Here is a 72,089-nt window from a genome sequence, read left to right as displayed (position 1 = left end):
AGTGTCCTCAAATGTTAGTTTGGATCATGGATTGATTTGTGATGAAAATTTTAATATTATCGATATTTTTGAGGGGCATGACAAAGGTGGTATCAGAGCATGGTTTGAGGATCACTGAAATATTTGATATGTTGACGTGCAAAATATATTGAGGTCTAATGAACTATCGTGATTGTTGGAATTTTTTTTGATGCATTTTAGGAATCTAGGATGATGCGGAGTCCTCCTATTTCATTTGTTTCTGATTAATTAAGGTGGATGAAAGGGTTGATCGAGGATACTAAATCAGAGTAGCGTAATGAAAGCATGGTGAACCTAATTTCATTGGTGGTAGAAAAACGAATGATGCAAACAGAGAGGATATTTGATATACAAAATTATTCTGATGATCAAAAGATTTCTTTTGCTACCTTATATTGGAAGTAGAAACTGATTATTAATGGCAACAATGAAAAGAATTTTTGAAGATTTGTGGCAAGAATGATAAGGATAAGTTTACCGATAAAAATAGATTGGAAATGAATTAGAAATTAATAACAAAAGGGTCAAGACATTTGGATTTGAAATGGGAAGTCACCACAAAAGACTCAATCATGTGTGAATTACAAGTTAAATTATGAAACAAATTTGTGTTTTCGGGTGACTGGAGTTTATTTTGCTTGTAGAAAGTTGGATCATAAAATAAAAGACTGCCCTTTGAACAAGAAGAAAGAGTCATTGCCTCTTAAATCATCAACCCATGTCAGAGTGTATGCTATCACTGAATATGATTCTAAAACTTCTGAATTAGTAGTCGAAGGTATTATACATGTTTATGAAAGAATGTAAATATTTGTTTGACCATGGGTCCTATCTACGATTTGATTCGTAATATTTTGCTTATCACTTGGGCACTCAACCTAGACCACTGCATTATGTGATATATGTAAATACAATCATTGGATATTCTTTGATAACGGACTTGAATCTGGTCCTCTTGTTTGATTTTATTGGAGAACGTAAACTTTTGCTGATTTAGTTCTCCTAGAGATTTGGAGTTTTGATATTATACTGGGTATGAATTGGCTATCTTCCTATCATACCAGTATGGATTAGTATATAACAAATGATCACTTTTTGCATATTTGATCAGCCGATCTTAGTATTGGACATGATTTATCTCTTTGCCTAATGTATCCCAGAATGACTTGCTTGGATTACCTCCAAACGTGACTTTGCTTTTGATTTGGTCCTTGGGACAATCCCAATATCTAAGCCTCTATAGAATGACATCATTTGAGTAAGTGGAATTGGAAAAGCAACTACAAGAACTATTAAATGAGGATTTTATTTGGCTTATTATTTCATCATGGGGTGCTCCGGTGTTAGTTAAAAAGATGGATGGAACATTGAGATTTTGTATTAATTTTAGACAATTGAATCAGGTGACCATAAAAAATGAGTATTTTCTGAAATAACGACTTGTTTGATTAAATGTAGGGTGTACATTTCAAAGATTGATTGAAGGTTGGGTTACCATCTATTGAGGATCAAGGAGGAGAATATTTCGGTCACTCTTGGAAAATTGTGTAATTGTATTATATTAATAAAATTATTTGAGAACAGGAGGAGGAAATAAAGAAATCATAATCCCCATCTTTTCGTCGATTGAGCTATGATCAATTTAGAGGACTAAATTTTCTTTTAAGGGGGGGAGAGTGTAATATCCCTCACTTTTAAAAATTATTAATAAAGATTTATATGTAAATTGGAGGACCTATATGTAAATATAGAAATTTTAAGGACTAAACTATTAAGTTGTAAAAAGAAAAAAAAATAAAGAAAACTGAAAATTTTGGTTTTATCCCACCGCCTCCCACGCTCTCTATTTCTGGAGAAACAGAGAGAGGAGCGGTGGGGCGTGGGGAGAAGAAAGAAGAAGAAGAAGAGAGGAGGATAGCTGCGGCAAGGCTGCAATGAGGAGGTGTGTGGCGTTGGGGAGGAAAAGGGAAGAGGAGAAGAAGAGAAGGAGAAGAAGAGGGAAAAGAGAGGGAAGAGGGAGAGGAGCGAGAGGTGGCAGCAGCTAGGGCTGCAGCACCTCTGTTTCCTGAAGGTGGAAACAGAGGAGAGGTGTGGGGCGTTCAAAGAGGAGAAGAAGAAGAAGAGGAAGAGAAGAAGAAGAGGAAGCAGGAGAAGAGGTTGTGATACCTCTGTTTCCTGCAGAGGAAACAGAGGAGAGGGTGTGTGTGACGCTGGGGAGGAGGAGGGAAGAAGTGTTGAATCTCGGATTTTGATGATGAAATCAATTAATGGGTTAATTGATCTAATCCATATTATTGAGCTAAGTGTGCAGGATTAACTACGATAACCAGAAAACATAAAGCAAGAATACCGGAGTCAAGATCGATGGACGTTTAAGAGTCCGAAGAATCGTCGGAGATGCTGCCGGAACCAACCGAGAAGAAATCGGGAACCTATCGGAATTTTCGGAAGTTCGCCGAAGAGATCGTCGGAGGTTCACGGAGATCACCGAGAAGGCTCGGCTACTCGTTAAAGTCATCACAAGATCGGGAGCTTGATGGGAGTCCGTCGGAAGAAGCTCGTCGGAAAGCTCGCCGAAACAAGACTCGACGTTCGCGGTTGAAAGCTTGCTTAGGATGTGTTTTTGTTATATAGTTCACTTGTAATTAGGATTAGGATTAAGAGATGATCCTATATCCTGGTTAGGGGCCAACTTGGCCCAAAGTCAGATATGGTTTGGGCTTAAATTAAGCCAAACCAGTGAAATCGGAGTGCTAGGCGGTGGCACCGCCTGGCTGGGCGGTGGCACCGCCCAGCACCCGAGAGCTGGGCGGTGACACCTCCTTGGCTGGGCGGTTGCACCGTCCAGCACCCGAGCGCTGGGCGGTGGCACCACCTGGCTGGGCGGTGGCACCTCCAGCACCGGGAACCCTAAGAGAATTCAAATTTTGGAGCCCAAAATTTGAATCCTCTTGAGGCCTATAAATACCCCTCAAATCTCAGCTGAGGTTACAACTTTTGAGAAGCATTTTGATTGAGAGAAAAGTCTTAGAAAGTCTTAGCAAGTCTTATTTTCAATTTGCTAGAGAGTTCTCCTCCTTCTTTCTTATTGAAAATTTGTAAGAGGTTGAACTGCTTGTAAAAGGTTGTAAGAGGGGTGTTTACCCTTCCATTTCAAGAGATTTGCTAGTGGAAGGTGGGAGCCTCATCGAAGAGGGGCATCGCAAGTGGAGTAGGTCATTTGACCGAACCACTCTAAAAATCGGCGTAATCTCTAGTTTGCATTTTATTATTGTCATTTACTTTACTGCAAATCTTCTTACTGCTTTAGTTCCTTATTACCCTTGCTGCGCAACTTTAAGAATACGCTTTCAAGTTAAACTTTTCAAGTTCCGTTCTTATCATACGAAAGATTTTGTTAAAATCGAAGTTTTAATCCGCTGCACTAATTCACCCCCCCCTCTTAGTGCCCGCTCCGATCCTAACAAGTGGTATCAGAGCGAGGTTATCTCTCATATTTGGTTTAATACCCAAGAGAGATGGCTTACTCCGGTATGCAAGAGGGCCACTCTATTGCACGACCACCTTTGTTTAATGGGTCGGATTACACATATTGGAAGACTCGCATGAGGATCTTCCTCATTTCTATTGACTTTGAGCTTTGGTCTATTGTTGAGAATGGATTTCAAAAATCTTCTCTTCCGATGAGCGAATGGAATGAATCGGAGAAGAAGGTTTTTGCTTTAAATGCAAAGGCTATGAATGTCTTGTTTTGTGCATTAGACAAAAACGAATTTAATCGTGTTTCAATGTGTGATTCGGCTTTTGATATTTGGAGAACTCTTAAGGTCACTCATGAAGGCACTAGCCGAGTGAAAGAGTCCAAAATCAACATCCTTGTGCACTCTTACGAACTTTTCCGAATGAAACCAAGTGAGTCCATCGGAGACATGTACACCCGGTTTACGGATGTCATCAATGGACTCAAAGCTCTTGGTAAAGATTTTACTAACTTTGAACTAGTAACTAAAATCTTAAGATCCCTCCCTAAAAGTTGGGATCCAAAAGTTACGGTCATTCAAGAGGCCAAATACCTTAAAGCATTCTCTCTTGAAGAACTCATTGGGTCTCTAATGACCTACGAAATGACATGTCAAGCTCATGACGAGCTCGAGAACCCCCTTCCAAAGAACAGGAAGGATATGGCACTCAAATCACAAGAAGACCACTTGAAAGGAACATCAAGTGATGAGGACAGTGACAATGACATTGCACTTTTGACTCAAAAATTTAAAAAATATTTAAGAAAGAACAAACTTAAAAATAATATAAAAAATAAATTTGAACAAAAGAAGGACCAAGTGATTTGCTATGAATGCAAAAAACCGGGACACTACAAGAACGATTGTCCTCAAGCCAAAAAGAGGACATCAAAGAAGAAGGCGCTCAAGGCAACATGGGATGATTCAAGCGCGTCCGAAGAAGAGGAGTTCAACACCGAGCAAGTTGCTCATTACGCACTAATGGCTTTAGAAGAAGAGGTATGTGATTTATTTAATGAAGATTTATCTTTTGAAGAACTCTCTATCGCTTTTCATGAATTATTTGATGAATGTAGAACTGTTAGAAAGAAGTTAAGTATCTTAAAGAAAGAGCATGCTTTGCTACAAGATAAGTTTGATAGTCTTCAAACTCCTCCATGCTCTAAGTGTGAGCATTTAGAAGCAATAAAAAATGAAAATTTGCTTCTTAAGGAAACCTTAAACAAGTTTAAGGTTGGTAGCAAAGGATTAGATATGATCCTTGCACATAAGGGTCACATCGCAAATAGAAATGGAATTGGATTTGTAAAAGGATTACATCAAAATCCTACCACTTTCAAAAAGGGACCTACATTACATGTTTCCTCTTATATGAAATGCAACTTCTGTTGCAAATCCGGACATATTGCCTACAAATGTCCATTTAGGAAAATTAGTTCACAAAAATTAATATGGGTTCCTAAAGGAACTATAAAGGATTCAAAAATAAATAACAAGGTTAGTGGGTCAATTTTTGAGGCACCCAAAATCAAATGGGTACCTAAAAATCATCCTCTTTTGTAGACAAACCCACAAGCTAGGAGCAAGAGATGGTATCTCGATAGTGGATGCTCAAGACATATGACTGGAGATCCATCTCATTTCTCTATGCTCACTAGCAAAGAAGAAGGGTACGTCACCTTCGGAGACAACAACAAAGGCAAAATCATTGGCAAGGGAACCATTGGTAACAAATTTAGTTTTTCCATTGATGATGTTTTACTAGTTGATGGATTGAAACACAATCTCTTAAGTATTAGTCAACTATGCGATAAAGGTTATATCGTTAGATTTGAATCAAATATGTGCATTATTGAAAAACCAAATCATAACATGACTATGATTGCTTTAAAACAAAATAATGTCTATACCATCAATCTTGATGAACTAGGTAATGAAATGTGTTTCTCCGCCGTAAATGATGATGCTTGGCTTTGGCATAGGAGATTAGGTCATGCAAGCATGAAAACAATATCTAAAATCTCATCTCAAGAATTAGTACGAGGGATTCCGAATATAAAGTTTATTAAGGATAAGGTATGCTATGCATGTCAACTAGGCAAACAAATAAAAACAAGCTTCAAACCAAAAAATCAAATTAGCACCACTAGACCATTACAATTGATCCATTTGGACTTATTTGGACCAATTGATACAACAAGTGTAGGTGGAAGCAAATATGCTTTTGTGATTGTGGATGACTACTCTAGATACACTTGGACCTATTTCTTAGCTCACAAAAGTGATTGCTTCAAGTGTTTCTCTAAGTTTTGTAAACTCACTCGAAACGAAAAAGGCTTCATGATTTCATCAATTCGGAGTGATCACGGTGGTGAATTCCAAAATCGTGACTTTCAAAATTTTTGCGAAGTTAATGGGTACAATCATAACTTCTCAACTCCAAGAAATCCTCAACAAAATGGAGTAGTTGAAAGGAAAAATAGAAACCTACAAGAAATGGCAAGAACTATGTTAAATGAACATAGTTTACCCAAATATTTTTGGGCCGAAGCCGTAAATACGGCTTGTTACATCATGAATAGGGTCCTAATAAGACCATCTCTATCAAAAACTCCCTATGAATTATGGAATAACAAAAAACCAAATATTTCTTATTTTAAAGTTTTTGGTTGTAAATGCTTCATTTTAAATGAAAAGGATGCCCTAGGTAAATTTGATGCTAAATCCGATGAAGGCATTTTTCTTGGTTACTCCTCCGTTTCTAAGGCCTTTCGTGTCTTTAACAAAAGGACCTTAGTAATAGAAGAGTCTATTCATGTAGTTTTTAATGAAATTTCTGATTTAAAGAAAAATGATTTTGATGATGATCTTGGTTTTGATAATTTGAATTTAAACGAACCCCCTCCTCAAAATAGCCATTTGAATGCATCTTCTTCCGAAATTTCTTTACCCAAAGAATGGAAGTATGTAGATGCTCATCCAAAGGAGCTAATTATAGGAGATACAACAAAAGGGGTTCAAACTCGTTCTTCTTTCAAGAATTTTTGTGCTAACGCCGCTTTCCTTTCTCAAATTGAACCTAAATGCATTGACGAAGCCTTAAAAGATGATTTTTGGGTCATTGCAATGCAAGAAGAATTGAACCAATTTGAGAGGAATGAGGTATGGAAGCTTGTTCCTAGACCAAGTGACCACTTAGTCATAGGTACTAAGTGGGTCTTTAGAAACAAGCAAGACGAAAATGGTATCGTGGTTAGAAACAAGGCTAGATTAGTGGCCAAAGGTTTCAACCAAGAAGAAGGTATCGATTACGAAGAAACCTTCGCTCCCGTGGCTCGATTAGAAGCCATAAGGATGCTCCTTGCCTATGCTAGTAGTAATAATTTTAAACTATTTCAAATGGATGTCAAAAGTGCTTTCTTGAATGGTTTTATTTCCGAAGAAGTATATGTCGAACAACCTCCCGGATTTGAAAATTCTCTTCTTCTTAATCATGTATTCAAATTGACTAAAGCTCTCTATGGCTTGAAACAAGCTCCTAGAGCTTGGTATGAAAGGCTTAGTTCCTTTCTTATTTTAAATAATTTTACCAAAGGCAAGGTTGATACTATATTGTTTATTAAATATTTTGAAAATAATTTTCTTATTGTGCAAATTTATGTTGACGATATTATTTTTGGCTCTTCGGATGAATCACTATGTGAATCATTTGCCAAATGTATGAGTCATGAATTTGAAATGAGTTTAATGGGTGAATTAACTTTCTTTTTAGGATTACAAATGAAACAACTTAGTGATGGTATATTTCTTAACCAATCCAAATATACATTAGAATTGTTAAAACAATTTAACATGGATAATTCAAAAGCAATAAACACTCCTATGAGTACTGCGACTAAGTTAGATATGGATGAAAATAGTGAAAATTTTGATCAAAAAACATATAGGGGAATGATAGGTAGTCTACTCCACCTCATCGCGACTCGACCAGATATTATGTTTAGTGTAGGACTTTGTGCTAGGTTTCAATCTAATCCTAAATTATCTCATCTAAAGAGTGTTAAAAGAATATTTAGGTATCTTAAAGGAACTCTAAATTTAGGATTGTGGTATCTAAAATCTGAAAAATTCGATCTAATAGCTTATGCAGATGCCGATTTTGGCGGATGCAGGATAGATAGAAAAAGTACATCCGGAACATGCCAATTTTTAGGACATGCACTTGTTTCTTGGACTTCCAAGAAATAAAATTCAGTTGCACTATCTACGGCGGAAGCCGAATACATTGCTGCAAGTGCATGTTGTGCACAAGTCATTTGGATGAAAAATACATTAGAAGACTATGGAATTCACTTTAAAAACATTCCTATAAAATGTGATAATACTAGTGCCATATGTCTTACTAAAAATCCAATTCAGCACTCTAGAACTAAGCACATCGACGTTAGGCATCATTTCATACGCGATAATGTCCTTAACAATGATGTTGTTCTAGAATTCATTGACACAAAGCATCAATTAGCAGATATATTTACAAAAGCTTTGAATGAAGACCAATTTGAATTCATTAGAAGGGAATTAGGTATGTTAAATTGTCCCTAAGAATAAACTTGTTTGAATGGATTTTCCATAAAGTTTTTCATTCTTTCTCCGTTCCTCGGTGACTTGTTAAATTATCTTATCCTATCTTGAGTCAAACACCGCTTCCATCTGATCAAGATTAATGATTTTATGATATTTTGAATCTCGAAATTGATTTTGATGGCTTGATTATGAGTTTCAAGTTGACGAATTGAATTTGAATGAATTTGTATTCGAATTATGATCTTGACTTATTGGAGTTACTACTTAAAATTTTTTTCTTATCCTAATCTCTTCTTTGTACATCTACAATTTTTGTTATTTATAAAAAGAAGAGATTTGATAATATGGATGAATGTTGAATTTTCCTTTAAGATGAACTCTGCGTAAATATTTTAGCATACTTAATTTTGAATGATAAAATCTTTGTATGATCAATGATAATATAGATGAGTGATGTATGATCAATGATAAAATCTTTGTATGATCAATGATAATATAGATGAGTGATGTATGATCAATGATAAAATCTTTGTATGATAAATTATGTGCTTCAAGTCTCATTCCCTTTTTGTTGATGACAAAGGGGGAGAAAAGTGATGACTTGTATCATTTTAATAGCATGACTTATATGAATTACAAAAGCTTGTGTGATATGAATGTCTTATATGCCTTGCAAAATCCTTGAGAATATCACAAGATTGATTGATCATATTGAAAGCATGCCTTACATCGATATCATGAAATTCATGTTGAAAATCTTTATCTCCTATCGTAGTAAAAATTGTCCCATATCATTTGACTTATGATTTTCATCGAAGTTTCGCATTTACTATTGCTTAATGAGAATAACGATAAGCTCTACGGTTAGAACTTATCGGTTTATGCTTGAATTCAATGGATGAAATTCAAGTGTTTTCATCTTCTCATGGCATATAGATAGGGGGAGTTATGTTTAACTCCGTCATCAATTGATTGTCATCATCAAAAAGGGGAGATTGTTGAATCTCGGATTTTGATGATGAAATCAATTGATGGGTTAATTGATCTAATCCATATTATTGAGTTAAGTGTGTAGGATTAACTACGATAACCAGAAAACACAAAGCAAGAATACCGGAGTCAAGATCGATGGACGTTTAAGAGTCCGAAGAATCGTCGGAGATGCTGCCAGAACCAACCGAGAAGAAATCGGGAACCTATCGGAATTTTCGGAAGTTCGCCGAAGAGATCGTCGGAGGTTCACGGAGATCACCGAGAAGGCTCGGCTACTCGTTAAAGTCATCACAAGATCGGGAGCTTGATGGGAGTCCGTCGGAAGAAGCTCGTCGGAAAGCTCGCCGAAACAAGACTCGACGTTCGCGGTTGAAAGCTTGCTTAGGATGTGTTTTTGTTATGTAGTTCACTTGTAATTAGGATTAGGATTAAGAGATAATCCTATATCCTGGTTAGGGGCCAACTGGGCCCAAAGTCAGATATGGTTTGGGCTTAAATTAAGCCAAACCAGTGAAATCAGAGTGTCAGGCAGTGGCACCGCCCAGCACCCGAGAGCTGGGTGGTGACACCTCCTTGGCTGGGCAGTTGCACCGTCCAGCACCCGAGCGCTGGGCGGTGGCATCTCCAGCACCGGGAACCCTAAGAGAATTCAAATTTTGGAGCCCAAAATTTGAATCCTCTTGAGGCCTATAAATACCCCTCAAATCTCAGCTGAGGTTACAACTTTTGAGAAGTATTTTGATTGAGAGAAAAGTCTTAAAAAGTCTTAGCAAGTCTTGTTTTCAATTTGCTAGAGAGTTCTCCTCCTTCTTTCTTATTGAAAATTTGTAAGAGGTTGAACTGCTTGTAAAAGGTTGTAAGAGGGGTGTTTACCCTTCCATTTCAAGAGATTTGCTAGTGGAAGGTGGGAGCCTCATCGAAGAGGGGCATCGCAAGTGGAGTAGGTCATTTGACCGAACCACTCTAAAAATCGGCGTAATCTCTAGTTTGCATTTTATTATTGTCATTTACATTACTGCAAATCTTCTTACTGCTTTAGTTCCTTATTACCCTTGCTGCGCAACTTTAAGAATACGCTTTCAAGTTAAACTTTTCAAGTTCCGTTCTTATCGTACGAAAGATTTTGTTAAAATCGAAGTTTTAATCCGCTGCACTAATTCACCCCCCCCTCTTAGTGCCGCTTCGATCCTAACAAGAAGAAGAGGAGAAGAAGAAAAGGGAAAGGAGGAGCTGCGGCTGCGGCGGTGGCAGGTGCAGTTGGAAGAGAAGGTGAGGAAGAAGAGAAGAAGAAGAAAGGAAGGAGAAGGAAGAGGAGAAGGGAAAGAAGCAACTGTGGCTGCGGCTGTGGCAGCTGCAGCTGTGGCAGGGAAAGAGGAACAGGAAGAGGAAGGAAGAAGGGAAGGAAAGGAATAAGAGATGGGGAAGAAGGGGCTGCGGCTGCGGCGATGGCAGCTGCAATTGGAAGAGAAGAAGGAGAGGAAGATGACTAGGGGAGGAAGAAGAGGCTGCGGCCATGGCTGAGGCTGCGACTGCAGCCGTGCAGCTGGGAAAGAAGAGAAGGAAAGGAAGAAGAAGAGAAAGGAAAAGGGAAGAAGAGAGGAAGAGAAGGGGTGGCAGCTGCGGTAGTGGCAGCTGTAGCTGGAAGAGCAGGGGAGGAAGAAGAGGCTGCGGCTGTGGTGGCTGCGGCCGTGGCTGTGGCCGTGGCTGCGACTGCGGTTGCGGCTGCGGCTGCGACGTTGGCTGCGGTAGCTACGACAGCGGTGGTGGCTGCAGGAGTTGCTTTTGGGAAAGAGAAAGAAAGGAAAGGAAAAAAAAAAAGGGGCTGTGGCCGTGATTGCGGCTGCAGTGGTGGCGGCTGTATCTGCGGCAGTTGTGTTTGGGAAAGAAAAAGTAGGAACGAGAGAAGGGAGTAAGGAAGTAGTGCAGTGGAAGGGGCTGCGGTTGTGACAACCGCTGCGGTCGTGGCTACGACTGTGGTAGTGGCAGCAGCGATGGCTGCGATAGCTGCGTTTGAAAAAGAAAACGAAGGAATGAGAGTAAGAGAGAGCAGGTGTCTATGCCTCTATGTTCTACATGAGCTGCAGTTATGGAGGAAAAAGAGAAGACATGTAGAAAACGAAACAGGGAGAGGACACGGAGGAAAAGTAGAAGGATTTGGGCTGACACCATCTTTGGATCTTCAGATCAAAATCTTTAAAAGGCAAGTGTTTCGATCCTTTCTATTGCAAATATTTTGATCCTTTCCTATTGCAAGTGTTCTGATCCTTTCTATTGCAAGCTTTCTAATCTTTTCTCTTGCAAGTGTTCCGATCCTTCCTATTGTAAGCTTTCTAATCTTTCCTATTGCAAGTGTCCTGATCTTTCCCTCTACATTTTCTTTGAATATGAGGAACTTTAAATTGTTCTAGCCTTGCATTTGATATATCTCCTATTTAGACGTAACGATTCGAATCTGTGCAACTTCTGAGATTCTGACCTTTTGATACCGAGCTACCTATAAGTCTTTGTTGGAAACTCTGATTTGTTCAAAACTGATTTCATTGGAAACTAGACTCGTAGATCTTTCTTTTGATATATGGATTGAAATATTTGGAATCCAAACACCTGCCTAGTTATCTGTTGAATCTGATATTATGAATTCTGCCAAACAAAGATTTTGTTCTCCGACCCTTGTTTACTAAATTATTTGTAACTCTCTCTGTTGGACAGTTCAATTCATATGAAGCTTGTTTTATCTGGAAGTAGATTGAAATATCTTTCCAATGATATATTTCTGAGTAAATTGGAGCACGATTGATAGTTTGAATCATTTGTTCAATGTGCCTCTTGAATTCTGCCAGAAATCGAGCTTTGTTCAATTTCACATATTCTGGTTTCATTCCGTTGGAAATTGATTTCATCTAACCTTCTTATTTGAATTGAGCTATATGTGGTTGCTTGTAATCCTTATATACTCTTACTTTCATTTCCTATCAAATCTGAATACATTTGTAAAGGATTATGTTAGCATCGTATTGACTCATAAAGGCACATGTACATTTCATTGTTCCGCATGTGCTTCCGATGTGTCCCAATTTATTGTTCACAATACCCTTTTGTACTCTGGTATTTGTGGGATTATTTGGACCTTTGCCAGAAATGGTAAAGGGTATGTGCTTAGAGCCCGCGATGCTCTAGATTATGTTTGGTGGTCATTCAGAAATGGATGGACCATATTATGTTTGGAATCCCACTTCACCATCTATCTGTTTGATATGAAATTCAGAGCCGACCTAGCACTTGGGCAGGGTGAGAGGGTTCGAGTAGGAAAGGGCTACCCGTGGATGGAGTCGAGAACTCATCACGGCGTGGAGCCACCACTGAGTTAAACCTCACATGCACTATGCTAGGGTACGACGTCTGAGCTTCTGTTTCGTATGTTGTATTGATATGCTCCAAAATGTTTCCTATGCCATTGATATACTTCAAAATGCCTCACATACCATTGATATGTTCCGAAATGTTTCATTTGTCATTGATATGATCCGGAATATTTTATACGCTATTGGTATGCTCAAATTATTCTGTGCTCCATTTGCTATGAACTGATATGTTCTGAAATGTCCTATTTGCCATTGATATGCTCCGGCACATCTCGTACGCTATTGATATGCTCCAATTACTCTATGCTCCATTTGCTATGAACTGAGATGTTCTGAAATGTCCTATTTGCAATTGATATACTCTGGAACATCTAGTACGCTGTTGATATACTCCAATTACTCTATGCTCCATTTGTTATGAACCAAATATGTTATGAATGAAATGACATTTGTGATTCTGTATCTAATGAGATGATATCCTTGAATCTCTTGGATTCTGTCTTGCATTGTGATATCTTGTTTGTTTGAAACTGTCCTTTCTCATGCTAGATATGCTTTGTCACTTGCTGAGTTATTTTTAGCTTACTCTGTTGTTATATAAATCTTTCAGGTCAGCTTGTCACTCTTTGCGATGTTTGAATTGGGCTGAGACAGTGGATAACTATTCAGAATTATGGGCAAGTCTTGTTGGTTATTAAGTTATTGTTGTATAAGCATATTTTGTATGTAATGAAATGTTATCGATGAATCGAAATGGATATACTGTGTAAAAGTGTTAGACGATCTCTCTTATTTGGAATTTCGAAATGTCAAGTCTAGTTTACGATGATATGAACTTGTGGTAAATGGTTGGAGTTCTGATTGTATAAATTACTTAGCTTGTGGATTTATTAATGTTGTTCATATTTGTTAAGTTGGCTTGGGTTGTCATAAATGTGAATTATCGAGTGATATGATATATGATTATAAAATACATAGGTTTCATAGATGTGAATTTGATAGAATGTTTTTTCAGTGTCCTCAAATGTTAGTTTGGATCCTGGATTGATTTGTGATAAAAATTTTAATATTATCGATATTTTTGAGGGGCGTGACAGAGGTGGTATCAGAGCATGGTTTGAGGATCACTGAAATATTGGATATGTTGACGTGCAAAATATATTGAGGTCTAATGAACTATAATTATTTGTGGAAATTTTTTTGATGCATTTTAGGAATCTAGAATGATGAGGACATTTGGGTCCTCCTGTTTCATTTGTTTCTGATTAATTAAGGTGGATGAAAGGGTTGATTAATTAAGGTGGATGATTGAGGTCTAACTTGCCGCTCGCTCGCGCAGCCAAATATGGCTAGTTTTGGCTCGTTTTTGGGCTATTTTTGCCTGTTTTCGGGCTGTTCTTAAATGCTGCGGCGACCGTCGTGAGCAGAGCAAAACGTCTGCCATCTCAATACCCTAGAACCCCCTGGGTGGCACACGGCTGGATGGGGTTTTCGTATAGCAAGGAAGGTGATGTCCCTCTATCACGAACAAACTTCTAAATAGGATGTTTAATGTAATGCTTATATATGTCTATGTCTTTTGGTATGTTCATGTTTTGCACAGTATGTAAAAGGATAGTCGAATGCTTAATAATCCCATTTTAGTTGGGTTCGTGGCCGCTTTAGGCTTGTAAATAAAGGTTGTGTCATGTGGACACTTGTGAGAGATTTTCGGTCTGTAATGGACCATTTTGACCCTTTGTTGTGTAACTATTCAGAGCTTGTAAAATCTGTATTTAATTTGCATTATCTATGAAGTGTTTTTGGAAATGTTTACTTGTGGATCCCGGATGAGGTGTTTTCTCTAACTCGTTTTCTCTTTTGTGGGTCCAAAGGGACCATGGGAGGCTTCGGGGAGGCTGACCTTTTCGGACGGACACGCAAGGGTGCCGCACGACTTAGGCAAAACCAGCTAAGTCCGTGACAGATGGTATCAGAGCGAGACAAGCACTCATAGAAACACTTAGCATGCAAACGTGGTGGACCTAACGGGACTGCGTTGAGGGCAGTCAGCACACGCGCGATCGTTTGGGAGAAAACGGGCATGGAGATATAGGGAAAAAGGAGTCGCTCAGAGGAGCGGGCATATGAGATTGGCATTCAGAGGAATGGCCAACCCTTCGCGCAAGAGGCCCCATAAGAACAGGCAAGCTTGGAAGAATGCAGAGCGCACAAAGGTTGGGATGGTTGAGTTTGAGCTATGACTCAATGTTGACAACTATACTTGATGGTGCTTAATGCAAGCGAGGCGCTTGGTAAAAGATGAGACCATGCAAGGTGGAATGAGTTGCTCAGTGACCGAAAGAGTTTTGCAAAGCTAACAAAGGTGAGGGGAATTGCTAACTCGAAGAATTCAGTACTCATGTATGGGCTTATATGCGGACGATGGAATGTTCACGGCCATCCCAAGGCAACCGAAACTCGGCGCCATGGAGCATTGAAACTTTCTCTTCGGCATGTGAAGAATACGTCCGTAGGAGGCTGAAGTGTGCAACGAGTTCAACATGTTATTAGGCCTTGAGTGATGCAGCGAGGGTTGTATTGACGTGGAGTCACAATCTAGCAAATGCATTTGTAGGAGGCAGAACAATGCACAGTTTGTTCAGCAAATCAGAGTAGTCCAAGGGGATGGTGGTCTCCGAAACGAAGAGAGATATTGCTCCAACGGGACAGTTATCCAGGAAGGATAAGTCCCAGCTCTCCAGAGGGAGAATCATGTGGGATGGACCGCACATGTTGAGGAGTGCCTCAACAAACAACAACTCCACGAAGCTCAATGGACCGAGCAAGCGGCGAGGAGTCGTCGCATGATTTTGCTTGAGAGAATGCATTGGTGGATGCATTGTGAGATCAAGTGGGGGAGCGACCCAAAGCAACACAAATGAAGGCACACTTGTAGTCGATATGGAGATCGGACTCAAGAGAGGGCTGACCTATGGAATGGTGGGCGTGAGGGCCACCATTAACTCAATGCAAAAACGAGGAGTGGAGCAACTTGGGTATAACTTGGCGAAATACCCAAGCCGTATAAAGGGAGCCAACATAGAAGATGGAACATGGAGCATAGGCATAGTGCTTTCCTTGGACAGAGGTTAAGGACATGAACTCTTGCAGAGGCAAGAGCAGGATCATGTTGTTCCATGGGTCCTTCATTCTAACGAAGCGGACTCATTTTGCATGGTGCCAAAGACGAAGGGAGCTTCTGGGCACATGCACCTTATCTCGGAGAAGCATTTGATGGAGGAACTAAGGCGACTCAACTTACGGAGGTGAAGTTGGGTTCAGAAGGCCTTGGCACGGGGCAAGAGGATGGGGAGGCCGGTACTCTTGAAGAATATGCCATAGTGTTGCCAGTCAAGTTGCTAGGCATGAAGCGGTGCATAGTGGAGATTGTGCTAGTAGGGGCAGAGGCCTAGGATCCAAACAATGGTGCACCATTTTCAGCAAAGTCAGTGGACTTCGGGAGATACTAGGCGATGGACTATCCTAGAGCGGTGCTTCATCTAGGCGTGACCCAAGAGTGGGAGGATGAAGGTCGATTGCCAAATGAGCGAACAAAATTGATGGTGGAAGAGACCCTGCGATGTATTGGCAGAGGCCACACATGGAGGGATCACAATTCGAGTTCATCCCACAAGGATTAGAATGCAATAGAGATGTCACCAGGAGGCGACATGGTGCAGCGGATCGTGGTAGAACAGTTCGTGGCAATGCGATACACACGATATAGTCCCGTGAGGGACTAGATCATATGGAGGTATGATCGAGAGTTACTGGAAGCTCCACTTTGGTGAACAACATGACGGCAAGAAGGGCTATGGATTCAAGGAGTGAAGGCCATGGTACCGTAGAGGTGAGTCTTCCATGCGTGCATTGAATTTTGTATCAGATGAAAGCCTTGGTCATCAGCATATGGGGGCTGTGTTCCACCAAGAAAAAAGTTTGAATGCAAGTACTAGTGAGTCCCTTGGGAGGGACTTGATCATGCAGAGGTATGATCAAAGCAGCTGGAGAGTTGGATTGCTCCAGAGCCCATATTCACTTATGGGAGCCTGACAAGTCAGAGGACAAGGTCAAGTAAGCGAACGTTGCTACCAAGGAAGCTAAGGAGAACAGAATCAGTGCAAATCCTACAACGTGATGGCAGAGGCCATGTATGGGAGTTGCAGTCTGTCTTTCCATCGACCAAAGGGAGCTGCTTGGAGAACACAGATGTGTTAAAGCAAGGGGTCGAAAGGGGCGAGGAATCGACAACGAGTCTGGAGGGACTTAGCTACCCAAAATCAAGCATCAGTTAGAATGGAGGTGGACTCGGAGGAGTGCCACAGAGACATATCTACTAATCGTGAAGAAAAGGGATGCAGATACGAGGCAACAGATAGTAGGGCCATGGGCATGGTAGCTCCATGGTACCGCAGAGGCGGGACTTCCGTGAAAGTCATTGATCCCTTGCTCTCATGGAGGGAGAGCGCTTGGTCGTGAAAGGGGCCAAGGAGGTGGAGCATGTAGAGGCAAACTCCAAGTACCAAGACAAGGTTGAAGGGCAGAGGCCAAGGAACTTCGTAAGACCGGTGTCAGCGAGCTTCTTATCAAGATAGCCGAAAGTGAAGGACTTCGGGTCATGCAAGAGTGCACGAGCAAGGAACGAAGCAGGCAGTACACGGCGTTGTACCTTTGCTACTCAGTGGAGTAGGCGGCAGGGTTGATAGAGAAGACGGTACAATCCCAGAGGTGACCAAATCTATTAGAGAATTACTCCGAGTTGGGGTGAAAACTTCCTACATTCCAGAAGTTCGATGATATTGAGAAGGTGAATCACAGTAACTAACTCAACGCAAGGAGTGCAAACACTTCAAGTGCTTCAGAAGTGTGAGCAAAGAGCAGGAGAAGGCCAGTAACCAGCTCGATGCATGGAGTACAACCTCGAGGAGGCGGGCGAAGTCAAGTAACCTTTGCCTTCTTGACTCTTAAGAGAATGGGCGAAACCGAGTACCCCAATTCTCTTATCTATCTAACAGAGGAGCTCTGCACAAGTTCAAAGACCCTTTGAAGATAATAAAAGATAATAGTTGTCAAATCCTCACCAACGTCAGTGCTACTAAGAGTAGATTGTCCGCTTCATTTCCCAACGAAATGCCAATCGAAAGCGGAAGTGATGCGAATCTACTTGGAAGTGACAACTAAGTGAAAGAAGAGTCAATGGGCAAATTTTGTGGAGGAAGGACCCAAAACTTCATAAGTTTGCAAGGCGATGCTCGTTAAAGCTCCAACAAGCATCCATCCAGTTCAAGCAGCATGAGGCATTTGAGAGACTAGCACATAGTAAGGATGGTCTTTTCCTTCATCTGGAGGATCTGCAGGAACCAACAGGGATCAACACAACTCAGCCAAACCCACACTAGAGTAAGAGTCATTCGCGAGTTGAAGCAGCATGGCGGATCAAATGTTCGACTACTCAAAAACAGTAGCGGAGAGCAGTTGGGAGCTAGGAGGCGCATTGCAGCTGGAGCAGAAGATAGAAGACTCAGCAAAGGCAAGGAGTTGTAGTGTTGGCAAAGGCTTCGACGAGGACATCGAAGGGATAAGGGGGGGAGAATGTCATGGACAAACTTCTAAATAGGATGTTTGATGTAATGCTTATATATGTCCGTGTCTTTTGGTATGTTCATGCTTTGCATAGCATATAAAGGGTTGATCGAAGGCTTAATAGTCTCATTTTAGTTGGGTTGATGGCTGCTTTAGGCTTGTAAATAAAGGTTGTGTCATGTGGACACTTGTGAGATATTTTCGATTTGTAATGGATCATTTTGACCCTTTGTTGTGCAATTGTTCAGAGCTTGTAAAGTCTATTTGTAATTTGCATTATCTATGAAGTGTTTTCGAAAATATTTGCTTGTGGATCCCGAGTGAGGTGTTTTTTATAACCCATTTTCTCTTTTGTGGGTCCAAAAGGACCATGGGAGGCTTCGGGGAGGCTGACCTTTGCGGACGGACACGCAAGGGTGCCACACGACTTAGGCAAAACCAACTAAGTCTGTGACACCTCGCTTCGCTCGCTGTCCACCGCTCGCTCGTGCAGTAAAAAATGGTCAGTTTTGGCCCGTTTGTGGGCCATTTTGGCTAGTTTTTGGGTTGTTCTTATGTGCCACGGCGACCATCGTGAGTGGAGCAAAACGTCAGCCATCTCAGCACCTTTGAACCTCCTGGGTGGCACAGGGCTGGATGGGACTTTCGTATAGCAGGGAAGGTGCTGCCCCTCGCTTCGCTCGCTGTCCGTCGCTCACCGCTTGTTCGCGCAGCCAAAAATGGCCAGTTTTGGCTTTTTTTGGCCTGTTTTTGGGCTGTTCTTGCATGCCGTGACGACCGTCGTGAGCAGAGCAAAACGTCAGCCATCTCAGCACTCTGGAATCCCCCGGGTGGCATAGGACTGGATAGGGTTTTCATATAGTAGGGAAGGTGCTGCCCCTCGTTTCACTCGATGTCCGCTGCTCACCGCTCGCTTGCGCAGTTAAGCAATCTGAGTTCTCAGCAGAAAGTTATAAGTAGTTAAGCAATAAGAGGTCAGAAATTACAATCCATGTTTTGTAGAATCTGTAGGGTTAATTGAAACAGAAGTCATAGTAGGCTTTTAAACTCCAAATCCTTCAATCAAGGTATCAAAATAAAGATATTTTAGTCTACTTTCATATGGATTAGATTTGCCTAAATCAGAGTTTGGTGCTAAAAGTTAGGTCCAAAACAATACATAGAGGTTAGATTACCAAAAAATTACAGATTCATGGCTTTGTATCAAAATGAAAGAAATATCTGGTTCTCAGCTAAAATCTTTCAAATTTTGTAGAATTAAAATAAAAATAGAAATTAAGATTTCTGTGGGATAGGGTTAGAATGCTTGCCTGAAACAAATTTGATTCCTAAATGTGGGGTGTTCTCAAGCAAAGCTTCTTCTTCTTCTTCTTCAATTCCTCTTCCCCACGTTGGTTGCAGCAAATTAAGTTTTCCTCGTTTAGTTAAGCTTTCCTTTAGTTTCTTCTCTAATTGTATTAGGTTTAGCTAATACAAGGCTTGCAAGGTGGCAAACATGCATGAAAGAAGTCCATGTGTCATCCTTAGAACAAACATAGGTGGCACCAACCTTAGGTTAGCTAGTGACACGTTCACCATTTTTTTTTTTAAACTTAAATCTGAATCTTTCATAAATTATATCAAATTTCTAATATTCACATTTAGGTCCCTAGCCATAAACTTCTAATATAAAATTATTTAATATAAAAGAATTCTTAGCTAATTCCTTATTTTTATAAACAAGCATCTATAAAATTTTTTCAGAAATGGGGGATGTTACAAGTATTGTCCAGACTAGGCAGTGGTACCGCCGGCAATGAATGCTACCAACGGTGGTACCACCCCTGTCAAGTAGTGGTACCGCCCAGTGTCAGACCAACGGCGATAGTACCGTCCAGTAACAATGGTGGTACCGCCAGTACCCCAAAATCCGGGGATGTGATAATTTTTTATTCCAATTTTATTGCCATTGGGGCCTATAAAAATCTCACCCTTTTCTGCATGAAAGGGCATGAAAGTGTTTAACATATTCTTGAATCTTTGAGGTGTTAAGTGTTGTAAAAGTTAGAAAGAGTCCTCCCCTCCCTCTCTTAGTTTTGTAAACATCCAAGAAAGAGGAGTGAGGCTTGTAAGGGTTATCTCCTAAACCCAAGAAAATGAGAAAGCGCTATAAAGAGGTGTTTGATCTTCACCTATTGAAAGAAGGCCTTTAGTGGATGCTGGTGACCTCGACAGAGGAGGAATCCAAAAGTGGATGTAGGTCACATCGACCGAACCACTCTAAATTCTGGTTTGCTTTTTATTTGTGCAATTTATATTACTGTAAACATCCTTAATCTTCTCTTTGCACTTTTACGAAAGCGTTTAAATTTAATTTCTCTCCGAAACGGATTAAATCGAAATGATTTTCGCAAAATCGGTTTTAATCGAAACAAAGACTTTTGAAATATGGAAAGTTTTCCACTGCACTAATTCACCACCCTCCCCCGCCCCCCCTCTTATTGCCGCTCTTTATCCTAACAGTTGGTATCAGAGCAAGGTTCACTCTCATTTGATTTTAAACCTAAGAGAGATGACATTTGCTGACAACCTAAAGGGTCATTCAATTACACGTCCGCCCATGTTCAATGGGATGGATTACATATATTGGAAGACTAGAACGAGGATCTTCCTAATTTCAATGGATTTCAAATTATAGAATATTGTAGAAAATGGGTTTTAAAAGTCTTTTCTTCCAATGAACGATTAGAATGAATTGGAGAAGAAGACTTTCGCTTTAAACACCAAGGCTATGAATGTCTTGTTTTGTGCTTTAGATAAAAATGAGTTCAATCATATATTTATTTGTAAAACTGCTTTTGATATTTAGCACACACTCGAAGTGACTCATGAAGGCACTAGTAGAGTGAAGGAGTTGAAATTAATCTTTTAGTGCACACTTATGAGTTTTTTTGGATGAAACCGAGTAAGACCATTGGAGACATGTACACCTGATTTATGGATGTCGTCAATGGTCTAAAAGGACTTGGTAAAAATTTTTCAGATTTTGAACTTGTTAATAAAATTTTAAGATCCCTTCCAAAGAGTTGGGACTCTAAAGTCACGGTCATTCAAGAGGCCAAAGATTTAAATAACTTTCCTCTCGAAGAACTAATCGGGTCACTAATAACCTATGAGATGACTTGTAATTCTCATGAAGAGCTCAAGAACAACCTTCCAGAGAACAAGAAGGATATGGTTCTAAGAACTAAAGAAGACCACTTGAAAGAAAATTCAAGTGATGAGGATTTTGATGAAAACTTGGCACTCTTAAACTGAACCTAAATTTAAAAATGATACTAAAAATAAAATTGAACCTAAGAAAGATTAAGTAATATGCTACGAATGCAAGAAGCCGGGACATTACAAGAGCAAATGTCCCCAAGCAAAGAAGAGACAACCAAAGAAGAAGAAGACTCTTTAAGCAACATGGGATGACTCAAGTTTATCCAAAGAAGAGGAGCCAACAAACACCGAGCAAGTTGCTCACTATGCACTAATGGCTATTGGAGATGAGGTAACAAGTTCATTAGACACAAATTTATCTTTCGATGAGCTTTTAAGTGCATTTCATGAATTATTTAATGAATATAGAATCTTGAGTAAATAGTATAACTCTTTAAAAAAAGAACATGCTTCTCTTATTAGCGATTTTGATAGACTAAAACTTAAGCATGATGATAATTTAGCTCCCTGCACAAAATGTCATGAAGTAGAAACACTTAAAAAGGAAAACTTGCTACTCAAAGAAATCTTTAAAAAGTTTGAGGTTGGTAGCAAGTCCTTGAACATGATCCTTGCCAACAAGGGTCACGTTCAAAGAAAAGGCGGAATTAGATTTGTGAGTAACTCTCACCAAAATTTAAACACCTTTGTTAAAGGCCCTACTTTACATGTTTCACCCCGAAATAAATGTAACTTTTGTTGTAAATTTGAGCATGTAGCTTATCATTGTCCATTTAAGAAATGTAGTCCACACAAATTGATTTGAGTTCCTAAAGGAACCGTAAAGAACTCCATGCAAAATGAAAAGTTAAGCCGATCGATTTTTGAGGCACCCAAGGTCAAATGGGTACCTAAAAATTATCCTTTTTTGTAGAAACGTTTACCATCACAAGCTAGGAGCAAGAGATGGTACATTGATAGTGGATGCTCAAGACCGGAGATCTAAAATAACTCATAAAACTCTCTAGCCAAAATCAAAAACAAAAAAACACAAAGAAAAGATCATTAGAATTAATATAAGATCGTGTTTGATGACTTGATGATGCAATCATTATTTAAAATTTTAAGTGATAAACACTTGATCATGATCTCTCAATATTTGAAATTTGAGAATTTTTATGCATGAATTCCTTTCTCACAGTTTTCGGATTTCTAGATTTCTTGACATTTGAGAAATAAGTCTTCATTTGCTATTATCTCTCATTATAAAAAGGGAAATATGATTCACAGAACATTGATATGATTGGTCTTTTATGAATTAATAATTTCAATAAGAGTTCTTCCTCCTATTTACGAAAATTGACTTGGTACGAGATTTACAGGAATAAGAATTCGCACCACAAAATAACTATGATCGCTTGAAAGAGCTGGCAAGAATTCTTGCCTATTGAGAACCCATAATGCTTTAAAAAGAAAAGCGATAAGTTAAGGAAAATAGTGCCCTGGCAATGGCACTATTTCTATTGAGAAGCCATAGTGTTTAAAATAGTGCATCGGCGGTGGCATCGTCGGACTGGCAGTAGCATCGCCAGTAGGCACTGGTTGTAGGCGATGGCACTGCCCAGCTGGCGGTGGTGTTGAATCTCGTATTTTGATGATGAAACTCCTTGAGATATGTTTATGATTTAATCTGCGTTTTGAGTGACGCAGGGTGCTTCGATCAGGATGAGACAATTAAAGCAGGAACATCATGTTGTGCTGGAGGAACATGTCAGAAGATTGGACGTCGGGCCGGTGGATCGGTCGACGTATCGACAGAAGGCTTCGGGTCGTGGACTCGGGCATCGGGCCAAGAAGAGCGGGTATTGTGCCAAGGATATCGGAGTTGCGGAGTCAACTGGCTGATTGGGCAATAGGCTGCAGGAAAGGACGATGCGCCGAAGAATCGGACGAAGCGTCGAGGGACCAATGACATGCCGGACAACTTGGTTAATTGCTTAGGATTAATTGTCTCGATCGAAGTTTTTGTTTTTGTGTGTGCAGGATTAACTACGATGAAAGAAAGACAAGCAGCAGGAGTTGCGCCGGAGTCAAGTTCATGATCACATTGGGAGTTCGAGAGTTCGACGGAAGTTCGGACGGTCGTCGGAGGTTCTGCGAGAACAGATCCGAGAAGTCCAGAAGCTTGCCAAGCGAAGCTCGTCGGAACTTGCCAAGTGGATCGTCGCAAAGTCCAGGAGTTTGCCGGAAGTCCGCAGGAGCATCACCGAGGGTTCATCGGATGATCGACGGAAGTTCGCCGGAAACTCGCCGGAAGAAGCAATTGACGCACCGAAGCAAAGCTGCAGAAATTGTCTTAGATCTAATCGTAGTTAGCACGTTGATTAAGTTAGAAAATGGGAGGTGATCCCATTAACTTAATCTTGGGCCAATTGGGCCCGAATTCGGACTGGTTTGGGCCAAGTTTGGAGCCCAACCAGTGATCTGGAATAGTGCCAGGAGGTGCAACCGCCTAGGCCAGGAGGTGGCACCGCCTGGGCTAAGCCTCCCAGCGAGACTGGGCGGTCCAACCTCTCCAGCCGGGAGGTGGCACCGCCTGAGCTCAGTCTTCGAGCAAGACTGGGCGGTGCAACCTCCCTGACAGAGAGGTGGCACCGCCTGAGCTCAGTCTTCGAGCAAGACTGGGCGGTGCAACCTCCCTGGCAGAGAGGTGGCACCGCCTGAGCTCGGTCTTCGAGCTCTGCCAGGCGGTGCAACCTCTCCAGTCAGGAGGTGCAACCGCCTGATCCCGGAATTCCGGGATTTGATCGTTTTAAGCTCCAAATTTGAATTGGGTTGGGGCCTATAAATACCCCACCCATTCAGCACTGAGAGATCAAGAACTTAAGCCGAAATCTTGATCTTTTCAGTAGTTCTTAGAGCTCAAAACTGCTAGTTTTCCTTCTCCTTCTGTTCTTCAAGTTTGAGTTGTAAAGAGAGGAGAGAAAACATTTGTAAGGGTTGTCTCCTAAGCCCATCAAAAGGAGTGAATCTGTAAGAGGGTAGTTGGCCTTCGCCTATTGAAGGAAGGCTTCTGGTTGACGTCGGTGACCTCATCGGTGGAGGAAGCCAAAAGTGGAGTAGGTCAAGACTGACCGAACCACTCTAAATCTCTGGTTTGCGTTTATTTTGAGCACTTTATCATTACTGCAAACCTCCAACTTAGCCTCTGCTCTCTACGCTTTTACGAACGAATTCTGTGCAGTTTACGTTTACGTCTTGATTTCATTTACAACTGCAAACTGTCTTCTGCGCTTTTACGAACAAGGTTCTGTGCAGTTTACGTTTACGTCTTGATTTCATTTACAACTGCAAACTGTCTTCTGCGCTTTTACGAACAAGGTTCTATGCAGTTTACGTTTAAGTATTGATTCTGTTTATAACTGCAAACTGATTTCTGCGAACGAGTTTCTTTGCAGTTTACGTTTACGTCTTGATTCTGTTTATAACTGCAAACTGATTTCTGCGAACAAGTTTCTTTGCAGTTTACGTTTACGTCTTGATTCTGCTTAGACGTAAAACTGTGTTTTAGACGTAAACTACTTTTGAACGTAAAACTACGTTTAGACGTAAAACTGCGTTTAGACGTAAACTGCGTTTAGACGTAAAACTACGTTTAGATGTAAAACTGCGTTTAGACGTAAACTGCGTTTAGTCGTAAAACTACGTTTAGACGTAAAACTGTGTTTAGACGTAAAACTGCGTTTAGACGCAAACTGCACTGCGCTCAGACGCAATCTGATCTTAGACGTAAACTGCGCTCAGACGCAAACTGCGCTTAAATGCAATCTGAGCTTAGACGTAAATCTGCGTTTAGACGCAAACTGCGCTTAGACGCAAAACTGTGCTTAGACGCAAACTGTGTTTAGACGCAAACTGCGCTTAGACGCAAAACTACGCTTAGACGCAAACTGTGTTTAGACGCAAACTGCGCTTAGACGCAATCTGCGCTTAGACGCAAACTGCACTTAGATACAAACTGTGAATCAGCTTTTGCATCATAATAGTTTCTATCGAACGAACGCAGCTTTCGGTTTTAATCGCTGTAAAATTTCCGCTGCACTAATTCACCCCCCCCCCCCCCCTCTTAGTGCTCTCGATCCTAACAGGTGGCACCGCCCACAACTCTGCCCTATAAAAAGGAACTTAGGGCCGACGGTAGAACCGACCCCAAGCCCTCTTACATCCCTTTCTCACACCTCTAAACACCTCTCCGCCCCTCATTCTCCTTGATCCTCCTCTAGAAACTCAAGGAAACCCTCCTCTTCTTCAAATCTAAGGATCAATCTCAACTTTTCAAGAAGATCACTGCGAGGGTAATTCTCAAACATCTTCTCTTAATTTATTGATAGATCTTGCCTCTTATGTGTAGTTCTCTCATCATTTATGTGTTTAGTCTCATGGCTTCTAAAAGATCCACAAGGGACAAAGGAAAGAGGAGAGTAGATCAAACCTATGACTCTGCACTCTTTGAATCTCCTCAACATGCCGTTAAATTTCCAACCATAGAATCTAGAAATGTTCAGAATGGTACATATATTGATTTAGAGGAATTAAATGATTTGGAACCTATTCAATGGTTTGCTAACCTAGATATCCTATCAATCCTCTAAATATATGAACCCATCTATCTTAGACTTGTTAGATTGTTCTATAATAATTTGCATGTGGATGAATAAGATAGGGTCTCTACTTATCTCTTAGGACATCATATACCCATTATGGATAGCGTAATTTGCAACCTTATAGGAATTACGGAAAAAGAAAGAGGTTGTTATTTTAGAGGCCAATGGGATGAAGCCTTAGGAACCATCTTCGGTAATCCTAACTTGTCTACTCTTCCAAAAAGCTGTGAACATTTATTATCTTTCAATACCAAACTACTTCATCACATCTTGATAAGCATTATAATTCCAAAATAATATCATCATGATGAAGTTAACCAAATGGAAGTATGAACGATGTATTGGATTATGAAAGGACATGAAAATTATTTTGACTACCTAATTCAATAAAATATGATTAAACTATTGAAAAAGGATATGATGCTTCCATATAGTGGCCTGATCATAAGACTAATCCATGCTTAAGACATAGTTATCCCACCTGACGAAGAAGTTATAAAACTGGATAGATTTAATGTCATAAATAGAAACCTACTTCAAAGATTAAGGTGTATCGTAAGAAATGGGATATGGACTAGATTACCTAGAAGGACTGATCCCCTCCCCCCTGAACCAGAACCTGAAACACCAATATTTATGGGTAATCAATCTCCTCCTACTAGTCCTTTTGAGGCAACACCTCCAGTAGAGCAAGTCCCCCCCATCTATCAACGACATAGGGACTCGATTTGATCGATTTGAACAACATCAAGATGGGCTCGAACAATGTCAAGGTCAAATTTTAATTGAGTTACAGTAGTTTCATCAACAGCTTAATACCTTGTTTAGACATTTTGACTTGCCACCACCTGAATAAGTTGTGTATATCTTTTTGCTAATAACAAAGAGAGAGAAATGGATGAAATCCCTCTATTTTATTATGCTTATTTTGATGTTGTAATCTTATTTTGTTTACTCTGATATTGTAATGATGCTTACCTTGATGATAAAATGCTTAGCTGAAAATGCTTACTTAGATGTTATAACTCTTTGATGTCAAAAATCTGTGCTGAAAATTTTATGATGTTGTGATCTTTTTATCATACAAATGATGCATTATCGGATTTTTAATATTGTGAACTTTTGAATGCTATAATGTAATAATAATGATATTTCATGCAAAGAGTGATGAAAGGCTATGCCAAATTTATCATGAATAAAGTGATTGTGCATTTAAATATCTTGATGTTTGATACATGAAAGTTATTGACAAATGCATCTCTCACAGATTTCACTCTTATGAATTTTTAATGAGAAATAGATTTGATGTAATGCTCTTCCTACTATTAAGTTTTATTTGTGAATTTCTCCTTCATGTGAAACTCCTCTCCCATGAATTCTTCCTTATTCTTCTCATGAAAGATGAATTTTATGAATTTTAATGGATATCTTAATCCTTAACAGATGAATTTTCGTGTGTGATAATTATTTACAAGATTGGGGATTTGATTTCATATGGATATCTCGATTCTTTTCATGAATCCCTTCTCTTCGTCAAAATGAAAGCATGTTTTAACGGAAACTTATTTATCATTTTTGACTTGATTCAAATCATTTTACAAATTTTGTTCTTAATGGATTCTCTCCTTACCTTCTTTCCTCTTCTTTATACAAAATTGTGATGACAAAGGGGGAGAAGTTGATGGAATCTATCGCTTTAATATTGATAACATTTAATGATAATAACTTTTGAGTGTGAAACTTGTTTTAATTTTTTTTATCACACTTGCATTGTTGAATTGTTCTCCTTTTTGTTAATGACAAAGGGGGAGAAATAATACCAAAATATGGTAAATTGATGATAAATGTATATAATATATTTCATCATATATACTTGAAATGTTTGCTTCATAAATTTCTTTCATTATGATAAGACGTCTAGAGCTTAACTTACGATTTTACAATTGATATCTTACCATAGATTGATGAATTGCTATCCTTGTCATCTTTCATATTTGAAATATCATACTTGAAAATGGATGTCATGCCTTGATATCATTTTGATAAATACTTGGCATCGTATTTTGAGAATGTTAGATCATGATCGGAATCATGATGTGCATGTTGATAAGTTTAATAAACTTATCTTATCAGTTTGTTTCTTGAATTCAAAGGCTTTGAATTCAAAAATATTTTTTCTCAAGTATGGCATATAGATAGGGGGAGTTAAGGTTAACTTTGTCATCAATTGATTGTCATTATCAAAAAAGAAAAAATTATTGAATCTCATATTTTGATGATGAAATCAATTTTAAATTGTTTGATCTAATCTATATGTTAAGAAAAGTGTACAGGATTAACTATGATAGCAGTAAGACATAAAGTAGGTGTTGTGTCGGAGTTCAGATCGAGATCTCGTTGGGAGTTCAAGAGTTCATCAGAAATCCGGACGTTCGTCGGAAGTTCTGCCAGAACCAACCGAGAAGTCCAGGAGCTTGCCAAAGAAGCTCATCGGAACTCGCCAAGAAGATTATCATAAAGTCCAGGAGCTTGCCGGGAGTCCGTCGGAATATTGCCGAGAGTTCGTTGGATGTTTGCCGGAAGCTCGCTGGAAGAGCAATTGATGCATCGGAATAAGAAGTTCTATGATTATTTCTTAATTATTGTAGTTAGATCTTAAATTAAGTTAAGATTGGGAGGTAATCCCAATAACTTAATTAGGGGACAATTGGGCGCTTAATAGGGCAGAATTGGGCCGAATTGAGTAGCCCATTCAGCACTTGAAATCTTGGCCGACGGTGGCACCGCCAAGGCCGGCAATGGCATTACCTGGAAGACAGTGTCCCGGATTGTCTAGGCGGTGGTACAGCTAGCAATGAATGCTGCTAGCGGTAGTACCGCCCAGTGTCAGACCAACGACGGTAGTACCATCCAATAACGACAGTGGCACCGCCAGTACCCCGAAATCTAGGGATGTGACACTTTTTTGCTCCAATTTTGAAGCCATTGAGGCCTATAAAAATCCTACCCTTTTTTGAATGAAAGGGCACGAAAGTGGTTAATATATTCTTGAATCTTTAGGGTGTTAAGTATTATAAAAGTTAGAAAGAGTCTTCCCCTCCCTCTCTTAGCTTTGTAAACATCCAAGAAAGAAGAGTGAGGCTTGTAAGGGTTATCTCCTAAACCCGGGAAAAGGAGAAAGCACTGTAAAGAGGTGTTTGGTCTTCACCTAGTGAAGGAAGGCCTTTAGTAGATGCCGATGACCTCGACGGAAGAGGAATCCGAAAGTGAATGTAGGTCACATTAACCGAACCACTCTAAATTATGTTTGTTTTTCATTTGTGTAATTTACATCATTGCAAACCTCCTTAATCTTCTCTTTGCACTTTTACGAAAGTATTTAAATTCAATTTATCTCCTAAACGGATTGAATTGAAACGATTTTCGTCGAAATCAATTTTAATCGAAATGAAGACTTTTGAAATCGGGAAAATTTTCCGCTGCACTAATTCACCCCCCCCTCTTAGTGCCGCTCCTAATCCTAACAAAAAATACTTGCATAAATTATTGAATAATTCTTCTTTTTGTTGATGAGAAATGGGGAGAAATGATGAATGTTGTTGAATGTGGTAACATGCATGAAGTAATAAATGGTTAACAATGCTTTAGTATCATGTATATTATGTTAAATTTAGTATCATGCTTAAAGTGATAAATGATGCTTTAGATGATGAATCTCGGATTTTGATGATAACATCAATTGGTGAATTAAAGATCTAATCCATGTGTTGAGGTAAGTGATGCAAGACTAACTACGATCGTGAGAAAGGCAAAATTATTAAAGAAGAATCAGAGTTGGGCTAGAGTCAATGTTTGAGTATCAGGTCAGATGAATCGGGGGATACACCGAAGGATTAGACGACGTAGTGAAAGCTCACTGGAGGTTCGCTAGGAGTTCGCCGAAAGCTCGCCTGAAGATTATTGAGAGTTCGTTGGAAGTTCACCGAGAGTTCGGTTGAACCATTGACATGCAGGCCAACTCAGATTGTAAGTAGAATAATTGTTTTAGCCTTAACTGTCGTAGTTAGAATTTTAAATTGAGTTAGTTTTGTGAAAAATCCTAGTAACTTAATTAGGGCCAATTGGGCCTTTAACTGGGCTGAATTGGGCAGGTTGGATGGCCCATTTAGTCACTTAGAGCCACGTTAGGCAGTGGTACCGCCCAGACTAGGCGGTGGAACCGCTTGGGGCTCAACCTCCTAGGTGGTCTAAGCAGTGGTATCGCTAATAGTTAATGTTGCCAGGAGGTGGTACCATCTTGTTAGGCGGTGGTACCACCAGAGCCCAGTCTTTGAGGCTCTGTCAAGCGATAGTACCGCTAGATTAGGTAGTGGTACCACCCAATGTTAGAGGGTACTAGCGGTAGTACCGCCCAGTGTCAATTTGCAAGTGGTGGTACCGTCCAATAATGGTAGTGGTATCGCTAGTACCACGGAAACCTAGGATGAGATACTTTTTGGCTTCATTTTTTAAGCCATTGAGGCCTATAAATATCCTACTCTTTCCTGTATAAAAGAGCAACGAAAGTATGAACAAAAGTCTTAATATTTTGGGGTGTGAAAGTATTGAAAATGTGCTAAGAGTCCTTCTCTCTTTCTAGTTTTGTGATCATTCAAAAGAGGTGTAAGACTTGTAAAGGTTGTCTCCTTAAAAGGAGAAAGAGTTGTAAGAGGGTGGTTGGTCTTCGTCCATTGAAGGAAGACTGTTAGTGGACATCGATGGCCTCAACAAGGAGGAATCAGGAGTGGACGTAGGTCACGATGATCGAACTACTATAAATCTAGTGTGATCTATACTTTGTCATTCCTATTCTACTTTTTCTTCATATTGCTTATTGACTTAGCTGCTTACTCCTCTTCACACCTTCTTTACAATTAACGCATTTCCAATATGGGTTTAAATTGAAATGAAACTTTTGATTCGACGTAATATTTTCATAAGCACTAATTCACTCTCACCTCTTAGTACCAAATTAATCCTAACACCACCCAGTGTCAGTGTTAGACTGGACAGTGGTACCACCCAATGTCAGACTAATAGGTGGTGGTATCGCTAGTTGTCAGTCTAGCAGGTGGTGATACCGCCCAGTACTAGCGGTGGTATTGCCAATATCCCAAAAACCCAGAATGAGGTCGTTTTGGCTACAAATTTGAATCTATTTGGGGCCTATAAATACTCCACTCATCCTTGCTCGGTTAAAAACATGAACTGAGAACAAAAATTGGAGAAAACGATGTTGTAATCTTATGATAATTCGACTCCTCTAGCTCTAAGTGTTGATTTCAATTAAAGAAAGGGGTGAGTGGGTTGTAAAGGTTATCTCCTAAATTTATGAAAAAGAGAAAATAGTTATAAGAGGATAGTTGATCTTCGTCCATTGAAAGAATATTAATAATAGAAGCTGGTGGCCTCGATAGAGGAGGAATCGAGAGTGGACATAGGTCACGACGATCGAACCACTATAAATTTGGTGTGCACTCTCTTTCTGCTCTTCATTAGTATTGTTCTCTTTTTTAATTGCTTATTACATTTACTTTAAGTGAAGCACACTTTTGATATCATTTTTTATGCGGGCTTTATCGAAATGATTTTTCTAAATCGTCGAAGTTTTCTAATAGCACTAATTTAACCCACTCTTAGTATCGATTTCGGTCATAACATGATTTTCTATTGACATTCAATAGTCATCGTAAGGTTAATTGCCACTCCTGATGATCAATTGTATTAGATCTGGAACTTCTAGACCTATAAGTCTAGTATCAAAGAGTGAAGTACTCATATAAGATATCTTTGGTATCTTAAGTCTAAGGACCAGATATTGTAAGATTATGTGGCCCTATTTAATTAAGTAAGATATATTATAGATATTATTGGATTTTGATTATGGTTATTGGCCAATAGAAAAGAAGTCCGTAGGATTCCTTACGAGATAACTTTAATGGGAGGAACTCTCCTAATAACTTATCCTAGACCCTCTGCTCTCGCCTATAAATAGACAGGATCTCTAGGGGCTAAGGGTATCATCTGTGTACATCTGAGTAGTGCATCATCTGAGATTCTCTGAGTGCATCAGAGGGCATGCATTTCAGTAATTGAGAGATTAAGGTTTTTCTCTCAATCTCCCTCTCCCCTAATCCCCTAATCCATCAATCTTGGTGGTCCTGTGAAAAGATAGGAAGAGAGGAGAAGGATCTAATTCTCCTTGCAGATCATTACAGATTGATATTTCAAATCCGAAGATGAAGCACTTGTAGATCAGATAAAGTTTATTTTTCTGAACAACAAGAAAAGATACGCATCGTAATATTGTTAGATCCAATTTATTTGATTTCAATCTTGGCATAAAAGTTTTTCCGCATTACAGATAGCATGATTACAGATTTTATACTAACAATTGGTATCCAGGTTCTTGAGATCAAATATATTAGATCTATTATTGTTGTTTACGATGCCTGAATGATTCGTCGGATATTATTGATCTATTTTTTTTCTATATGATTTGCTCTATTACTTATTATGAGCAATGTATAATTTTATGTTTGATCGATGAATTTACTATTTACTATCATCGATGTTATTGAGACGATCATCTCTGTTGATCGTTGTCGACGAAGAGCATGTACCACCCCGCAACCGTGCATCACAGTCGTGCGCGGGCAGCGGTCTGCTTGCGAGCGGTGGCGGCACCACGGGCATCCCGCACCGCCTGTGAACGTCGTGCCTGCGGAAGGCAGCGGTTGCACCCCATGTGAAGGCAGCGGCTGCCCTCACGCATAATGGTGGCGCTCGCATAAGGCACCTGCGGAAGGGCGGTGGTCGTAGATGGCAGCAGCCACTACCCCCGTGGAAAGAGGGCAGCGGCAGCGGTAGCGGCCACGCCAAGGCGGTGGCCAAGCGCGGGCAAGAATCGCAGCAACCACGCGCAAGTAGTGGCAGCGGTCGCGCGTGGGCACAGGAAGCACCGCGGCATGGCAACCGCGCACCGTCGGCGACCACGCGTGGGTAGGCCGTGCACAGGCGGTGGCCACGCGCGGGCAGGAACCGCCGCAACGGCCACTCGTGGGCAGAGGCAGCCCCCGCGGTGGCAACGGCCGTGCGCGAGCAACGGCAGCGCCGCACGCGCAAGCAGCGGCGGCAAGGCAGATTAGGTTTTTTAGCATAATTACGATTTTGACCTCGAGGCTACGGTTTTTATAAAATTAAAATTCTGCCCTTTATAAATTTCGTAATTCCAGTTTATGTTCTGTCAACATATTTATAGTTTTGCCCTTGAGTTTTTTTTACCAAATTATAGTTCTGCCCTTTGTGAATTTCTTAATTTCAATTTATATCCTATCAAATATTTACAGTTTTATCATTATGAAATTGAAAAATTTGGTTTATATTCTCAATTATAAAATTGATAAATATGATTTATTATAATTATGATTGAATTTTATCATGATTATATTTTTGATTATTTGATTAGATTTAATTTTTGATTAAAAAAAACTATAAATTATGGTTTACTTTATAGTTTTCTCATATGAATTATTGATTATACATGTGGTAAATAAAATCCAATTATTATTTTTGGATATTTATTTAGTTATTCACATGTATATATTTGAAATTGTGAAATAATGTTTACCCTTCACATGAAGACAATGACAACATGATTTATATGTTATCATGATTATCATATGAGTTTTCTTTTGCTAATTAAAGTTCAATAATTATTATGGTTATTTATTATTGAACTGCTTAGCATTAATGTTCAATAATTATTATGGTTGTTCTATTATTGAACTGCTTAGCATTAATGTTCAATAATTATTATGGTTGTTCTATTATTGAACTGCTTAGCATTAATGTTCAAAAATTATTATGGTTATTATTCTATTATTAAATGTTCAATAATTATTATGATTGTTATTCTAGTATTGAACTGCTTAGCATAAATTAAAGAAATTTGATGAATATTATCTATAATTCATCTCCTTAAGTTTTATCTGACTTGTAGCTACCAAAGTGGTCTTGGATTATAAACTTTTATGATATGAATTACAGTAAAGGTCTTATCATTTATAGGACATTTTAGATTGTATTTTATATTTTTGTATTGGTCTTGTAGCCACCAAAGTGACCTGGACCGATAATTATAAAATACATTATGAAATTAGTCCTAAATGATATTAAATAAAAATAATATTCACAATGGCAGTATGAATCAGGATAAAGAAATTTAGTGAATATTATTTATAATTTATCTTCCTACGTTTTATCTGACCGGTAGCTACCAAAGTAGCCTGGGATGATAGACTTATGGGGTATGAATTATAATAAAGTTCATATAATTCATGAGATATTTTAGATTGTATTTTAGCCTTTTGTATTGGTCTTGCAGCCACCAAAGTGACCTAGACCAATAATTTATAAAATACATTATGAAATTCATCCTAAATGACATTAAATAAAATAATATTCACAATGGCACATATAATTATGAGATTTAGATAATCCCAAAAGAGAATCTATTTCAAATAATTATGTGATGGGGTAGGATGATATTGTTTTGGATATTCTTGCAGTTTAGGGTTGTATACCAAAAGGTAATAATACTATTCCATAAGGATGATATCAGTCCTCCATAAGTGATTTTGAGTGAACACTACATATGTCAATATTTCACCCAAAGGTGAAATATAGATGATATCAATAGTTCATTATATTTTGGAAACTTAAAGCATTAATGTTATATTATTACTATGACACTTCCTTTATTGTGTTTCTGTAAATGTTCATATACTTTCTGAAATAAATGGCTTGAGCATATACAAGTTGTATTGAGTGAGTGAGACCTTAATCAGATTAATTGAATAGAACACAAACCTAATTACTGAAAGTTCTATGAAATAAATAATTGAGGTAACTGATCAAGAAAGGTATGAAAGACTCAATTTTATGATACTTAGACTTCAGTACAGTTTACAACTAGCGCATGAGAATATCTAAGGATTAATTTAAATTATCTGATAGGTCATTAGTTGACACCTTACTATGATAGTATTTGAGGAATTTAAGATTATATCCTCAAAATAAATGATAAAACTATAAGCTCAAGACTCATAATATTTTGAGTACTACTCAAGGAGTAGGTAACACTAAAATAAGGATGAAGCGTAAGTTCACCTGAGTTTATAATTACTATATAAACTCATAAAAGAATATCTTCACAATAAAGTATTACTTTTGTAGCAAATAATGTTATGTGAAGAAGAAATATACTATAAGATTTGATTTGAAATGAAAAAGGTATAATTATAACCTTTGTATGGTTCAAATCAAATACTACGGATATTATTGATGGATTAATTTAATGTTTCATCATATGTTACCAATAATAGATATTTTCATTAAAATAAAAAGAAAAATGAAGAGGGATAAAATCAAAATAGAATGAGATATTTATCAATGTAGAGAATCATCTTAAAGTGAAAGCGATATTAGTTTGTATTTATCGCTTATATCTAAAAATGATTCAATTTGATAAATCTTGAGGATTTATGCTTCTTATAATTCTGGGAATTTGAGTGCTTTACCTAGAATTATTAAAAATATTATTTCTCTTTTGGTGGTTGTAAATTACTATGATTCAATAAAATTAACCTTTGAATTCTGTATAATAGTCTATATAGAATTAATATGAATAGTTTACAATGATCCTACAATTAAATATTGAAGTGAAATATAGTTTTATAAACTCCTTGAGGTTATGTTTATCACTATATGCTTTTGTCTCATTATAGAGAGACATTTTATCACCATATAAATAATCTGTTGAGATATGATTATATGTATATCTAATTCATGTAAAGTCTATAACCGTTTACACTCTTGAAGTGTATATAAATGAAGTTAATAGACAATTAGATAGAAAAGTCAAGATCATCATATCTAACAAGGGTGATAAATTTTATGGTATTTATGATAAACCCAATTATAATTCTTTTGCTAAATTCTTAGAAAAATAAGATATATGATTTACCAGATGTGTTACAGCAGAATATGATTACTGAAAGATATCATCGTACCTTATAGATATGGTTAAGAGCAATGATAGATTATTCTTTTGTACCCAAATCAATGTGAGAAGAAGCTCCAAGGACAACTATGTATATCTTGAATGGTGTTCCTAGTAAGTAAATTACATGACTTCTTTTAAGTTATAAAATGATAGGAAACCTAACTTAAGATATTTATATATTTGAGATTGATCAATTTTTTTTACTTAATTTAGTCTTCATGATAGTTTGTTTTGCTTAATTTTATCTCTATGTTAGTTTCTTTTGCTTAATTTTTTCTCGATGTCCATTTTATTTCGTAATTTTGTTTGCATATCAGTTTCTTTTGCTTAATTTTGTCACTATGTCAGTTTCTTTTGCTTGATTTTGTCTTCATGTCAATTTCTTTTGCTTAACTATATTTTAATGTTAGTTTCTTTTGCTTAATTTATATGATATTTTTTTTTTCTTAATTTTGTCTCAATGTCAGTTTCTTTTGCTTAATTTTGTCTCCATTTCAGTTTCTTTTGCTTAATCTTGTTTGGATGTCAATTTCATTTGCTTAATTTCGTTTAATTTTGTTTACATGTAAGTTTCTTTTGCGTAATTTTATTTTCATACTTGTTTATTTTGCTTAATTTTATTTTCATGCATATTTCTTTTATTTAATTTTGTTTCCATACTAGTTTCTTTTGCTTAATTTTGTCTCTATGCGAGTTTCTTTTGCTTAATTTTGTCTCAATTTTATTTTTTTTGCCTAATTTTTTATCCATGTCAATTTCTTTTGCTTAATTTTTTTTCCATTCTAGTTTCTTCTATTTAATTTTATTTTAATGTCGGTTTCTTTTGCTTAATTTTGTTCTTGCTTAATTTTATTTTCATGTCAGTTTCTTTTGCTTAATTTTCTCTAAATTTTAGCTTTTTTACTTAATTTTGTTTCCGTGTCAATTTCTTTTGCTTCATTTTGTTTCCATGCTAGTTTCTTCTGTTTAATTATATTTTAATATTTATTTATTTTATTTAATTTTATTCTTACTTAATTTTGTCTCCATGTCAGTTTCTTTAGCTTAATTTTATCTCGATGTTATTTTTCTTACATAATTTTGTATCAATGTTAGTTTTTTTACTTAATTTTGTATCAATGTTAGTTTCTTTTGTTTAATTTTATCTCTTCAGTTTCTTTTGGTTAACTTTGTCTTCATATCAATTTTTTTTGCTTAATTTTGTTTCTTATGCTTAATTTTGTTTCCATGCCAATTTGTTTTCCTTAATTTATCTCAATGTCAATTTCTTTTGTTTAATTTTGTCTCTATATCGGTTTCCTTTGCTTAATTTTTTATGCATGTCAATTTCTTTTGCTTAATTTTATCTCTATAACAGTTCCTTTTGCTTAATTTTTTCAATATGTCAATTTCTTTTGCTGAATTTAGTCTTCATGTTAGTTTATTTTGCTTAATTTTGTCTCTATGTTAGTTTCTTTTACTTAATTTTTTCTCGATGTCCATTTTTTTTCGTAATTTTATTTGCATGTTAGTTTCTTTTGCTTAATTTTATCACTATATCAGTTTCTTTTGCTTAATTTTACCTTCATGTAAATTTTTTTTGCTTAAATGTGTTTTAATGTTAGTTTTTTTACTTAATTTTATTTTTATGATAATTTTTTTTACTTAATTTTATTTCAATGTCAGTTTCTTTTGCTTAATTTTGTCTCCATATCAGTTTGTTTTGCTTAATTTTGTTTAGATGTCAAATTCATTTGCTTAATTTTGTTTCCATATAAGTTTCTTTTACTTAATTTTGTTTGAATGTTAGTTTATTTTACGTAATTTTATTTCCATACTTGTTTATTTTTCGTAATTTTATTTCCATGCCTATTTCTTTTATTTAATTTTATTTCCATACTAGTTTCTTTTGCTTAATTTTGTCTCTATGTCAGTTTCGTTTACTTAATTTTGTCTCGATGGCAATTTCTTTTATATAATTTTGTCTCAATGTCAGTTTTTTTGCTTAATTTTTTTTTCTTTTGCTTAATTTTGTCTCCTCGGTTTCCTTTGCTTAACTTTATTTCGATGTCAATTTCTTTTGCATAATTTTATCTCAATATCAGTTTTTTTGCTTAATTTTATCTCCATATCAATTTCTTTTGCTTAATTTTGTCTCCTCAGTTTCTTTTGCTTAACTTGGTCTCCATGTTAGTTTTGTTTGCTTAATTTTGTTTCCATGTTAGTTTCTTATGATTAATTTTATTTTCATGCTAATTTCTTTTGCTTAGTTTTGCCTCAATGTCAATTTCATTTACTTAATTTTGTCTTCATATCAGTTTTTTTGCTTAATTTTGTCTCTATATCAATTTCATTTACTTAATTTAGTTTTCATGTTAGTTTCTTTTGCTTAATTTTGTCTCTATGTTAGTTTCTTTTGCTTAATTTTTTCTTGATATCCATTTTTTTTGCTTAATTTTGTCACTATGTCAGTTTCTTTTGCTTAATTATATTTTAATGTTAGTTTATTTTACTGAATTTTGTTTATATGATAATTTGTTTGACTAAATTTTGTTTCAATGTCAATTTATTTTGCTTAATTTTATTTTCTTATCGGTTTCTTTTGCTTAATTTTGTTTCCATATCAGTTTCTTTTGCTTAATTTTATTTCTATGCTGGTTTCCTTTGCTTAATTTTGTTCAAATGTTAGTTTCTTTTGCTTAATTTTGTTTCTATGCTAGTTTCTTTTGCTAAATTTTGTTTTGATGATTGTCTTAATTTTGTTTCCATAAGAGTTTCTTTTAGTTAATTTTGTTTCTATGCTAGTTCTTTTGCTAAATTTAATTTACATACTAGTTTCTTTTGCTTAAATTTACCTCCATGCTTGTTTCTTTTGCTTAATTTTGTCTCTATGTCAGTTTCTTATGCTTAGTTTTATCTCGATGTCAATTTCTTTTGCATAATTTTGTCTCGATATCAGTTTTTTTTGCTTAATTTGGTCTCAATTTTATATTTTTTGCTTAATTGTTTCTCCATGTCAATTTCTTTCGCTTAATTTTGTTTTCATGCTAGTTTCTTCTATTTAATTTTATTTTAATGTCAGTTTCTTTTGCTTAATTTTGTTCTTGCTAATTTTTTTTTTCTTTTGCTTAATTTTGTCTAAATTTTGGTTTTTTTTGCTTAATTTTGTTTCCATGTCAATTTATTTTGCTTAGTTTTGTTTCCATTATGGTTTCTTTTGTTTAATTTTATTTTAATATCAGTTTATTTTGCTTAATTTTGTTCTTACTTAATTTTATTTCTAGGTTAGTTTCTTTTGCTTAATTTTATTTCATTGTTAGTATCTTATGCTTAATTTTGTTTCCATACCAATTTCTTTTGCTTAATTTTGTCTCCATATCAGTTTCTTTTACTTAATTTTGTCTGCATGTCAATTTCATTTTTGTTTAATTAAGTCTTCATGTTAGTTTCTTTTGCTTAAATTTTTCTCGATATCCATTTTTTTCGTAATTTTGTTTGAATGTGAGTTTCTTTTGCTTAATCTTATCATCATATCAGTTTCTTTTGCTTAATTTTGTCTTCATGTCAGGTTCTTTTACTTAATTATGTTTTCATGTTAGTTTCTTTTACTTAATTTTGTTTATATGATAGTTTATTTTGCTAAATTTTTTTCTATGTCAATTTCTTTTGCATAATTTTATTTCTCAATCAGTTTCTTTTGCTTAATTTTGTTTCTATATCAATTTCTTTTACATAATTTTATTTCCATGCTAGTTTCTTATGCTTAATTTTGTTCCAATACTAGTTTCTTTTGCTTAATTTTGTTTCCATGCTAGTTTCTTTTGCTTACTTTTGTTTTTCATGTCAATTTCTTTTGCTTCGTTTTGTTACCATGCTAGTTTCTTCTATTTAATTTTATTTTAATATCAGTTTATTTTGCTTAATTTTATCTCCATGTCAGTTTCTTTTGCTTAATTTTATTTCGATGTAATTTTTTTTACATAATTTTGTCTCAATGTCTGTTTTTTTGCTTAATTTTGTCTCCATGTCAGTTTCTTTTGCTTAACTTTGTCTCCATGTTAATTTCTTTTGCTAAATTTTGTTCCTTATTCTTAATTTTGTTTCTATGCCAATTTGTTTTCCTTAATTTTATCTCAATGTTAATTTCTTTTGCTTAATTTTGTCTCTATATTGGTTTCTTTTGTATAATTTCTTATGTATATCAATTTTTTTTATAATTTTATCTCTATATCAGTTTCTTTTACTTAATTTTTTTCTGTATGTCAATTTATTTTGCTTAATTTAGTCTTCATGATAGTTTGTTTTGCTAAAATGTGTCTCTATGTTAGTTTCTTTTGTTTAATTTTTTCTCGATGTCTGTATTCTTTTGTAATTTTGTTTACATGTCAGTTTCTTTTGCTTAATTTTGTCACTATGTCAGTTTCTTTTGCTTAATTTGGTCTTCATGTCAATTTCTTTTGCTTAACGGTGTTTTAATATTAGTTTCTTTTCCTTAATTTTATTTATATGACAATTTCTTTTGCTTAATTATGTCTCAATGTGAGTTTCTTTTGCTTAATTTTGTCTTCATTTCAGTTTCTTTTACTTAATTTTGTCTGCATGTCAATTTCATTTGCTTAATTAAGTCTTCATGTTAGTTTCGTTTGCTTAATTTTTTCTCGATATCCATTTTTTTCGTAATTTTGTTTGAATGTGGGTTTCTTTTGCTTAATTTTATCACCATATCAGTTTCTTTTGCTTAATTTTGTTTTCATGTCAGGTTCTTTTACTTAATTACGTTTTCATGTTAGTTTCTTTTACTTAATTTTCTTTATATGATAGTTTCTTTTGCTAAATTTTCTTTCTATGTCAATTTATTTTGCATAATTTTATTTCTCAATCAGTTTCTTTTGCTTAATTTTGTTTCTATATCAATTTCTTTTGCTTAATTTTGTTTCCATGCTAGTTTCTTATGCTTAATTTTGTTCCAATACTAGTTTTTTTTGCTTAATTTTGTTTCCATCCTAGTTTCTTTTGCTTACTTTTGTTTTTCATGTCAATTTCTTTTGCTTCGTTTTGTTACCATGCTAGTTTCTTCTATTTAATTTTATTTTAATATCAGTTTATTTTGCTTAATTTTATCTCTATGTCACTTTATTTTGCTTAATTTTATCTCGATGTCATTTTTTTTACATAATTTTGTCTCAATGTCAGTTTTTTTGCTTAATTTTATCTCCATGTTAGTTTCTTTTGCTTAACTTTGTCTCCATGTTAATTTCTTTTGCTAAATTTTGTTTCTTATGCTTAATTTTATTTCTTTTGCTAAATTTTGTTTCTTTTGCTTAATTTGGTCTTCATGTCAATTTCTTTTGCTTAACTGTGTTTTAATATTAGTTTCTTATGCTTAATTTTATTTATATGACAATTTCTTTTGCTTAATTATGTCTCAATGTCAGTTTCTTTTGCTTAATTTTGTCTCCATTTCAGTTTCTTTTGCTTAATTTTGTCTGGATGTCAACTTCATTTGCTTAATTTTGTCTTCATGTTAATTTATTTTGTTTCCATTTAAGTTTCTTTTGCGTAATTTTGTTTCCAGACTAGTTTCTTTTACTTAATTTTGTCTCTATGCACGTTTCTTTTGCTTAATTTTGTCTTTATGTAAGTATCTTTTACTTAATTTTGTCTCCATTTTAGTTTTTTTGCTTAATTTTGTCTCAATTTTATATTTTTTTGCTTAATTGTTTCTCCATGTCAATTTCTTTCGCTTAATTTTGTTTTCATGCTAGTTTCTTCTGTTTAATTTTATTTTAATGTCAGTTTTTTTTACTTAATTTTGTTCTTGCTAAATTTTGTTTTCATGTGAGTTTCTTTTGCTTAATTTTGTCTAAATTTTAGTTTTTTTTGCTTAGTTTTGTTTCCATGTCAATTTATTTTGCTTAGTTTTGTTTCCATGCTGGTTTCTTTTGTTTAATTTTATTTTAATGTCAGTTTATCTTGCTTAATTTTTTTCTTACTTAATTTTATTTCTAGGTCAGTTTCTTTTGCTTAACTTTGTCTAAATGTCAGTTTCTTTTGCTTAATTTTATTTCATTGTTAGTTTCTTATGCTTAATTTTGTTTCGATACCAATTTCTTTTGCTTAATTTTGTTTCAATGTCATTTTCTTTTGCTTAATTTTGTCTCCATATCAGTTTCATTTACTTAATTTTGTCTGCATGTCAATTTCATTTGCTAAATTAAGTCTTCATGTTAGTTTCTTTTGATTAATTTTTTCTCGATATCCATTTTTTTCGTAATTTTGTTTGAATGTGAGTTTCTTTTGCTTAATTTTATCACCATATCAGTTTCTTTTGCTTAATTTTGTCTTAATGTCAGGTTCTTTTACTTAATTATGTTTTCATGATAGTTTCCTTTGCTAATTTTTCTTTCTATGTCAATTTCTTTTGCATAATTTTATTTCTCAATCAGTTTCTTTTGCTTAATTTTGTTTCTATATCAATTTCTTTTGCTTAATTTTATTTTCATACTAGTTTCTTATGCTTAATTTTGTTCCAATACTAGTTTCTTTTGCTTAATTTTGTTTACATGCTAGTTTCTTTTGCTTAATTTTGTCTTCATGTTAATTTTTTTTGTTTAATTTTGTTTCCATTTAAGTTTCTTTTGCGTAATTTTGTTTATAGACTAGTTTCTTTTGCTTAATTTTATCTCTATGCGCATTTCTTTTGCTTAATTTTGTCTTCATGTAAGTATCTTTTACTTAATTTTGTCTCCATTTTAGTTTCTTTTGCTTAATTTTGTCTCAATTTTATATTTTTTTGCCTAATTGTTTCTCCAAGTCAATTTCCTTCACTTAATTTTGTTTTCATGCTAGTTTCTTCTGTTTAATTTTATTTTAATGTCAGTTTCTTTTGCTTAATTTTGTTCTTGCTAAGTTTTGTTTTCATGTGAGTTTCTTTTTCTTAATTTTATCTAAATTAGTTTTTTTTGCTTAATTTTATTTCCATGTCAATTTATTTTGCTTAGTTTTGTTTCCATGCTAGTTTCTTTTATTTAATTTTATTTTAATATCAGTTTATTTTGCTTAATTTTGTTCTTAATTTTATTTATAGGTCAGTTTCTTTTGCTTAACTTTGTTATCATGTCAGTTTCTTCTTCTTAATTTTATTTCATTGTTAGTTTTTTATGCTTAATTTTGTTTCCATACCAATTTCTTTTGCTTAATTTTGTCTAAATGTTAATTTCTTTTGCTTAATTTTGTCTCCATATCAGTTTCTTTTACTTAATTTTGTGTGCATGTCAATTTCATTTGCTTAATTAAGTCTTCATGTTAGTTTCTTTTGCTTAATTTTTTCTCGATATCCATTTTTTTCGTAATTTTGTTTGAATGTGAGTTTATTTTGCTTAATTTTATCATCATATCAGTTCCTTTTGCTTAATTTTGTCTTCATGTCAGATTCTTTTACTTAATTATGTTTTCATGTTAGTTTCTTTTACTTAATTTTGTTTATATGATAGTTTCTTTTGCTAAATTTTTTTTCTATGTCAATTTCTTTTGCATAATTTTATTTCTCAATCAGTTTCTTTTGCTTAATTTTTTCTGTATGTCAATTTCTTTTGCTTAATTTAGTCTTCATGATAGTTTGTTTTGCTTAATTGTGTCTCTATGTTAGTTTCTTTTGCTTAATTTTTTCTCGATGTCTGTTTTTTTTCGTAATTTTGTTTACATGTCAATTTCTTTTGCTTAATTTTGTCACTATGTCAGTTTCTTTTGCTTAATTTGGTCTTTATGTCAATTTCTTTTGCTTAACTGTATTTTAATATTAGTTTCTTTTGCTTAATTTTATCTTCATGTTAATTTCTTTTGTTTAATTTTGTTTCCATTTAAGTTTCTTTTGCGTAATTTTGTTTCCAAACTAGTTTCTTTTGCTTAATTTTGTCTCTATGCGCGTTTCTTTTGCTTAATTTTGTCTTCATGTAAGAATCTTTTACTTAATTTTGTCTCCATTTTAGTTTCTTTTGCTTAATTTTGTCTTCATTTTATATTTTTTTGCTTAATTGTTTCTCCATGTCAATTTCTTTCGCTTAATTTTGTTTTCATGCTAGTTCCTTCTGTTTAATTTTATTTTAATGTTAGTTTCTTTTGCTTAATTTTGTTCTTGCTAAATTTTGTTTTCATGTGAGTTTCTTTTGCTTAATTTTGTCTAAATTTTGGTTTTTTTGCTTAATTTTATTTCCATGTCAATTTATTTTGCTTAGTTTTGTTTTCATGCTGGTTTCTTTTGTTTAATTTTATTTTAATGTCAGTTTATTTTGCTTAATTTTTTTCTTACTTAATTTTATATCTAGGCCAGTTTCTTTTGCTTAACTTTGTCTACATGTCAATTTCTTTTGCTTAATTTTATTTCATTGTTAGTTTCTTATGCTTAATTTTGTTTCCATACCAATTTCATTTGCTTAATTTTGTCTCAATGTCAATTTCTTTTGCTTAATTTTGTCTCCATATCAGTTTTTTTTACTTAATTTTGTCTGCATGTCAATTTCATTTGCTTAATTAAGTCTTCATGTTAGTTTCTTTTACTTAATTTTTTCTCTATATCCATTTTTTTCGTAATTTTGTTTGAATGTGAGTTTCTTTTGCTTAATTTTAACGCCATATCAGTTTCTTTTGTTAAATTTTGTCTTCATGTCAGGTTCTTTTACTTAATTATGTTTTCATTTTAGTTTCTTTTGTTAGGATCATGAGCACTAAGAGGGGGGGTGAATTAGTGTAGCGGAAAACCTTCTACGATTAAAACAAAAACTGCGTTCGTTCGTTAAAAGTGATTTCGGTAAGAAAGCTGATTCGTAAATCACTTTAACTTTTGTTTAAGCGAGATGCCGCAAAGATATAAATGCAGTTTGCAGTTATGATTCAACTCAGATAGTAGGCCGCAAACTGAAATATGATATTCGTACGAAAAAACTGATTTACGTCTAAATGCTGATTCGTAAATCACTTGATTAAGCGAGATATAGTTTAAGCAAGGATATAAAGGTAGTTTGCAGTTATGATAGAAATCAAAACATAAACGCAAACCGAAATATGATGATCGTATGATAAAACTGATTTACATCTAAACGCCGATTCGGAAGGTGCAAGGCTTGAAACCCGATCGTATATGCGCAGAAAGCAGTAAGCTTTTGAGGAGGTTTGCAGTAAAGATAATATGCTCAAAGTAAATGCAAACCGAGATTTAGAGTGGTTCGGTCAATCTTGACCTACTCCACTTTTGGCTTCCTCCACCGACGACGTCAACTAGAGGCCTTCCTTTAATAGGCGAAGGCCAACCACCCTTTTACAGTTTCACTCCTTTTGACGGGCTTAGGAGACAACCCATACAGAATTTTCTCTCCTCTCTTTAAAGCTCAGAACTTGGAAGAAAAGAGGGAAAAGAACTTTTGGCCTTTACAATAATTTTGAGCTCTAAAAATCACAGAACAAGATCAGGATTTCGGTGTATGTTGTGTATGCTTTCAGTGCTGAAAGGGTGGGGTATTTATAGGCCCCAACCCAGTTCGAATTTGGAGCTCAAAACTATCAATTCCCGGAATTCTGGGATCTAGCGGTTGCACCTCCTGACTGAGGCGGTTGCACCGCTTGGCAGAGCTCGAAGACTGAGCCTCTAGGCGGTGCCACCTCCTGTCAGGGGCGGTTGCAGCTCCTGCTAGAGCTTGAAGACCGAGCTCAAGCGGTGCCACCGCCTGACTGAGGCGGTTGCACCTCCTGCCAGAGTTTGAAGACTGAGCTCAGGCGGTGCTACCTCCTGTCAGGGGAGGTTGCACCGCCCAATCTCGCTCGGAGACTGAGCCCAAGCGGTGCCACCTCCTGGCTAGGGCGGTTGCACCGCCCAGTCTCGCTCGGAGACTTAGCCCAGGCGGTGCCACCTCCTGGCTTGGGCGGTTCAACCGCCTGGCAGAAATCAGGGTCCGAATGGGTTGATCCATTTGGCCCAATTTGGGTTTTTCAGGGGCCCAATTGCCCCAAGATTAAGTTAATGGGATCACCTCCCATTTCCAACTTAATCATTGTGCTAACTACGATATTCCCTAAGACATTTACTATAACTTGTTCCGGTGCGTCAATCGCTTCTTCCGGCGAGCTTCCGGCGAACTTCCGTCGATCATCCGATGAACCCTCGGTGATGCTCCTGCGGACTTCCGGCAAACTCCTGGACTTGCGACGATTCACTTGGCGAGTTCCGACGAGCTTCTTTGGCAAGCTCATGGACTTCTCGGATTTGTTCCCGCAGAACCTCTAACGACTGTCCGAACTTCCATCGAACTCGAGAACTCCCAACATGATCATTGTCTTGACTCCGACGCAACTCTTACTGCATGTCTTACTTTCATCGTAGTTAATCCTGCACACTTATCTCAACATATAGATTAGATAACAAATGACAATTGACTTCATCATCAAAATCCGAGATTCAACAATCTCCCCCTTTTTGATGATGACAATCAATTGATAATGGAGTTAACCTTAACTCCCCCTGTCTATATGCCATACTTGAGATAAGTCATTCTTGAATTCAAAATCTTTGAATTCAAGAGACATATTGATAAGTTAAAATTATTTAAACTTATCAATACTCCCATCATGATGTATCTCTCTGAAGATGATGTCAAGGCTTGACATTCATTTTCAAATTTTACATTACAAGTTTGAATGATGGTAATAGTAGCAATTCATCATATTGTAAGATATCAACATGTAAAACTGCGAAGTAAGATTTTGATATCATTACATGATGCACACATTTCAAATGTTTTAGCAATTATTGCATTTTATCACATGGTAAGATATCAATACGTAAAATTACGATGCAAGTTTTTTGATATCTTGACACGATACAAACAAGGCATAATGCAAATTATAGCAATCATAGCATCTCTTGGTGATGCAAGCATGGCATTAATACTCATATATTTCTCCCCCTTTGTCATCAACAAAAAACATGGCAGTTGTGATACCAGGAGAATAATATAAGCAAATTTGGAGCATAAGTGTGATAGTCGTTCTTGCCTTTACTAGGTTCATGTTATTTTCCAATAGTAAGTGATAGGAAATCAATTGTGCAAGCATATAAAGGAAATCATGATATGTAGATTGCTTTGAATACTTCTTCCTTTTTATTTGTTATAATCTTTTTGTATGAAGGAGGAAGGCCATTTATGATACCAGCTATTTGTGAGTTTACTTTGAGTGAAGTTAAAACCGATGAGAGATTAAATCATGCTTCAGGTATCAAGATATGTATGTGAAGCAAATATTTGTAAGTAAAAACATTATCATCCATATTTCAAGATGGAATTCATAAGTAAGAATCATTTCATCAAATCCATTTCAGAAAAATATTTTTCATATAAGTGTATGAGAAAATCCGATTTTTAGAATACCAATTGTTAAGCAAATCCGAAAATGAAATTAACACTTTCATGCATTCAGACAAGACTATGCTATAGATTTTCAAATACAATCATGAAGACAAAACATGCTTATTGTTATGGAAATTTTTGTATTCAACACATAATTTCCAACATGTTATTTAGGCATGTAATGGCAATCAAGTGATTTGATCATTCAATTAAGTCCAAAAAATAATTTTAACTAGTTTATGTATTCGGACACATCAACATTCCTAATTCTATTCTTATGAAATCAAATTGTTCTTCACTTAGAGGTTTTATAAAAATATCAGCTAGTTGATGTTTAGTGTTATGACAATAATAATATCATGGCAATGTCATGACTCATCAACTACATTGGTATATCATTTTCTCAAATTATATTTATCATGGAAACCAAGGCACAAGGTTTTCAAAGTAGTTATAAAAACATATAGTTTCAATGTAAAATCCGATAATGAATAACGAGATTAAACAATGAGAGATGTTTGTTACTCTACATATGCTTACAAATAAATACATCAGGTAACCATATCAAGGATCAAGGCAAAGGGCATCATGGTGAGTAACATAAGGAGTTTACAATAATAATAGGTGATTGTGTTCATATATACACATACAAGCTCATTCATGAGGTGAAAAATTAAAGTGCCTAAATAAAGAGTCAAATTGTCGATGAATTTGCTGCAGCTCAGATAGGATTTGATCTTGTCGATGTTCAAGCCGTTCTTGTCTTTATTCAAATCGGTCCATCTGAATCCCAATATCTTCGACAGATGATGTATGAGCTTGCTCAAATGAATGTATTTCCTCAAAGGGACAGATCGGAGGAGATTGAGTACCCCTAAAGACTGGTGTTTCCGGTTCTAGTTCAGGTTGAGGGGGATCGGTTCTTCTAGGCATTCTAACCCAGTTACCGTTTCTATAAACACATCTTAATCGGTGAAGTAGATTTTTATTTATTATGCTAAACCTATCTACTTTTATTACTTCTTCTTCCGGTGGTATTAGAATATCGTAGGCTTTCAGTATTCTAGTGATTATACCACCATATGGAAGCATCATGTCTTTCTTAGATAGTTCTAATATGTTTTGCTGGATAAGATAACCAAGACAGATGTCATGTCCTTTCATGATCAAATACATAGTTCCTAATTCTAATTGGCTTACTTCATCATGATGGTATTGTTTAGGGAGAATGATGCTAGTTAGGATATGATAAAGTACCTTAGTGTTTAGTGGCAGTAGATGTTCACAACTTTTAGGAACAAATGCTAAGTTAGGATTGGCGAAAATTGTTCCTAAGGCTTCAACATATGTTGTCCCAACAGTTTCATCATCCCATGATCCTCTAAAGTAAAGTCCTCTACTTTTTATGGGAATGCCTATCATGTCGCAAATGAATTTATCCGTAATAGAGATGTGTTGTCCTAAGAGATAGGTAGACATTCTTTCTTTTTCATCTACTTGTATGTTGTTGTAAAACAATCTAACAAGTCTTGGATAGATGGGTTCATTAATTTGTAAAATAGGGAGTAGATCTAAGTTTGCAAACCATTGGATTGTCTCTAAGTCTCTTAGTTTATTTAAATCTACATGTTTTCCCTTATTGACACTCCTAAGTTCGAAAGAGGAAAACTTTTCAGCATGATATTTTGAATCGAAAAGGGTAAGATCAAAATCTTCCACTAATCTCCTCTTCCCTTTGTCCCTTGAGGATCTTCTAGACCCCATAACTACTGCTGTTTAGGAGGATAGTAATGAGCAAGAGTAAATGAATCAAAAACAGAATTTAAGAGCTTCTTAGAGAATACCTTAGTGAGATCTTCAAGAGAGGGAAAGATTGTTGATCTTTTGCTTCGAAATGAGGAGTATTTGGGATGCTATGAGGGGAGAAATGGAGGTGGAGAAGCTTTGGAAGAGTAAAGAAGGGAAGGAGTGAGTTGGGGTTGGTTCCACCGCCGGCCCTAGCTCGGGTTAAAAAGGGGCAGAGTTGCGGGCGGTTGCACCTCTGGCTGGGGCGGTGCAACCGCTTGCAACACGTGACAGCCGGAGGTGCTACCTCCAGCTGGGGCGGTGCCACCGCTGCAAGTAGTGAGCATAGTTCTGACTGCTGTGTGGTCTAATTTTTTACTTTGAAATGAATTTTTATTTATGGAGCAATCAACTTTACTTACGTAATTACGTAAGAATTTTCATTTTAAGATAAGAACTTTTGCACGATCAAGATAGATCTTTTGACGTGCATACTCTCAATGTCGTACACATGTTTGTGACAGATTGTTCAAGTTGGTAATCCTTGCAAGTTCATGACAAACTTAGTCAGTTCATGATATAGAGTTGGATTCGAAAGTTACGAACGGATGAAATCGATGGGTTCGAAAATCCAGAGGATATGTGAATTGAGAATCATGGGTTTCCAATTCTGAGAAATCAAATAGGATTGTATCTAAATCGCATTTGTGATTTTAATTTTCTAATCCTCTTCTGTTATTTAGGCTAGAGAGCATCGCGAGTTCTTTTTGGATCTCGGGTCATGAATATCGAGAATCCAAGGAGCAAGATATTATTTCTTGCTCCAGCTTATAATTTTTTTATGTCTTTACAGGAAAGGATGATTTTTAGGTACCCATTTGCTTTTGGGTGCCTCAAAAATAGATCTACATTGTTTATCATGTTGCATAGAATTTATCATGGTTCCTTTAGGAACCCAAATTAATTTGTTCGGACTAATTTTCTTGAATTGACAATAATGCGTTTTGTGTCCAAGTTTGCAACAAAAGTTGCATTTGCTTTAGTGTCGAACATGTAAGATGGGGCCTTTTATGAAGGTGGTTGGATTTTGGTGAGGACTTCTCACAAATCCGATTCCACTTCTTTTGGGAACGTGACCCTTGTTTGTAAGGATCATGTTCAATGACTTGCTACTAACCTCGAATTTCTTCAAGGTGTCATTAAGTAGCAAGTTTTCCTTTTGGAGAGTTTCTAGATCATGGCATTTTATGCATGAACCTAAACTATCATGATATTCAGTTTTTAACTTATCAAAATTACAAGTAAGACTATCATGCTCCTTTTTTAGCAATTTATATTTTCTACTAATAATCTTGCATTCATCAAATAAGTCATGGAAGGCATTTAATAATTCATCAAATGATAAATCTACATCTATTAAATTCGTTACCTCCTCTCCGATGGCCATTAAGGCGTAATGAGCAACTTGCTCGGTGTTGGACTCCTCTTCTTCGGACACGCTCGAGTCATCCCACGTTGCTTTGAGCGCCTTCTTCTTTAATGTTCTCTTTTTGACTTGGGGACAATCACTTTTGTAGTGTCCTGACTTTTTGCACTCGTAGCAAATAACTTGGTCCTTCTTAGGTTCAAGTTTATTTTTTGTGTCATTCTTAAACTAGTTTCTTTTAATGAATTTTTAAAATTTTCTTGTTAGAAGTGCCAAGTCATCGTCACAGTCCTCATCACTTGAGTTTTCTCTCAAGTGGTCTTCTAAAGTTCTGAGTGCCATATCCTTCCTGTTCTTTGGAAGGATGTCTTCTTGCTCTTCATGAGCTTTGCAAGTTATCTCGTAGGTCATTAATGACCCGATTAGTTATTCAAGAGGGAAGTTGTTTAGATCTTTCGCCTCTTGAATAGCAGTGACTTTAGGATCCCAACTCTTAGGAAGGGATCTTAGAATCTTATTTACGAGCTCAAAATCTAAAAAACTTTTTCCGAGTCCTTTTAGGCCGTTGACGACATCCGTGAAACGGGTAAACATGTCGCCAATAGTCTCACTCGGTTTCATCCGGAAAAGTTCGAAAGAATGTAACAAAAGATTGATTTTTGACTCTTTCACTCTACTTGTGCCTTCGTGAGTCACTTCGAGTGTGTGCCAAATATCAAATGCGATTTCACAAACCGAAACACGGTTGAACTCGTTTTTATCAAGCGCACAAAATAAGGCATTCATAGCCTTTGCATTAAGAGCGAAAGCCTTCTTCTCCAATTCATTCCAATCGATCATTGGAAGAGAAGACTTCGAAAATCCATTTTCGATAAGATTCCAAAGTTCAAAATCCATAGAAATAAGAAAGATCCTCATTCGAGTCTTCCAATAGGTGTAGTCCGTCCCATTGAACATGGGAGGACGTGTAATAGAATGGCCCTCTTGGTTTCCGGCGTATGCCATCTCTCTTGGGTTTTAATCCGTTTGAGAGTTAACCCCGCTCTGATACCAATTGTTAGGATCAAGAGCACTAAGAGGGGGGGGTGAATTAGTGCAGCGGAAAACCTTCTACGATTAAAACAAAAACTGCGTTCGTTCATTAAAAGTGATTTCAGTAAGAAAGCTGATTCGTAAATCACTTTAACTTTTGTTTAAGCGAGATGCAGCAAAGATATAAATGCAGTTTACAGTTATGATTCAAATCAGATAGTAGGCACAAACTGAAATATGATATTCGTATGAAAAAACTGATTTACGTCTAAATGCTGATTCGTAAATCACTTGATTAAGCGAGATGCAGTTTAAGCAAGGATATAAAGGCAGTTTGCAGTTATGATAGAAATCAAAACGTAAACGCAAACCGAAATATGATGATCGTACGATAAAACTGATTTACGTCTAAACGCCGATTCAGAAGGTGCAAGGCTTGAAACCCGATCGTATATGCGCAGAAAGCAGTAAGCTTTTGAGAAGGTTTGCAGCAAAGATAATATGCTTAAAGTAAATGCAAACCGAGATTTAGAGTGGTTTGGTCAATCTTGACCTACTCCACTTTTGGCTTCCTCCACCGACGAGGTCACCGACGTCAACAAGAGGCCTTCCTTCAATAGGCGAAGGCCAACCACCCTTTTACAGTTTCACTCCTTTTGACGGGCTTAGGAGACAACCCATACAGAATTTTCTCTCCTCTCTTTAAAGCTCAGAACTTTTGGCCTTTACAATAATTTTGAGCTCTAAAAGTCACAGAACAAGATCAGGATTTCGGTGTATGTTGTGTATGCTTTCAGTGCTGAAAGGGTAGGGTATTTATAGGCCCCAACCCAGTTTGAATTTGGAGCTCAAAACTGTCAATTCCCGGAATTCCGGGATCTGACGGTTGCACCTCCTGATTGAGGCGGTTGCACCGCCTAGCAGAGCTCGAAGACTGAGCCTTTGGGCGGTGCCACCTCCTGTTAGGGGCGGTTGCACCTCCTGCCAGAGCTCGAAGACCGAGCTCAGGCGGTGCCACCGCCTGACTGAGGCGGTTGCACCTCCTGCTAGAGCTCGAAGACCGAGCTCGGGCGGTGCTACCTCCTGTCAGGGGAGGTTGCACCGCCCAATCTCGCTCGGAGACTGAGCCCAAGCGGTGCCACCTCCTGGCTGGGGCGGTTGCACCACCCAGTCTCGCTCGGAGACTTAGCCCAGGCGGTGCCACCTCCTGGCTTGGGTGATTCAACCGCCTGGCAGAAATCATGGTCCGAATTGGTTGATCCATTCGGCCCAATTTGGGTTTTTCAAGGGCCCAATTGCCCCAAGATTAAGTTAATGTGATCACCTCCCATTTCCAACTTAATCATTGTGCTAACTACGATATTCCCTAAGACATTTACTGCAACTTGCTCTGGTGTGTCAATCGCTTCTTCCGGCGAGCTTCCGGCGAACTTCCGTCGATCATCCGATGAACCCTCGGTGATGCTCCTACGGACTTCCGGCAAACTCCTGGACTTGCGACGATCCACTTGCCGAGTTTCGACGAGCTTCTTTGGCAAGCTCATGGACTTCTCGGATTTGTTTCCGTAGAACCTCCAACGACTGTCCGAACTTCCGTCGAACTCTCGAACTCAAAACGTGATCATTGTCTTGACTTCGGCGCAACTCATGCTGCATGTCTTACTTTCATCGTAGTTAATCCTACACACTTATCTCAACATATAGATTAGATAACAAATGACAATTGACTTCATCATCAAAATCCGAGATTCAACATCTTTTACTTAATTTTGTTTATATGATAGTTTCTTTTGCTAAATTTTTTTTCTATGTCAATTTCTTTTGCATAATTTTATTTCTCAATCAGTTTCTTTTGCTTAATTTTTTTTCTATATTAATTTCTTTTTCTTAATTTTGTTTCCATGCTAGTTTCTTATGCTTAATTTTATTCCAATACTAGTTTCTTTTGCTTAATTTTGTTTCCATACTAGTTTCTTTTGCTTACTTTTTTTTTTCATGTCAATTTCTTTTGCTTCGTTTTGTTACCATGCTAGTTTCTTCTATTTAATTTTATTTTAATATCAATTTATTTTGCTTAATTTTATCTCCATGTTAGTTTCTTTTGCTTAATTTTATCTCGATGTCATTTTTTTTACATAATTTTGTCTCAATGTCAGTTTTTTTGCTTAATTTTGTCTCCATGTCAGTTTCTTTTGCTTAACTTTGTCTCCATGTTAATTTCTTTTGCTAAATTTTGTTTCTTATGCTTAATTTTGTTTCTATGCCAATTTGTTTTCCTTAATTTTATCTCAATGTCAATTTCTTTTGCTTAATTTTGTCTCTATATCGGTTTCTTTTGTATAATTTTTTATGCATATCAATTTTTTTTATAATTTTATCTCTATATCAGTTTTTTTTACTTAATTTTTTCTGTATGTCAATTTCTTTTGCTTAATTTAATCTTCATAATAGTTTGTTTTGCTTAATTGTGTCTCTATGTTAGTTTCTTTTGCTTAATTTTTTCTCGAAGTCTGTTTTTTTTCGTAATTTTGTTTACTCAGTTTCTTTTGCTTAATTTTATCACTATGTCAGTTTCTTTTGCTTAATTTGGTCTTCATGTCAATTTCTTTTGCTTAACTGTGTTTTAATATTAGTTTCTTTTACTTAATTTTATTTATATGACAATTTCTTTTGCTTCATTATGTCTCAATGTCAGTTTCTTTTGCTTAATTTTGTCTCCATTTCAGTTTCTTTTGCTTAATTTTGTCTGGTTGTCAACTTCATTTGCTTAATTTTATCTTCATGTTAATTTCTTTTGTTTAATTTTGTTTCCATTTAAGTTTCTTTTGTGTAATTTTGTTTCCAAACTAGTTTCTTTTGCTTAATTTTGTCTCTATGCGCATTTCTTTTGCTTAATTTTGTCTGTAAGTATCTTTTACTTAATTTTGTCTCCATTTTAGTTTCTTTTGCTTAATTTTGTCTCAATTTTATATTTTTTGCTTAATTGTTTCTCCATGTCAATTTCTTTCGCTTAATTTTGTTTTCATGCTAGTTTCTTCTGTTTAATTTTATTTTAATGTCAGTTTCTTTTGCTTAATTTTTTTCTTGCTAACTTTTGTTTTCATGTGAGTTTCTTTTGCTTAATTTTGTTTAAATTTTGGTTTTTTTTGCATAATTTTGTTTCCATGTCAATTTATTTTGCTTAGTTTTGTTTCCATGCTGGTTTATTTTGTTTAATTTTATTTTAATATCAGTTAATTTGCTTAATTTTGTTCTTACTTAATTTTATTTCTAGGTCAGTTTCTTCTGCTTATTTTTATTTTACTGTTAGTTTCTTATGCTTAATTTTGTTTCCATACCAATTTCTTTTGCTTAATTTTATCTCAATGTCAATTTCTTTTGCTTAATTTTGTCTCCATATCAGTTTCTTTTATTTAATTTTGTGTGCATGTCAATTTCATTTGCTTAATTAAGTCTTCATGTTACTTTCTTTTGCTTAATTTTTTCTTGATATCCATTTTTTTCGTAATTTTGTTTGAATGTGAGTTTATTTTGCTTAATTTTATCACCATATCAGTTTCTTTTGCATAATTTTGTCTTCATGTGAGGTTCTTTTACTTAATTATGTTTTCATGTTAGTTTTTTTTACTTGATTTTGTTTATATGATAGTTTCTTTTGCTAAATTTTTTTTCTATGTCAATTTCTTTTGCATAATTTTATTTCTCAATCAGTTTCTTTTGCTTAATTTTATTTCTATATCAATTTTTTTTGCTTAATTTTGTTTCCATGCTAGTTTATTATGTTTAATTTTGTTCCAATACTAGTTTCTTTTGCTTAATTTTGTTTCCATGCTAGTTTCTTTTGCTTACTTTTGTTTTTCATGTCAATTTCTTTTGCTTCGTTTTGTTACCATGCTAGTTTCTTCTATTTAATTTTATTTTAATATCAGTTTATTTTGCTTAAATTTATCTCAATATCAGTTTCTTTTGCTTAATTTTATCTCGATGTCATTTTTTTTACATAATTTTGTCTCAATGTCAGTTTTTTTGCCTAATTTTGTCTCCATGTCAGTTTCTTTTGCTTAACTTTGTCTCCATGTTAATTTCTTTTGCTAAATTTTGTTTCTTATGCTTAATTTTATTTCTATGCCAATTTGTTTTCCTTAATTTTATCTCAATGTCAATTTATTTTGCTTAATTTTGTCTCTATATCGGTTTCTTTTGTATAATTTTTTATGCATATCAATTTTTTTTATAATTTTATCTCTATATCAGTTTCTTTTACTTAAGTTTTCTGTATGTCAATTTCTTTTGCTTAATTTAGTCTTCTTGATAGTTTGTTTTGCTTAATTGTGTCTCTATGTTAGTTTCTTTTGCTTCATTTTTTCTCGATGTCTGTTTTTTTTCGTAATTTTGTTTAAATGTCAGTTTCTTTTGCTTAATTTTGTCACTATGTCAGTTTCTTTTACTTAATTTGGTCTTAATGTCAATTTCTTTTGCTTAACTGTGTTTTAATATTAGTTTCTTTTGCTTAATTTTATTTATATGACAATTTCTTTTGCTTAATTATGTCTCAATGTGAGTTTCTTTTGCTTAATTTTGTCTCCATTTCAGTTTCTTTTACTTAATTTTGTCTGCATGTCAATTTCATTTACTTAATTAAGTCTTCATGTTAGTTTCTTTTGCTTAATTTTTTCTCGATATCCATTTTTTTCGTAATTTTGTTTGAATGTGAATTTCTTTTGCTTAATTTTATCACCATATCAGTTTCTTTTGCTTAATTTTGTCTTCATGTTAGGTTCTTTTACTTAATTATGTTTTCATGTTAGTTTCTTTTACTTAATTTTGTTTATATGATAGTTTCCTTTGCTAATTTTTTTTTCTATGTCAATTTCTTTTGCATAATTTTATTTCTCAATCAGTTTCTTTTGCTTAATTTTGTTTCTATATCAATTTCTTTTGCTTAATTTTATTTCCATGTTAGTTTCTTATGCTTAATTTTGTTCCAATACTAGTTTCTTTTGCTTAATTTTGTTTCTATGCTAGTTTCTTTTGCTTAATTTTGTCTGGATGTCAACTTTATTTGCTTAATTTTGCCTTCATGTTAATTTCTTTTGTTTAATTTTGTTTCCATTTAAGTTTCTTTTGCGTAATTTTGTTTCTAGACTAATTTCTTTTGCTTAATTTTGTCTCTATACGCATTTCTTTTGCTTAATTTTGTCTTCATGTAAGTATCTTTTACTTAATTTTGTCTCCATTTTAGTTTCTTTTTCTTAATATTGTCTCAATTTTATTTTTTTTTGCCTAATTGTTTCTCCATGTCAATTTCTTTCGCTTAATTTTGTTTTATTTTGTCTCAATTTTATATTTTTTTGCCTAATTGTTTCTCCATGTCAATTTCTTTCGCTTAATTTTGTTTTCATGCTAGTTTCTTCTGTTTAATTTTATTTTAATGTCAGTTTCTTTTCCTTAATTTTGTTCTTGCTAAATTTTGTATTCATGTGAGTTTCTTTTTCTTAATTTTGTCTAAATTTTAGTTTTTTTTGCTTAATTTTATTTCCATGTCAATTTATTTTGCTTAGTTTTGTTTCCATGCTGGTTTCTTTTGTTTAATTTTATTTTAATATCAGTTTATTTTGCTTAATTTTGTTCTTAATTTTATTTATAGTTCAGTTTCTTTTGCTTAACTTTGTCTACATGTAAGTTTCTTCTGCTTAATTTTATTTCATTGTTAGTTTCTTATGCTTAATTTTGTTTCCATACCAATTTCTTTTGCTTAATTTTGTCTCAATATCAATTTCTTTTGCTTAATTTTATCTCCATATCAGTTTCTTTTACTTAATTTTGTCTGCATGTCAATTTCATTTGCTTAATTAAGTCTTCATGGTAGTTTCTTTTGCTTAATTTTTTCTCGATATCCATTTTTTTTCGTAATTTTGTTTGAATGTGAGTTTATTTTGCTTAATTTTATCACCATATCAGTTCCTTTTGCTTAATTTTGTCTTCATGTCAGGTTCTTTTACTTAATTATGTTTTCATGTTAGTTTCTTTTACTTAATTTTGTTTATATGATAGTTGTTTTTGCTAAAATTTTTTTCTATGTCAATTTCTTTTGCATAATTTTATTTCTCAATCAGTTTCTTTTGCTTAATTTTGTTTCTATTTCAATTTCTATTGCTTAATTTTGTTTCTATATCAATTTCTTTTGCTTAATTTTGTTTCCATGCTAGTTTCTTATGCTTAATTTTGTTCCAATACTAGTTTCTTTTGCTTAATTTTGTTTCCATGCTAGTATCTTTTGCTTACTTTTGTTTTTCATGTCAATTTCTTTTGCTTCATTTTGTTACCATGCTAGTTTCTTCTATTTAATTTTATTTTAATATCAGTTTATTTTGCTTAATTTTATTTCCATGTCAGTTTCTTTTGCTTAATTTTTCTCGATATCATTTTTTTTACATAATTTTGTCTCAATGTCAGTTTTTTTGCTTAATTTTGTCTCCAAGTTAGTTTCTTTTGCTTAACTTTGTCTCCATGTTAATTTCTTTTGCTAAATTTTGTTTCTTATGCTTAATTTTGTTTCTATGCCAATTTGTTTTCCTTAATTTTATCTCAATGTCAATTTCTTTTGCTTAATTTTGTCTCTATATCGGTTTCTTTTGTATAATTTTTTATGCATATCAATTTTTTTTATAATTTTATCTCGATATCAGTTTCTTTTACTTAATTTTTTCAGTATGTCAATTTCCTTTGCTTAAATTAGTCTTCATAATAGTTTGTTTTGCTTAATTGTGTCTCTATGTTAGTTTCTTTCGCTTAATTTTTTCTCGATATCTGTTATTTTTCGTAATTTTGTTTACATGTCAATTTCTTTTGCTTAATTTTGTCACTATGTCAGTTTCTTTTGCTTAATTTAGTCTTCATATCAATTTCTTTTGCTTAACTGTGTTTTAATATTAGTTTCTTTTGCTTAATTTTATTTATATGACAATTTCTTTTGCTTAATTATGTCTCAATGTCAGTTTCTTTTGCTTAATTTTGTCTCCATTTTAGTTTTTTTGCTTAATTTTGTCTGGATGTCAACTTCATTTGCTTAATTTTGTCTTCATGTTAATTTCTTTTGTTTAATTTTGTTTCCATTTAAGTTTCTTTTACGTAATTTTGTTTCCAGACTAGTTTCTTTTGCTTAATTTTGTCTCTATGCGTGTTTCTTTTGCTTAATTTTGTCTTCATGTAAGTATCTTTTACTTAATTTTGTCTCCATTTTAGTTTCTTTTGCTTAATTTTGTCTCAATTTTATATTTTTTTGCTTAATTGTTTCTCCATATCAATTTCTTTCGCTTAATTTTGTTTTCATGCTAGTTCCTTCTATTTAATTTTATTTTAATATCAGTTTCTTTTGCTTAATTTTGTTCTTGCTAAATTTTGTTTTCATGTGAGTTTCTTTTGCTTAATTTTGTCTAAATTTTGGTTTTTTTTGCTTAATTTTGTTTCCATGTCAATTTATTTTGCTTAGTTTTGTTTCCATGTTGGTTTCTTTTGTTTAATTTTTTTTTAATATCAGTTTATTTTTCTTAATTTTGTTCTTACTTAATTTTATTTCTAGGTCTGTTTCTTTTGCTTAACTTTGTATACATGTCAGTTTCTTCTACTTAATTTTATTTCATTGTTAGTTTCTTATGCTTAATTTTGTTTCCATACCAATTTCTTTTGCTTAATTTTGTCTCAATGTCAATTTCTTTTGCTTAATTTTGTATCCATATCAGTTTCTTTTACTTAATTTTGTCTACATGTCAATTTCATTTGCTTAATTAAGTCTTCATGTTAGTTTCTTTAATTTTTTCTCGATATCCATTTTTTTCGTAATTTTGTTTGAATGTGAGTTTATTTTGCTTAATTTTATCACCATATTAGTTCCTTTTGCTTAATATTGTCTTCTTGTTAGGTTCTTTTACTTAATTATGTTTTCATGTTAGTTTCTTTTACTTAATTTTGTTTATATGATAGTTTCTTTTGCTAAATTTTTTTTCTATGTCAATTTCTTTTGCATAATTTTATTTCTCAATCAGTTTCTTTTGCTTAATTTTGTTTCTATATCAATTTCTTTTGCTTAATTTTGTTTCAATGCTAGTTTCTTATGCTTAATTTTGTTTCTATGCTAGTTTATTATGCTTAATTTAGTTCCAATACTAGTTTCTTTTGCTTAATTTTGTTTCCATGCTAGTTTTTTTTGCTTACTTTTGTTTTTCATGTCAATTTCGTTTGCATCGTTTTGTTACCATACTAGTTTCTTCTATTTAATTTTATTTTAATATCAGTTTATTTTGCTTAATTTTATCTCCATGTCAGTTTCTTTTGCTTAATTTTATCTCGATGTCATTTTTTTTACATAATTTTGTCTCAATGTCAGTTTTTTTGCCTAATTTTGTCTCCATGTCAGTTTCTTTTGCTTAACTTTGTCTCCATGTTAATTTCTTTTGCTAAATTTTGTTTCTTATGCTTAATTTTGTTTCTATGCCAATTTGTTTTCCTTAATTTTATCTCAATGTCAATTTCTTTTGCTTAATTTTGTCTCTATATCGGTTTCTTTTGTATAATTTTTTATGCATATCAATTTTTTTATAATTTTATCTCTATATCAGTTTTTTTTACTTAATTTTTTCTGTATGTCAATTTCTTTTGCTTAATTTAGTATTCATGATAGTTTGTTTTGTTTAATTGTATCTCTATGTTAGTTTATTTTGCTTAATTTTTTCTCGATGTCTTTTTTTTTCGTAATTTTGTTTACATGTCAGTTTCTTTTGCTTAATTTTGTCACTATGTTAGTTTCTTTTGCTTAATTTGGTCTTCATATCAATTTCTTTTGCTTAACTGTGTTTTATTATTAGTTTCTTTTGCTTAATTTTATTTATATGACAATTTCTTTTGCTTAATTATGTCTCAATGTCAGTTTCGTTTGCTTAATTTTGTCTCCATTTCAGTTTCTTTTGCTTAATTTTGTTTGGATATCAACTTCATTTGCTTAATTTTGTCTTCATGTTAATTTTTTTTGTTTAATTTTGTTTCCATTTAAGTTTCTTTTGCGTAATTTTGTTTCCAGACTAGTTTCTTTTGCTTAATTTTGTCTCTATGTGCGTTTCTTTTGCTTAATTTTGTCTTCATGTAAGTATCTTTTACTTAATTTTGTCTCCATTTTAATTTCTTTTGCTTAATTTTGTCTCAATTTTATATTTTTTTGCTTAATTGTTTCTCCATGTCAATTTCTTTCGCTTAATTTTGTTTTCATGCTAGTTTCTTCTATTTAATTTTATTTTAATGTGTGTTTCTTTTGCTTAATTTTGTTCTTGCTAAATTTTGTTTTTGTGTGAGTTTCTTTTGCTTAATTTTGTCTAAATTTGGTTATTTTGCTTAATTTTGTTTCCATGTCAATTTATTTTCCTTAGTTTTGTTTCCATGCTGGTTTCTTTTGTTTAATTTTATTTTAATGTCAGTTTATTTTGCTTAATTTTTTTCTTACTTAATTTTATTTCTAAGTTAGTTTCTTTTGCTTAACTTTGTCTACATGTCAGTTTCTTTTGCTTAATTTTATTTTATTGTTAGTTTCTTATGCTTAATTTTGTTTTCATACCAATTTCTTTTGCTTAATTTTGTCTCAATGTCAATTTCTTTTGCTTAATTTTGTCTCAATATCAGTTTCTTTTACTTAATTTTGTGTGCATGTCAATTTCATTTGCTTAATTAAGTCTTCATGTTAGTTTCTTTTGCTTAATTTTTTCTCGATATCCATTTTTTTCGTAATTTTGTTTGAATGTGAGTTTATTTTGCTTAATTTTTTCACCATATCAGTTTCTTTTGCTTAATTTTGAATTCATGTCAGGTTATTTTACTTAATTATGTTTTCATATTAGTTTTTTTACTTAATTTTGTTTATATGATAGTTTCTTTTGCTAAATTTTTTTTCTATGTCAATTTCTTTTGCATAATTTTATTTCTCAATCAGTTTCTTTTGCTTAATTTTGTTTCTATATCAATTTTTTTTGCTTAATTTTGTTTCTATGCTAGTTTCTTATGTTTAATTTTGTTCCAATACTAGTTTCTTTTACTTAATTTTGTTTCCATGCTAGTTTCTTTTGCTTACTTTTGTTTTTTATGTCAATTTCTTTTGCTTCGTTTTGTTACCATGCTAGTTTCTTCTATTTAATTTTATTTTAATATCAGTTTATTTTGCTTAATTTTATCTCCATGTCAGTTTCTTTTGCTTAGTTTTATCTCGATGTCATTTTTTTTACATAATTTTATCTCAATGTCAGTTTTTTTGCTTAATTTTATCTTCATGTCAGTTTCTTTTGCTTAACTTTGTCTCCATGTTAATTTCTTTTGCTAAATTTTGTTTCTTATGCTTAATTTTGTTTCTATGCCAATTTGTTTTCCTTAATTTTATCTCAATGTCAATTTCTTTTGCTTAATTTTGTCTCTATATCGGTTTCTTTTGTATAATTTTTTATGCATATCTATTTTTTTATAATTTTATCTCTATATCAGTTTCTTTTACTTAATTTTTTCTGTATGTCAATTTCTTTTGCTTAATTTAGTCTTCATGATAGTTTGTTTTGCTTAATTGTGTCTCTATGTTAGTTTCTTTTGCTTGATTTTTTTTCAATGTCTGTTTTTTTTCGTAATTTTATTTACATGTCAGTTTCTTTTGCTTAATTTAGTCACTATGTTAGTTTTTTTTTACTTAATTTGGTCTTCATGTCAATTTCTTTTGCTTAACTGTGTTTTATGTTTAATTTTGACTCCATTTATTTTGCTTAATTTTGTTTCCATGTTAATTTTTTTTGCTTAATTTTGTTTCAATGCTAGTTTCGTCTGTTTAATTTTAGATAAATTAAGATATTGAGATAAATTAAGTAAATTGAGATAAAAAAAACTGATATTGAGATAAATTAATCAAAAAATTTTGTTCTTGCTTAATGTAAGTTTCTTTTGCTTAGTTTTATCTCAATATCAGTTTTTTTTGCATAATTTTATCTCAATGTCAGTTTCTTTTGCATAATTTTACCTATGTCAGTTTTTTTTGCTTAATTTTGTCTCCATGTTAGTTTTTTTTATTTAATTTTGTCTCCTCAATTTCTTTTGCTTAACTTTGTCTCCATATTAGTTTATTTTGTTTAATTTTATTTCCATTCCAATTTCTTTCACTTAATTTTATCTCAAAATCAATTTATTTTGCTTAATTTTGACTCCATGTCAATTTCTTTTGATTAATTTAATATTCATATTAGTTTCTTTTGCTTAATTTTGTCTGCATGTCAATTTCTTTTGCTTAATTTAATCTTCATATTAGTTTCTTTTACTTAATTTTGTCTCTATATTAGTTTCTTTTGCTTAATTTTTTCTCAATGTCTATTTTTTTTCATAATTTTATTTGCATGCTAGTTTCTTTTACTTAATTTTGTCACCGTGTCAGTTTCTTTTGCTTAAATTTATCTTTATGTCAGTTTTTTTTATTTAATTATGTTTTCATGTTAGTTTTTTTTTGTTAATTTTATTTATATAACAGTTTCTTTTGTTAAATTTTGTTTCTATGTCAATTTCTTTTGCTTAATTTTATTTCCCTATTGGTTTTTTTGCTTAATTTAGTTTCCCTATCAGTTTCTTTTGCTTAATTTTGTTTCCATGCTAGTTTCTTTTGCTTAATTTTGTTCCAATGCTAGCTTCTTTTGCTTAATTTTGTTTTTCATATCAGTTTTTCTTTACTTAATTTTGTTTTCATGCTAGTTTTTTTCATTAATTTTATTTCAATGCTAGTTTCTTTTGCTTAATTTTGCTTCTATACTAGTTTCTTTTGCTTGATTTTGTTTTCATGCTTGTTTTTTTTTGCTTAATTTTGTTTCAATGAGAGTTTCTTTTGATTAATTTTGTTTCCATGCCAGTTTTTTTTGCTAAATTTTATTTACATGCTAGTTTCTTTTGCTTAATTTTGCCTCCATGCCTGTTTCTTTTGCTTAATTTTGTCTCCATGTTAATTTCTTTTGCTTAATTTTATCTTAATGTCAATTTCTTTAGCATAATTTTATCTCAATGTCAGTTTTTTTGCTTAATTTTGTCTCCATGTTAGTTTCTTTTGCTTAATTTTATCTCCTAAGTTTTTTTTTGCTTAATTTTGTCTACTTAGTTTCTTTTATTTAACTTTGTCTCCATGTTAGTTTCTTTTGCTTAATTTTGTTTTAATGCCAATTTCTTTTGCTTAATTTTGTCTCAATGTTTATGTCAGTTTCTTATTCTTAATTTTGTTTCCATGCCAATTTCTTTCATTTACTTTTGTCTCCATATCAGTTTCTTTTGCTTGATTTTGTCTGCATGTCAATTTCGTTTGCTTAATTTAGTCTTCATGTTAATTTCTTTTGCTTAAATTTATCTTCATGTTAGTTTCTTTTCATGGGCTTTTATTGGTTCTCATCCATGGGATCCAATAATTCATGGGCTTATTGGATATCCAATAAGATAGGAGCTCTGTCGAATATCTCATATTCGAACCTCTACTCATCGCAACGCCTATCATATGTATGTGACTCTCTAGGCCCAATGTCGAGCTGGCCATGAGTCATACCTGTCAGAACTCCTTCTAGCTCAGTGAATTATTATCTCCATAATAATTCACTCAACTCATCGACTACGGATGTACTAGGCCACTACGCTGTAGTCCCTAGAAGATTTGCTAAAATATGTAAATTGGGTTGAGGCAATACAAAGCTAGAAGATTTTGGGGCAAATCTTTCATACTTGATAAGTTGATGTTGTATAAGTTCCTTTTGTATGTATTAACGATAAATCTAGATTGATGTATCTTATAAATATTTAAAAAGTACCTCTCATATCGGGATTTTGATAATGTTTAAGTTTAAACCATGTAATGATATAAACATATGGTACATGTTGATGTCTTTGTATTTGTGCAATGGGAATCGGATCATGATGAGATCACGAAAATGAGATCGATACACCTTTAAACACATATCCTAAATAATCTTAGTCATAGGTTACTCGAGAGGGACATCGTGATAACCGTCGGAACAATTGCTCTCGTTCAAGCGTGTTCAGCCTTCAATTCCTGATTAATCTGATCGTTGGTTGTTCGACAGGGAAAGGTGAGATGATGATATGCTCCCATAACGAGAACCCAGCGCTGTTCTACGGAGTCTTGGGAGGTCTTGGCCAGTTGGGCATCATTACCAGAGCTCGGATCGCCGTGGAGCCTGCACCGGAACGGGTCCGGTGGGCGCGGCTCATCTACACCGACTTCGTCTCCTTCACCCGGGACCAGGGGGGTGAATTAGTGCAGCGGTAAAGTGCGATAAACTTTTGACGATTTAAACACTTTCGGAAACTTCGTACGATAAAAGCGACGTTTTCGTTTGAAACCGTTTCGATTGCGTTTTAACTTGAAGGGATAAGTAAGACGGAGACAAAGAAGTAGAGCATTAAAGTGCAAGTGGTTTGCAGTAATATAAATGACAATAAGTAAATGCAAATCAGAGATCACGTCGATTTTATAGTGGTTCGGTCAAATGACCTACATCCACTTGCGAGGCCCCTCTTCGATGAGGCTCCCACATTCCACTAGCAAATCTCTTGAAGGGGAAGGGTAAATACCCCTCTTGCAACTTTTTACAAGCGGTTCACTCTCTTACAGATTTTCAGCAAGAAAGAAGGAGGTGAACACTAGCAAATTGAAAACAAGACTAGCAAAGACTTTTCTAAGACCTTTCTCTCAATCAATTGCTTCTCAAAAAGTTGTGATATCAACTGAGATTTGAGGGGTATTTATAGGCCTCAAGAGGATTCAAATTTGGGCTCCAAAATTTGAATTCTCTTTGGGTTCCCGATGCTGGCGATGCCACCGCCTGTCAGTATCAGACACTGACAGTGGACTAGCGGTGCCACCGCCCAGTCTGGCGGTGCCACCGCCAGACCGGTTCACTTGTTGGGCTTCAAATTTAGCCCAAACCAAGTCTAATTTTGGGCCTAGTTGGCCCCTAACCAGGATATAGGATTATCTCTTAATCCTAATCCTAATTACAAGTGAACTACATAACAAAAAAACATCCTAAGTAAGTTTTCAACCGCGAACGTCGAGTCTTGTTCCGACAAGCTTTTCGACGAACTTCTTCTGATGGACTCCCAACAAGCTCCCGAACTTGTGATGACTTTAACGAGCAACCGAGCCTTCTCGGTGATCTCCGTGAACCTCCGACGATCTCTTCGGCGAACTTCCGAAAATTCCGACAGGTTCCCAATTTCTTCTCGGTTGGTTCCGGCAGCATCTCCGACGATTCTTCGGACTCTTAAACGTCCATGGAACTTGACTCTGGTATTCTTTCTTTGTGTTTTCTGGTTATCATAGTTAATCCTGCACACTTAACTCAATAATATGGATTAGAAACCAAGAAGTTGAAAAGCTGGGTAGGAGAAGCTTTTGCTTGCTGTACTCTGCTGCTTCGTTGGTCTCCCAAACCAACTTGTGCAATTCGCCTCCTTCCCTCTGTCTGTGTTTGTGTGTAGTAATCCAAGAGATCTGAACCTTTGCCAGAAATGGTGAAGGGAGTTATGCATAGAGCCTGAGATGCTCTGTCGGCCCTTATGACTTCACTCAGACGTGGGTGGATGGAGCTCCCAGACGTGGGAGACTTCCTAGACATGGGAGACTTATGTTTGGTGGTCATAACTTAGTTTTAATTTTCACAGATCTATATTGGGACCATATAGCTTAGAACTGATTGTTTCTCATTTTTTATATTATATTTTTTGTTATATCAGGCAGTACTAGTTGATACCGGTATCAACTTAGTCTGACACGTGTGACTTGATATAGAATCTTTTTGCTTATTATATTTTGGCGTATATCACTTTATAACTATTGCATAAATGCATATATTTATTGTGATGTCCTTGGATTTGTGAAATAGGAATCGGATCGTGATGAGATCATGATAATGAGATCGATTCACCTTTAAACACATATCCTAAATAATCCCGTCTCATATTGATGAGACATGGTATATCGTTTTCTAAGAGTATGTCCCCAAAATCTCCTAAATAAATGATAAACATAGATAAGATACCCTATTTCACAGCAATAAGATGTTTTTGGATTTTATAAGGACATATATGCTCCATTAAGATTTTAAAAGGACCAGTATAAGGAAGCAATTATTTCAGAGAGATTATATATATATATATATATATATATATATATATATATATATATATATATATATATATATCTTTTGCTTAATTTTTTCTCGATGTCCGTTTTTTACGTAATTTTATTTGGATGTCAGTTTCTTTCGCTTAATTTTGTCACCATATCAGTTTCTTTTACTTAATTTTGTCTTCATGTCAGCTTCTTTTGCTTAATTTTTTTATTGATAGTTTCTTTTGCTAAATTTTGTTTGTACATCAATTTCTTTTGCTTAATATTATTTTCCTATCTGTTTCCTTTGCTTAATTTTGTTTCAATATCAGTTTCTTTTGCTTAATTTTGTTTATATGCTAGTTTCTTTTGTTTAATTTTGTTCCAATACTACTTTCTTTTGCTTGATTTTTTTTCCATACTAGTTTCTTTTGCTTAATTTTTTTTCAATGAGAGTTTCTTTTGGTTAATTTTGTTTTCATACCAATTTCTTTTTTAAAATTTTATTTAAATATTAGTTTCTTTTGCTTAATTTTGCCTCCATGCCAATTTCTTTTCCTTAATTTTGTCTCAATATCAGTTTCTTTTGCTTAATTTTTTTCTTACTTAATTTTGTTTCCATATCAGTTTCTTTTGCTTAATTTTGTCTCGATGTTAGTTTCTTTGCATAATTTTATCTTAATGTTAGTTTTTTGGCTTAATTTTATCTTAATGTCAGTTTCTTTTACTTAATTTTGTCTCTTTAGTTTTTTTTGTTTAACTTTGTCTCCATGTCAGTTTCTTATGCTTAACTTTGTCTCCATGTCAGTTTCTTTTACTTAATTTTGTCTCGATGTCAGTTTCTTTGCATAATTTTATCTCAATGTTAGTTTTTTGGCTTAATTTTATCTTAATGTCAGTTTCTTTTACTTAATTTTGTTTCTTTTGTTTTTTTTGCTTAACTTTGTCCCCATTTTTTTTACTTAATTTTGTGTCAATGTCAATTTCTTTTACTTAATTTTGTCTCAATATCGGTTTCTTTTGCTTAATTTTGTTTGCATATCAATTTCTTTTGCTTAATTTAGTTTTCATGTTAGTTTTTTTTTGCATAATTTTATCTTTACGTTAGTTTCTTTTGCTTAATTTTTTCTCGATATCCGTTTTTTCATTATTTTGTTTGCATGTCAATTTCTTTTGCTTAATTTTGTCACTATGTCAGTTTCTTTTGCTTAATTTTATCTTCATATCAGTTTCTTTTTCTTAATTATGTTTTAATATTAGTTTCTTTTGCTTAATTTTATTTATATTATAATTTATTTTGCTAAATTTTGTTTCTATGTCAATTTCTTTTGTTTTATTTTGTTTTCATATCAGTTTCTTTTGCTTAATTTCGTTTTCATGCTAGTTTCTTTTCCTTAATTTTGTTCTAATTCTAGTTTCTTTTGCTTAATTTTATTTTCATGCCAGTTCTTTTTTGCTTAATTTTATTTTCATTATTATTATTTTTTGTTAATTTTGTTTCTATGATAGTTTCTTTTGGTTAATTTTGTTTCCATGTCAGTTTCTTTTGATAAATTTTATTTACATGCTAGTTTTTTTCGCTTAATTTTGCATCCATGCCATTTTTTTTTACTTAATTTTATCTTCATATCAGTTTCTTTTACTTAATTTTGTCTCGATGTTAGTTTCTTTTACATAATTTTATTTAAATGTCAGTTTTTTTGCTTAATTTTATCTCAATGTCAGTTTTTTTTTGCTTAATTTTGTCTCCTCAGTTCCTTTTGCTTAATTTTGTCTCCTCTGTTTCTTTTGCTTAATTTTATTTCGATGTCAGTTTCTTATGCTTAATTTTATTTTCAAGTCAATTTCTTTTGCTTAATTTTGTCTCAACGTCAATTTCTTTTGTTTAATTTTGTCTCCATATAAGTTTCTTTCACTTAATTTTGTTTACATGTCAATTTCTTTTGCTTAATTTTCTCGCTAGGTAAATTTCTTTTGCTTAATTTTATCTTCATGTCAGTTTCATCTGCTTAATTATGTTTTAAAGTTAGTTTCTTTTGCTTAAATTTTTTTATATGACCATTTCTTTTGCTAAATTTTATTTTTATGTCAATTTATTTTGCTTAATTATATTTCCTTATTGGTTTCTTTTGCTTAATTTTGTTTCCATATCAATTTCTTTTGCTTAATTTTGTTTCCATGCTATTTTTTTGCTTAATTTTGTTTCAATGCTAGTTTCTTTTGCTTAATTTTGTTTCCATACTAGTTTCTTTTCCTTAATTTTATTTTCATGCTTGTTTTTTTTGTTTAATTTTATTTCCATGAGAGTTTCTTTTGGTTAATTTTGTTTTCATGCCTATTTCTTTTCCTAAATTTTATTTACATGCTAGTTTCTTTTTTTGCTTAATTTTGTCTCCATGTGAGTTTTTTTTGCTTAATTTTATTTCAGTATCAGTTTCTTTTGCTTAATTTTGTCTCAATGTTAATTTTTTGTTTAATTTTGTCTCAATGTTGGTTTCTTTTGCTTAATTGTCTCCTTAGTTTCTTTTGCTTAACTTTATCTCCATGTCGGTTTCTTTTGCTTAATTTTATTTCCATGTTAGTTTCTTATGATTAATTTTATTTTCGTGCCAATTTCTTTTGCTTAATGTTGTCTCAATGTTAGTTTCTCTTGCTTAATTTTGTCTATATATCAGTGTTTTTTGCTTAATTTTGTCTGTATGTCAATTTCATTTGCTTAATTTTGTCTTAAATTTAGTTTCTTTTGTATAATTTTATTTCCATGTAAGTTTTTTTTGCTTAATTTTGTTTAAATGTTAGTTTATTTTGCATAATTTTATTTCTATTCTTGTTTCTTTTGCTTAATTTTATTTCAATGTTTGTATCTTTTATTTAATTTTATTTTCATACTAGTTTTTTTTGCTTAATTTTGTCACTATGCTAGTTTCTTTTGCTTTATTTTGTCTTCTTGTAAATTTCTTTTACTTAATTTTGCCTCCATTTCAGTTTCTTCTATTTAATTTTATTTTAATGTCAGTTTCTTTTGCTTAATTTTGTTCTTGCTTAATTTTATTTTCATGTTAGTTTCTTTTGCTTAATTTTATCTTAATATTGGTTTTTTTTGCTTAATTTTGTTTCTATGTCAATTTCTTTTACTTAATTTTGTTTCCATGCTAGGTTCTTATGTTTAATTTTATTTTAATAACAGTTTATTTTCCTTAATTTTGATCTTACTTAATTTTGTTTCCATGTCAGTTTCTTTTCCTTAATTTTGTCTCGATGTCAGTTTTTTTGCATAATTTTGTCTCAATGTCAGTTTTTTTGCTTAATTTTGTCTCCTCAATTTCTTTTGCTTAACATTGTCTCCATATCAGTTTCTTTTGCTTAATTTTATTTTTATGTCAGTTTCTTATGCTTAATTTTGTTTCAATGTCAATTTCTTTTGCTTAATTTTATCTCAATGTCAATTTCTTTTGTTTAATTTTGTCTCCATATTAGTTTCTTTTGCTTAATTTTGTATGCATGTCAATTTCTTTTGCTTAATTTAATCTTCATGTTAGTTTTTTTTTGCATAATTTCGTCTCTATGTTAGTTTCTTTTACTTAATTTTTTCTCGATGTCCTTTTTTTTCATAATTTTATCTGCATATGAGTTTCTTTTACTTAATTTTGTCACCATGTCAGTTTCTTTTGCTTAATTTTATCTTCATGTTAGGTTTTTTTGCTTAATTATGTTTTCATGTTAGTTTTTTTGCTAAATTTTATTTTTATATCTTCATGTTTTTTGCTTAATTTAGGTTCTTTTGCTTAATTATGTTTTCATGTCTCTATGTTAGCTTCATATGACAGTTTCTTTTGCTAAATTTTATTTTTATGTCAATTTTCTTATGCTTAATTGTATTTCCCTATCGGTTTATTTTGCTTAATTTTATTTCAATATCAGTTTCTTTTGCTCAATTTTGTTTCCATGCTGGTTTCTTTTGCTTAATTTTGTTCCAATGCTAATTTCTTTTGCTTAATTTTGTTTCCATGCTAGTTTATTTATTTAATTTTGTTTTCATGCTTGTATTTTTTGCTTAATTTTGTTTCTATGAGAGTTTCGTTTGGGAAATTTTATTTCCATACTAGTTTCTTTTGCTTAATTTTGTTTTTATGCTTGTATTTTTTTAATTTTATTTCAATGAGAGTTTCTTTTGCTTAATTTTATCTCCATGTCAGTTTCTTTCGCTTAATTTTGTCTAGATGTTAGTTTGTTTTGCATAATTTTATCTCAATGTCAGTTTTTTTGCTTAATTTTCTCTCCATGTTAGTTTCTTTTGCTTAATTTTGTGTCCTTAATTTTGTGTCCTCAGTTTCTTTTGCTTAACTTTGTCTCCATGTCAGTTTCTTTTGCTTAATTTTGTTTCAATGTCAATTTCTTATGCTTAATTTTGTTTCGATGTCAATTTTTTTTCCTTAATTTTGTCTCAATGTTAATTTCTTTTGCTTAATTTTGTCTCTATATCAGTTTTTTTTGCTTAATTTTTTCTGTATGTCAATTTATTTTGCTTAATTTTGTCTCTATATCAGTTTCTTTTGCTTAATTTTTTCTACATGTCAATTTCTTTTACTTAATTTAGTCTTCATGTTAGTTTCTTTTGCTTAATTTTTCTCGATATCCATTTTTTTCGTAATTTTGTTTGTATGTCAGTTTCTTTTGCTTAATTTTGTTACTCTGTTTCTTTTGCTTAACTTTATCTTCATGTCAATTTCTTTTGCTTAATTATATTTTAATGTCAATTTCTTTTGCTTAATTTTATTTATATGATGATTTTTTGCTAAATTTTGTTTCTATGTTAATTTCTTTTACTTAATTTTATTTCCCTATCGGTTTCTTTTGTTTAATTTTGTTTCAATATCAGTTTCTTTTGCTTAATTTTGTTTCCATGCTAGTTTCTTTTGCTTAATTTTATTCCAATGCTAGTTTCTTTTACTTAATTTTTTTCATCCTAGTTACTTTTGCTTAATTTTGTTACCATTCGTGTTTTTTTTGCTTAATTTTATTTTCATGCTAGTTTATTTTGCTTAATTTTGTTTCCAAGAGAATTTCTTTTACTTAATTTTGTTTTACATGCCAATTTCTTTTGCCTAATTTTGTTTATATGTCAGTTTCTTTTACTTAATTTTGTCTCCATACTAGTTTCTTTTGCTTAATTTTATCTCAATGTCAATTTATTTTACCTAATTTTGTCTCTATGTAAGTTTCTTTTGCTTAATTTTATCT

The sequence above is a fragment of the Musa acuminata genome, unplaced genomic scaffold, assembly GCF_036884655.1.
Source record: "Musa acuminata AAA Group cultivar baxijiao unplaced genomic scaffold, Cavendish_Baxijiao_AAA HiC_scaffold_1134, whole genome shotgun sequence".
In the NCBI taxonomy this organism is placed as follows: Eukaryota; Viridiplantae; Streptophyta; class Magnoliopsida; order Zingiberales; family Musaceae; genus Musa; species Musa acuminata.
The sequence above is the reverse complement of the archived record's forward strand: the minus strand, read 5'-3'. Positions refer to the sequence as shown.